The 70,293-nt window shown below is 35.1% G+C and overlaps 8 protein-coding genes and 1 long non-coding RNA gene across 11 annotated transcripts; 5 read left to right on the top strand and 4 right to left on the bottom strand.

Moving 5' to 3' along the window:
* Window positions 1-3,398: 3,398 nt before the first annotated feature.
* On the top strand, window positions 3,399-12,127 carry LOC126712460 (probable 26S proteasome non-ATPase regulatory subunit 3). Of its 2 annotated transcripts, none has more exons than XM_050411787.1 (9): window positions 3,399-3,553; window positions 3,702-3,805; window positions 3,942-4,132; window positions 7,015-7,152; window positions 7,265-7,401; window positions 7,543-7,597; window positions 7,672-7,782; window positions 10,688-10,927; window positions 11,395-12,127. In XM_050411787.1, exons 2-9 carry the CDS (start codon window positions 3,721-3,723, stop codon window positions 11,905-11,907), a joined length of 1,470 nt encoding a protein of 489 aa, XP_050267744.1. In that variant the 5' UTR covers window positions 3,399-3,553; window positions 3,702-3,720; the 3' UTR covers window positions 11,908-12,127. The 2 variants fall into 2 exon arrangements, with proteins under 2 accessions (XP_050267744.1, XP_050267745.1); XM_050411788.1 differs by having other exon boundaries at window positions 3,475-3,622.
* Window positions 8,147-9,329, bottom strand: LOC126712461 (uncharacterized). Its single transcript, XR_007651113.1, has 2 exons — window positions 9,221-9,329; window positions 8,147-8,399 (listed from the first exon to the last, which is right to left on the bottom strand). It is a non-coding gene; the product is annotated as an uncharacterized LOC126712461 (long non-coding RNA).
* Window positions 12,128-15,138: 3,011 nt separating the features above from the next.
* Window positions 15,139-16,072, top strand: LOC126695106 (uncharacterized). The gene is made up of 2 exons (XM_050391741.1): window positions 15,139-15,616; window positions 15,720-16,072. Exons 1-2 carry the CDS (start codon window positions 15,139-15,141, stop codon window positions 16,070-16,072), a joined length of 831 nt encoding a protein of 276 aa, XP_050247698.1.
* Window positions 16,073-21,751: 5,679 nt separating this feature from the next.
* On the top strand, window positions 21,752-23,557 carry LOC126712459 (expansin-A11). Its single transcript, XM_050411786.1, has 3 exons — window positions 21,752-22,145; window positions 22,233-22,554; window positions 22,835-23,557. Exons 1-3 carry the CDS (start codon window positions 22,007-22,009, stop codon window positions 23,139-23,141), a joined length of 768 nt encoding a protein of 255 aa, XP_050267743.1. The 5' UTR covers window positions 21,752-22,006; the 3' UTR covers window positions 23,142-23,557.
* Window positions 23,558-33,564: 10,007 nt separating this feature from the next.
* LOC126712457 (peroxidase 64-like) lies at window positions 33,565-35,855 on the top strand. Its single transcript, XM_050411785.1, has 4 exons — window positions 33,565-33,887; window positions 34,365-34,553; window positions 34,943-35,105; window positions 35,224-35,855. Exons 1-4 carry the CDS (start codon window positions 33,687-33,689, stop codon window positions 35,616-35,618), a joined length of 948 nt encoding a protein of 315 aa, XP_050267742.1. The 5' UTR covers window positions 33,565-33,686; the 3' UTR covers window positions 35,619-35,855.
* Window positions 35,856-43,641: 7,786 nt separating this feature from the next.
* LOC126712456 (uncharacterized) lies at window positions 43,642-47,958 on the top strand. Of its 2 annotated transcripts, none has more exons than XM_050411784.1 (6): window positions 43,642-43,955; window positions 44,100-44,148; window positions 44,259-44,385; window positions 44,925-44,995; window positions 45,112-45,184; window positions 47,517-47,958. In XM_050411784.1, exons 1-6 carry the CDS (start codon window positions 43,787-43,789, stop codon window positions 47,610-47,612), a joined length of 585 nt encoding a protein of 194 aa, XP_050267741.1. In that variant the 5' UTR covers window positions 43,642-43,786; the 3' UTR covers window positions 47,613-47,958. The 2 variants fall into 2 exon arrangements, with proteins under 2 accessions (XP_050267741.1, XP_050267740.1); XM_050411783.1 differs by having other exon boundaries at window positions 43,660-43,955; window positions 47,513-47,958.
* A 710-nt stretch (window positions 47,959-48,668) lies between these two features.
* Window positions 48,669-50,530, bottom strand: LOC126712455 (UPF0496 protein At1g20180). The gene is made up of 2 exons (XM_050411782.1): window positions 50,344-50,530; window positions 48,669-50,082 (listed from the first exon to the last, which is right to left on the bottom strand). Exons 1-2 carry the CDS (start codon window positions 50,402-50,404, stop codon window positions 49,022-49,024), a joined length of 1,122 nt encoding a protein of 373 aa, XP_050267739.1. The 5' UTR covers window positions 50,405-50,530; the 3' UTR covers window positions 48,669-49,021.
* Window positions 50,531-62,837: 12,307 nt separating this feature from the next.
* Window positions 62,838-67,882, bottom strand: LOC126712454 (uncharacterized). Its single transcript, XM_050411781.1, has 3 exons — window positions 64,059-67,882; window positions 63,590-63,984; window positions 62,838-63,513 (listed from the first exon to the last, which is right to left on the bottom strand). The coding sequence occupies exons 2-3, from the start codon at window positions 63,980-63,982 to the stop codon at window positions 63,238-63,240; spliced, it is 669 nt and encodes a 222-aa protein (XP_050267738.1). The 5' UTR covers window positions 63,983-63,984; window positions 64,059-67,882; the 3' UTR covers window positions 62,838-63,237.
* A 58-nt stretch (window positions 67,883-67,940) lies between these two features.
* LOC126712453 (aquaporin PIP-type-like) lies at window positions 67,941-69,617 on the bottom strand. The gene is made up of 4 exons (XM_050411780.1): window positions 69,208-69,617; window positions 68,828-69,123; window positions 68,479-68,619; window positions 67,941-68,358 (listed from the first exon to the last, which is right to left on the bottom strand). The coding sequence occupies exons 1-4, from the start codon at window positions 69,494-69,496 to the stop codon at window positions 68,239-68,241; spliced, it is 846 nt and encodes a 281-aa protein (XP_050267737.1). The 5' UTR covers window positions 69,497-69,617; the 3' UTR covers window positions 67,941-68,238.
* Between the last annotated feature and the right edge of the window lie 676 nt (window positions 69,618-70,293).

The following is a 70,293-nucleotide window of genomic DNA, read 5'->3' as shown; positions in this document are numbered from 1 at the left end:
GTAGAAAGTTTTACTGCACAGCAGAAAAGTTAGTCCTGTGGCAAAAATTAGAGAAAAGTTCCTTCTGCGTCAGAAATAGAGGATAATGCCACTTTGTAGCGTCTTCCCTTGGACTTTCGACTCGACATTTGTGCATAAACTGGCAGCGGCAAAATGATACTTTGAAGCTCATTCCACGGAGTGCCAGGCCCAACTTCCTTCTTAGAAAAAGCCTAGATTGAGTGTTGTCTAATAACATCAAGACGCATGTCTAAGGTACAAGAAATGTAAAAAGAACCCTCGACACACCTAAAATTTAGTTGTCAATTGAAGTTGTGTTTCAAAAACATGTTTTTTAGTGATGAAATTAAGACAACTAAAAAAAAGGGCTATTTACCAAATAATTTCAAAACAGTTTAAATTAAAATTTAAAAAATTGTTCTGCAAATTTTACTTAAAATTATATGCATCTAGGCAAACATGTGAATGGTGTCTCATGTAGCTCCTCAGCAATTCTCTTATCTGTTTTTCGTAAATTTTACTGGAGGCTTTCAAACTGATATATATATATATATATATATTTTTTTTTTTTTTTTTGAGAAACCAGACCCGGGAACTGATTTTTGCTGAGTATAATGATTTGGCCACTATTCTTAATTTTTTTTAATATTTATAAAAATAAGATTGTTATCAAAATCATAACTAAAATGAATTAATAATTCCATTCTAAACATGTTGATTTGTCATTGAGATATATGTCAATTGAGAATACCAGGGGTTCAAGTTGTCGTCCCCTTTTTACTCCCAGTATTATGTGCCTCCATGGTCAACTTTATATATTAGGATTTTTCCCAAAAAAGGATAATATCAAGAATAAAAAAAACTATTTCACATCAGCATCTTGACCAAAAAGATTGTATCTAGAATAAGGAAAAACCATTTCACAGTTGGAATTGATGGATGATTGTATAACCGTAATAAATCCATTTGGAATTGATTGTGCACTTTCATAATTGCTTTATTTTGCAGATATCACATTTTTACCATTCATCCATGCATCTGCATAAGTTGTCTATTTGATATTGAGAAATGATACTTCTATAACATTTTTCACAACATATTTTAGGTGATAATTTAGATTAGTTATAGTAGTCATGCATAACAATAAAAGAACATAATCATCTTAACAACCAAAATGCTGCTTATTCAAAACTTAGATTGATTCACCATCAAAACTCTTTCCACTTTAATATGAATCTATGGAATCTGGCATAAAAATACTTGCATTGCCTTGGACAAAATGAAATTCTTTTTTTCAATTATGCATTTAAAAATGTATAATTGAAGTTCATTATTAAGAGCTTCCGTATTCTATTTACCGTTATACATCAATACCCCATGAATATGGATGCACAAATCATGATCGTTAGACAATTTACATCCAGTACCCAAAATTCAATGAAAGGTTTTACCATTTTTCAAAAAGTTGTTTTCCTTGAATAAACTACTTTTCCTCAAAAAGTGATTTTTAAATTTATAAGTGCCTTTTGTCCATTATTTAAATCAACTAAGTTCAATGACTCCAAAATCAGGCCAAATATGTCCTTAAATTTGTGTGTTAGAATTTTCTTTTCTAGGGAATTGGGAATTTGAATAAATGATGTAACTTTTTAGAAAAATTGCTAAATACAATCACGTTGCTTTAAATATTTTCTTAATTTTTTTTTTCTAAATAATATTTCATCATACAACAAGATTAATAAAATTGCGCATCTCATAAATGTTTTTAATTACAAAAATATATATATATATATATATATATAATGCATAAATAACTTTGCTAATATATTTGGACAAAAGGATAACATTAACTTTTTTTCTTTTAATTGAAGATGATAGATTTTTTCTTTAAAAACTAATACAAGAATACAATATACTAAACAAGACTTAAGAGATTAAATTGACAAAAATTAAATCTTAGCAATTAATTTAACCTCTTCTAAAAAATAGATTAATTGAACCATCTATCTATATATCAATATAATATCAAAAAGTTGAAGCGTATCATTATTATTTCTAAGTTCCTATTGACCCACACCAACATAGTATTTTGGTCCATTCGGTCTACTTCAGTCCATTTGGTCTACTTTGGTTCATTTTAGTAGTTCAATCCATTTGGTTGACTTTGGTTTACTTCGATCCATTTGGTCTATTTCGTTCCACTTCAGTTGAGCCATGTTAATGTAACATTTGGTTTATTTCAGTTTAGGTCCATTTTGCTACACTTCAGTCCATTCGCTCCACTTCTATTGAGACACATCAGTGTAGCATTTTAATTTACTTAAGTCCATTCAGTTTTTGGTGCACTTTTACTTAAGAATAGGAAAAGACAGGCTTCTTATCTAGAAAGAAAATAAAAAAAAAAAGAAAAAAAAAAGAAGGAAAAGAAATGCTTAAGTTGAAATAACTATGGTCACGTTTAGGTGGAAGACGCTCTACTTCTATTGAGACACATCAGTGTAGCATTTTAATTTACTTCAGTCCATTCAGTTTTTGGTGCACTTTTACTTAAGAATAGGAAAAGAGAGGCTTATTATCTAGAAAAAAAAAAAAAAAGAAAAAAAAAAAGGAAAAGAAATGCTTAAGGCTCTGTTTGTTTTGATGAAAAACTTTGTGTAAAGATAGTTTTTTATGTTTTCCAATATTTGGTAGCATAAAAAAAGATGTGTCAGAGGAAAACTATTTTTGGTCAACATAAAAGTATGGCTTATTTTTAGAGATTGTTTTCCATTAATTTTTTTTGAAAAACAACTATATCTCACAGCAAGCTAAATAAGGGAAGTAAAGAGGTTGTTTTTCAACTTATTTAAAGTTACTACCAAACATTAGAAAATTAGATACTTTTATAGAAAATACTTCTTAGAAATTGACTCATTTTCTAAAAAACATCATTATTGAAACAAACAGAGCGTAAGTTGAAAGTACTATGATCACGTTTAGGTGAAAAACTCTCCACTTCTATTAAAACACATTAGCGTAGCATTTTAATTTACTTCAGTCCATTTAGTTTTTGGTGCACTTTTACTTAAGAATAGGAAAAGAGAGGCTTCTTATCTAAAAAAAAAAAAAAAAAAGGAAAAAAAGAAAAAGAAAAGAGATGCTTAAGTTGAAAGTACTATGGCCACGTTCCACCAATTCAAGTCATCCTATCCTTTTCTTTTTTTTTTTTTTTCATAAAAAAAAGAAGAAGTTGAAAGTGATTAATTTAAATTTGAATTTATTAAATAACTATAGACATTGTTAAAATAAAAATCAAGATTAAATAATTTTTTAATACTTAAAAAAAAAAGGTTTTTGACTTTTAAATTTTAATAGTCTTTTTAACTGTTAATTGTGCCCAAAAAGATAAAAATAAAAATAAACTATTATTAATATTATTATTTTAGAAGCGAAATAAAATGTTAACTTGAAGAGAAAGAAAAGAGAGATACTGAATAAAAATCAAAGAGAGTCGCTACAAGCAAAGAAAGTGCTTCGTCCTCCTCTCCTTCCTCAGCGGACTTTCTCCAGATTCGTAAGTTGCATTCCACTCCCCTGAATTCTTCACAATCATCATCTACTTGAATCTCACTTCACAGCTATTGTGCGTTTTCATTGCTTTCAAATTTTCTTGTACTTTCCGAGCAACCAAACAGATCGTTCAATCTCTTCTGTTTTGGCAGCTTCTCTTCATTCTTCAAGATGACTCAAGATGTGGAGATGAAAGAGAAAGACCACACAACTCCTTCACATTCTGTTACCACCGTCGTCCCATCCACTTTTCAGAGTAACTTCTACTGCTACTGCTTTTTGTCCTCAATTTCAATCTCATCGATTTCTAATTCTAGGGTTTCATATTTAATTGACAATTTTCATATATTTGTGTGTGTGTGTGTGCGCGCGTATTTGGGGGGTTTTTATAGATTTGAAGGAGATAGCATCGCTTATTGAGACCGGTTCGTACACCAAGGAGGTTCGCCGAATCGGTCGCGCTGTACGGCTCACGATTTCGTTGAGGCGTAAATTGACGGCATCGGTGCTCTCGGCTTTTCTCGATTTCGCTCTTGTTCCTGGTTCTGAAGCCCATGCTCGATTATCGGTGTATCTTCCAAAGGTACATTGATCTTAGTTTTTGTGATTTCAAGCTGAGTATCAGTGTTGTTTGATTGGTTTGGTTTCTTAGGGTTATTCTTTCTCTGCAATATAGTAAGTGTGTTTCGGTATCTGAACTGTGAAACTAGATGTAGTTAAGGTTGTCCGAGTTTTTGTTAATGTTTGGTAGAGACAAAAATGCGAGAATGTGGGTATCATCGAGCTGAAATATCAGTTTTTGTATGACAATGGAGCGATTCTGTCTTGTTTGGTTCACAATCACTGTGAGAACTATTTAACATATGCTACCCTCACTCGCCATCTTGATCTTACAAAGAGAGGAGGCGTCATTTGAGCTAGAGCTAATCGGCGGTTCAAAGTGAGAACTATTAAAAGAAATAGGAATTTTTCTTGTGGTGAGGATTTTAGCCAATGATTTGATGGTGGCCTAAAGGTATAATTCAATGTAGGGGTTCCACTGTATATTAGAATTATAATTTAAATTGTAATTGGAAGAAGTTTTTTATTTTTAATGCTAGGTCAGATTAAGTTTGGTCATTTTTGAGAAAAGTAGGAAACGGTGAGTGATGGTTTTGCTTAGTTTAGGAAAAACCACATTAACTCTTTGATAACACAACATCATAGCATGATCCAAAAAGTTTTATTAGATGTTTGCATACGTGATAAAAGAGTCATTTACTTATTGGGAGAGTAGAAGTGTCATTAAGACCACTTAATAATTAGCATCAAGTTGGGTAACTGTCTGGAAGTCAATCTTGCAGATGCTGCATTTGGAGATTAGAAGTGTCATTTGTTGTTGTGATTACCTTTTAGATTCTTTGGCATTGCCAATAAGCTCTCTACCAAAGGGCCCCAAAGCTGGGGGAATAATTTTCTAAGGGGTGGGCTAAGAGGTGAATTTCTTAAATTCCATCTAGTGGAGTGGAATACAATGTGCTCTCCAATCAAGAGTGGGATTGGGGGTGAGAAAATCAGACACCATCAATCAATCCTTATTTGGGGAAATGGTTGTGGCATTTTGGAGGAAGGAAATCGTTTTTGGAGAAGAGTGATTGGTGTGAAGTATGGGGAAGCTTGGGGTGAATGGACAATGAAGATTATCTAACATTCATGGTGTGACTTTTGGTGGATTGTAAGGGCGGTTCGCGTTAAATTTGTGGATTACATTAGTTATTGGTGATGGTAGTAGCATGCAGTTTTGGCATGACACATGATGTGGTAGTTGTGCATTGAAAGAGTTGCACCCAAACTTATACTCAATTGCAGTGATAAAGATGATTTTCTGCACTCTTGTTGAAGCAATTGAATGAAGGGTAAACTCGCTCATGAAATATAAGCATGCACTTATAACGATTGAGAATTGGAATTGACACTCTTTACTCCAATATCCTAAGTGGTGATGTGATGTAGGACAAAACCCAAATATATGCAACCAAAAAAAAAAAAAAAAAAAAAAACCACCTAGACTTGCCTAGAATTGGCACCAAGAAAGAGGAACAAAACATAGGAATTGACACCTAGGATTGCGTGCCAATGAGCTCTAGCTCAACTGGCACCTCATCCCTTTATAAATGTTAGATGAAGGGTGAGGTCATGAGTTCAAGATCAATCAGGTGTGTTTGTAACTTACCAATGCAAAAATAACATCTAGGATTGTCTAGAATCAACACCAAGCAGTTTGAAGAAAAATCTCCAACAATAAATGTGTTACTCAAGCAAACTGTCTAACTGTCTCCATTGGAGTACAATAGTGTGTGCTTATATAGATTACTATGACCTAATTCTTATTCTAACTGACCTAGGAAAGCCAATTATTGAATTACAAAAATAATTGGCTTTACTCTAGGAAATTAAATAAAAATTCTATTAACCTAATTAATTAATAATATCTATCTATAAAAAAAAAAAAAAAATCCAATAAAAAATAGGAATGACCTAATAAATAAAATAAAATAAAATAATCTTCGCACTTCTAGTATCATTTGGGCTCTAATCAAATGAGATGGAGGCCTAAAGGTAAAGGTAACTTTGATGTGAGATCTTATTATGAAGTGCTAAGAGGTTCCATGGCATAATATTTCCATGGAAGGGTGGGTGGTGTACTAAGGTACCAAAGAAAGTTGCTCTTTGTGTGGACAACAGTGTAGATTTTATTGATTCCCTTTTAATTATTGGATTATGTAATTTTAAGGTGTATTTTGTGTACACATCCTTTGTGCGTGACTTCTTTGTGATTCTTTAGACTATCTTATTAATACATCCTATGTACATGAGGTAGTTCATTTGCATCAATAAATTTGATTACTTATATCTAAAAAAAATTCCTGGCTGCGTAAAACTTATTTCTGGTATTGAACATTCTATCCCTTTCATTACCATAATTTGTTGAAAGAGAACATGTCCATGATACAATTCATGAGTATTCTCCTAAACTATAAAAATTTCTATTCATAGTTGCATTTTCTATGAGCATATAGCAAGCTTTCTTCAGGCTTTCCCTTTATAAAAGAGTTTATAAAATCTGTATTTACATTTCCTGGCCAACCTAGCCAGTAAATAAATTAGATAGCTTGAAATGCTGATCTGAAATTTTACAAATGTGATAAGCCACTCATGATCAATTTAGTGGAATGTGAACTATACAATGTGAGATACCTTACTTATATATTGGATATGAAAGGGGTGTGCGTCTATCTGTATGGTATATAGAAATTTGAGAACCATACTATGTTTAACATGAGAGGTGTTCTTATTGTTTTAACTCCATTTGAATAAAAAAATTTATGATAGTTCTATATTTTGTGCTCTAGCTTCACTGTTAAGAAGTTATAATGTCCACATTGTTTAACCATACCTAATTACATATGTTGTAACATTGTGTAGCAAGATGAGCATGAAATGGAAGTTGACACTGCTACATCAGTTAGTCAAGCTTCAGGGAAACATTTACTGCCAGAGCTTGAGATTTACTGTTACTTGCTCCTGCTACTTTTTCTGATTGATCAGAAAAAGTACAACGAGGTTTGTGGATTGGTTCCCCTTTATTTACTTCTCTTTTTTGTTCATTATAGTGGATGGAACCCACTGAGGTAGAGGTAGTTATGTAGTGAATGTACTTCTGTTTCTCTTTTAGGCTAAAGCTTGTTCATCAGCAAGCATTGCTCGGCTTAAGAATGTGAACAGAAGAACTGTTGATGTCATAGCATCTAGACTGTACTTTTATTACTCATATAGCTATGAGCTCACGGGTGAGCTTGCTGAAATTCGCGGGTAAGTTATATATCAACTCGAATGTGCATATGTATTTAGTATTTACGTATGTTTGTAAATATGTGTTTATGTCATTCAGGGGAAAAAGAGAAAGGTTAGCTTTTAATCTTTTATTTTGTCTGTATGTGTATTTGTTTTCAGCAATCTACTTGCCTTGCACCGTATTGCTACATTGCGCCATGATGAGCTGGGCCAGGTTTGTTTTCATCTCTAGTGCAAGATGTTGTCTTGGGGATTCAAAACTTGTAATAATATGATACCCTAATGCAGGAAACACTCCTAAACTTGTTACTTCGTAATTACCTCCACTACAACCTATATGATCAGGCTGAGAAACTGAGGTCTAAGGCACCACGATTTGAAGCACACTCAAACCAACAGGTGCGGTAAATTTCTTTTTAAAATTTTAGTGTTTGCGTTCATATGGATTACAGTTAAAAGTCTTTTTGCTTCACGTAATCTGAATGTCTAACCTGGCTACTGATTGTTGCTGCCCAAAATTTGCACATAAGAAAGACATGGGCCCCCATTTTAGAAAAAGGGCCCAATGAATTTGGTAAACCAAATAGAAAAAATATAAAAAAGGCCCAAAGGGAAAGCACAAGCCCTTGGAAAAAGGAAGTGGCCAAGGGAGAAGGTGCATGGCCCAATAACTAATGTATGTTTAAGCAGTCCAAGGAAGGCCCAACCTACCTTAGAAAAGAAAAGAAGGAAAAGCTTGTCCTGGAACTCTTTGCAACTCGAAAGAGATGAGAGAGTGGAGGAAATACCTCCCAGTCTGTTGTAAATGACAAACGTGGTTGACTCACTCCATATTCCAGGCATATGAGAGGTGTATGATCACTCATTTTCAGGTTTCAAGGGAGAACGGTTTGGCGGAAGGGTAGGAGAGCTCTAGTTGTGATGATCAGCCATGACCTTTAGTGGATTACTGGGGTAAGTGTCAACACTAAAATGGTGAAAGAAGGCAGACCTCACAGGTGCATGTCATAGAAAACCTGGGATGCACGGACGCGGCTCCCAGGCCGGCGTACCCGCGTCCGACGCGGCGACGCGGGAGGGACGCCGCAGACCGCGCGTCCGTCCCGCGTCGTGCCGCGTCGCGCCACGTGGCGGATCCCGACTCGGGCCGACGCGGGCCGACGCGGCCAAAGTCGGCGCCGACGCGGCCGAAATCGGCGCCGACGCGGCCGAAATCGGGCCGACTCGGTCCGTATCGGCCGTATCGGCCTGTATCGGCCGAAACGGCCGAAACGGCCGAGTCAGGCCGAAATTCAAAAAAAAAAAAAAAAAAAAAGTGCAAACGCACCGTTTATAAATTCTTAGTAAAATATTTGTTTATAAATATTAGTAAAATATTTGTTTATAAATATTTGGTTAAATATTTGTTTATAAATATTTGGTTCAATATTTGTTTATAAATATTTGGTTCAATATTAGTTTATAAATATTTGTTTATAAATATTTGGTTAAATATTTGTTTATAAATATTTGGTTAAATATTTGGTTAAATATTTGGTTAAATATTTGGTTAAATATTAGTAAAATATTTGTTTATAAATATTTGTTTATAAATATTAGTAAAATATTTGTTTATAAATTATTAGTAAAATATTTGTTTATATAATGTGAAAAAGTAAAAGTATGCTTAGCAATATATTAAACATATATTATAAAAATATTTTTAATAATTTTTTAATCGCCGAGTCCTGCCGCACCCGCACCCACCTTTTTCAAAAATTGCCGAGTCCCGCACCCGCACCCGCACCCGCACCCGCACCCGAGTCCCGAAACGCACCCGTGCTTCATAGTAGAAAACCTACAGCCGACCAAAGCTTGTAAATGTTCATAGTGTTTCATCGTTTTGTACCTAGGCTGTTATTAGTTAAGGCCTTGCCATGACCCTCAATTCTCCCCCAATGAGGAGAATCTTCTATTTGGGCTTAAGTCCACATAATACTTTCATAGTTCTAATTGCCCAAAGAAATCTAGGGAGACCGGGTGTGATAGGGACAAACCAAAGGTTCTGTGCCCAAAGAAATTGGCTGGAAGGCTGAGGAGAGTGGTAAAACATTAAGGATGTCTCCCCAGTTTTGGGAAACCTATGGTTTGGGGGGAACAAGAAAAAGAAAGCAGAAACAGCCATAAGAACTACCAGATACACTTCGACAAATTCCTTCAATCATTTATCAACATCCCATCCTTAACATTTAGCAAGAAACTCATGCCGCAGAATGAGAAGTGTTGACATGCATCACTAGAAAAACTCTCCTCTCTCCCTGAATTGTCTCACCCATCTGAATCCTGTGGTAGAAAGGATTTCAACTAGTAAGGCCACCCTGTTCCAAGTCCCAAATCTCACTAGTTCTGTAAGCTCGAGGGTTGATTGCAAACTGTATTGTGAGAGTTGGGGCCTAATACTTCGTGTGTCCAAATGGTTTGAGAGGAAAGATATATATATATATATATATAAAGGCTATCACTTATTTCATTTTATCTTTTTTCATTGGACTTTTTGGATTATTTTGTTTGTGCACAGACTGGTTTTGGCAGGATAAGCCCATTCTGTAGGGAAACCAGGCCCAAGTCCCCCTCGCAACAATCAGGCTTGAGGCCCAGACCAATGACTTTCCAGTGAAGTGGGGACACTTGTCTTGGGCGTGATAAAGAAGGCCCCTACCCTGATTCATTTAATTTGAACCCTAACCTTGGACAGCCTTCGTTTGGTTCACATTAAAATTGATCACTTAATGCAGCCATGCAGTATGAAAGAAGTGTGCTGTGATATTTATTTTGCTTGTCTTTTAATGATTAAAGCAGGGGATTTGGGCCCTACTATCTATTATGCGTGGAAGATTTTGATCTAGAATATTATTTTCTTGTACCCAAATTTCATAAAGTGAAAAGGGCATCTTTCTCTTAAAATAAGTAGGTGAAAAGATTATCTAAATTAAAAATAATTGGAAGAGCTTGTGCACACTTACTCTTGTACTCTTCCTTGACTGTTTTCTATGTCTTATCTTTTTTCTTTTTTTCTTTCTTCTTGGTCTTATATCTTTTAACCTTCTTGCATATGTTTCTTTACAAGAATTCATTGTAGGAATGCACTTTCCACGCGTTTGATCAATTGTTGTATATACCCATGGATTCAATCTACACCAATATATATTTGTTTGGTTTCTGTTGAGCTTCTCTATTCCCTCTTTGCAGTAGTTCTATTTCCTATTAACTGAATGTGAGCATAATTGTTTATTAATAATTTGAATGTCTCATATTACTTCTGCAGTTCTGTCGATATCTCTTTTACCTTGGAAAGATTCGAACAATTCAGTTAGAGTACACCGATGCAAAAGAGTCTCTCCTGCAGGCTGCCCGGAAAGCGCCTCTTGCAGCTAGAGGGTTTCGAATCCAATGTAACAAGTGGGCTGTGCTAGTTCGTCTACTGCTGGGAGAAATACCCGAGAGAACCATCTTTATGCAGAAAGGAATGGAGAATGCTTTGAAGCCATACTTTGAGCTTACAAATGTGAGTCCAACTTGTCAAACCAGTAGCTAATTATAACATGTCAGTGCATTCAGTGGAGTCATAATTTTAAGATTGATTTACAACTTGGCAAATCGTAATTCTTGATTTATCACTGCAAATCTTCTTTTAGTATCAGAACCCAGCCAGTATGGTTCATACTTAATGAATGAGCTAAAATTTATTCATCAAACAAAGCAACAGTACAGCAAGCAGCAAGCTGCAACCATAACAGAGAACAAAAAAAAAAAAAAAAAACTCTGCTAAAAGAAAAGGCAGAGCTGACTAGCACATAATATACAGAACTAACTCCTATTGGATACAGAAACAGGGACACGCCATAAACTGCCCAGAATTCTATTCTGGATAGTGATCTTTACATTTTTGCACAAATACAACCAAGCTAGTCTTTGGTTGTGATGTATTCTGTTTGGGTTTGAAGTGTTTCAACTTTGCATTGGAACTTTCAGGCTGTTCGGATTGGTGACCTGGAGCTGTTTAGGAATGTAGCTGAGAAGTTTGCTGACACTTTCAATGCTGACCGAACACACAATTTGATTGTCCGGCTGCGGCATAATGTTATTAGAACTGGTTTACGTAACATCAACATCTCCTATTCCCGCATCTCACTTGCTGATGTTGCTAAAAAATTGAGGTTAAACTCTCAAAACCCCATTGCTGATGCTGAGAGCATTGTGTCGAAGGCTATTCATGATGGAGCAATTGATGCCACCTTGGATCACACAAATGGGTGGATGGTATCAAAGGAAACAGGAGATATTTACTCCACAAATGAGCCTCAAATTGCTTTCAACTCCCGGATTGCTTTCTGCCTTAACATGCACAATGAAGCAGTTCGGGCCTTGCGATACCCTCCAAATACACACAAGGAGAAGGAAAGTGCTGAGAAGAGGAGAGAGAGGCATCAGCAGGAGCAGGAACTTGCCAAGCACATTGCTGAAGAAGATGATGATGATTTTTAATAATGTAATCTATGGGTCTTTTGCTGTGGCAAGAAACTTGGCCATTTCTTATTTTTTGCTTTTGTTTTAGCTTTATGAAGCCCCAAAAAATATTTAATTTTCTACTAAGATTACTATTATCATTTTTCTTCCCTCTCTCTCTCTCTGTCTCTCTCGAACAGAGACTTGAACTTTCTTTGTTGATGATCCAATGATATTTTAAGCTTGGAATTTGTTTTCACTTCTTGGCTTAAAGGTAAGCCTGACATGTCATGGTTCTTCATTTATGAAGTAGAAAATTGTTTTTGGCAAGTACATGCCAGTATACTGGGTGTATTTTGGTTCCAAAGAGAAGTCCGGGCAACTTGTGTGAGTGTCCTTTAGTATTTGGTGAAGCCATGTACCTTGTAAATCACTTTTTCTGTTTTGCAGTCATTAGTGAAATCACTTTTTTTTATTGGGGAACAGCGTGTGATCCAATATGGTATAGATACATAATTTAATAGTAAACCCATCTATGGTAAATTACTTTGCCTACCCATAGTTTGAAAAGTGACAATTTATCCATCGAGATTTACTTTGTTAGGATTCCATAGCTCATCTCATCACTCTCTCTGTTAAAACATAACAAAACCAATAAAAACAAGATCAAAAAGTCATATTTGTAAAAATTGTTGTACTTTTTAATAAAGAACTTTAATGGAACAAACACCTAATTTCAACGTAATACACTAACTTTTCACAAAAAACAAAAATGGAGAACCTTTTGTTGTTAAAGTAATATTATCTAAGAGAAAGTCATTGCATTTTGTACCATACATTCAGCAAAGCAACTCTTGTCTATATGGGCCTACGGGAATACCTTATGCCTACATGTTTTGAAATGAACTCCTCTTCCCTTTCCCTTTCACGAGAAGAACAAGAAGAGCTAGCTCGTAGCAACAAGAAAGTGAAAGACGTGAATCATGCAGGATACAGGGAAGGACCAGGCTTGGGATCTTCTTCACCTAACTGTGGGCCATGGAATGGAGCAACCTCATTCAAGGATAAGGTCGTTGGCGATATCCCTGGAGCATACACTCAGGCTTTTTGTTTTGGAGAGGCCATGGATGATGATGCGGATTCGGATGAAGAAGTTGAAAACTTGCATCAAGGCTTGGTTGCTGTTAAATTCTCCAAGGAGTTTAAACAACATATTCGAACACCATGGTCGAAAGCCCTTATTGTGAAGGTCTATGGCAGATTGGTGGGACTAAACTTCCTCCATAATAGGCTTTTTGCCTTATGGAAACCCGCTAGTAGGCTGGATTGTGTTGACTTAGAGAATGGGTTTTTTCTCACTCGCTTCTCATTGAAAGATGACTATGAGTCTATACTCAAGAAGGGGCCTCGGTTCATTGGATAACACTTTCTCTCCATTCGACCATGGGAGCCAAATTTCTGTCCAGCATCGGTAAATGTCAACTTAGTAGCTGCGTGGATACGGCTAAATGAACTCCCTATTGAATACCATAACTTCGAAGCTTTGTTGCACATTGGTAAATCTATTGGACATGTTTTGAGGGTAGACTCCCATATTGCCACGAAAATGAGAGGCAGATATGCAAGGATCTGTGTCCAAGTTGATGTGGATAAACCCTTGGTCACGGCAGTGTTGATTGGAAAATTTGAGCAAGTTGTGTGTTATGAAGGGCTTCAGAGATTATGTTTTTCTTGCGGTTGAATTGGCCATTGGAAAGAAAGTTGCCCATATACAATCTGACCAGAGCCATGGTCGAGGGAGGTGGGAACAGAGGAGGTTGAGGGATTGAGGCATCATGCATGCGATTTGCATGCGTTTGACAACACCAAAGAAGAAGGGGGGCCCAGCAAGGTCGTGCATAAGAGTGTGCATGAGGATTTGCAGGACGGTACGTACGGACCTTGGAATGTTGTTGTGCGTAGAAATAATGGGACAAAATCTCATGGTAGTGGAGGGACCTATGCGGTGCTAGATAATGGTCGGCTTAGACAAGAGTTAAGGAAGAGCGTGAATGAGGCTAGGATCAGTAACAACACGGGGAATTTTAAGGCCAATGATGGGCCTGTCAAGGAGGCTAAGAGAAAGCTTATGCCTTCAAAAAATATTAATGAAGCCCAATTTGCACAGGTTATCCAAAGGATAGGCATTACCTCAACTCATGTGGCCCAAGATTTGGCAATTCAAAGCCCATCTTCTGCAACTCAAAGCCCATCTAGAGCTGATATAGATTATGGGAGGGAATGGGCTAAAGTAGATGGTAGCTCTAGTAGGGTCAATACTAAAGCTTCTGTTAAAGGGAAAAAAGCCCTTGCAAGAGCTAGGGCACTACAACACAATCCGATTGATGCCACTGGAAATTCCCAATCTTCTTCAACAAACTTTCAAGCCGTCAACCACCTTACACTAAAGTCCACGTCTATCAATGGGAGTGATGATAAGTCCGAATAGAGAGGTGATGAGATACCAAACTTAAGAGCTCTGGTTGAAGCTCAGTTTGCAACTTTGGCCTAGCCAGAGGCGAACTTTAAGTTTAGAGGGAATTGTAATCGAGATTTCGGAGAGTCTGACAGGGAGAAGATTGATGGAGAGGCAACCAATGGCTACCGTCCTCAAGGGAAACAAGCACACGACAAAGATCTTTAAAGTCTTTTAGCCGACCCTGCTGTTTAGTCTTTTTGTGATATCTCAAGAACTGAAAATGGGAGTGCTTCAATGCAATCTGACATTGTTCACAGGGGAGGGGTAGATGAAGGAGATGCTAAAGCAGATCAGATGATATGTGAGGGAGGAGGCTAAGCCGATGCCTCCTTTTGATGAAGGCCCCACCTCCAGGCACATTTTCCTCATGAATGTCATTATATGGAATTGTAGGGGAGCTCTGAAGCCCACCTTCCAAGGTCACGTCAGAGAATTAATTCCAATTCACAATCCGGCCATATTAGTTCTGATGGAAACTAAAGTTGGTGGTGAGCGGGCTAAAGAGATTACTGATCAACTCCCATTTGATGGTGTGATCCGTACGGATACTATTGGATATGCTGGTGGGCTTTGGATGCTCTGGAACTCTGATAGAGTGGAGGTTAAACCGCTGTCAAGTATTGAACAAGAGATTCATGCCATGGTTAAGGTATTGAACTCTAACTCCAGCTGGTTATTTACTGCAATTTATGCTAGTCCTAGAAGTGCACATATTATGGAATAACTTAAATAAAGTAGCTGAGCTTCATGATATGCCTTGGGTTATTGTGGGTGATTTTAATGAAAGTCTTACAGCTGAGGATAAGTTTGGGGGTAGGGCTTTTGGGGTAAATAGTTCACTACATTTCAAAGAGTGTTTGGATAATTGCAACATGATGGACATTGGGTTTTCTGGGCCATGCTTCACTTGGATTAATAAAAGGGAAGTCCAAGCTCTTATTCAAGTAAGGTTGGATAGGTTTTTCGTTAATCCTAGCTGGTTCTTACTTTATCCTGAAGCTAGAGTCATACACCTCACAAGGTGTCATTCCGATCACTGTTCGATTATGCTTGAATTGCTTCCTAGAGCAACTAGGGAGAGAGAAAGGCTGTTCAAGTTCCAAACCTGCTGGTTGACAGACCCCACCTTTCCGAGTATTGGTACACAGTCTTGGAGACAACCTCACAATCTTAGAGAAGCAATTGAGCTTTTTACCAAGGAGGCTACCATTTGGAACATGCGACATTTTGGTAATATTTTTGTCAAGAAAAAGAATATTCTAGCGAGGTTGAAAGGCATTTAGTGAGCAGTGTCCATAAAGTTGTCAACTTTTCTCCTAAATCTTGAAAAAAGAGTTGGTAAAGGAGTTTGATACTATTCTTAGTCAGAAGGAGGAACTATGGGCTCTTAAGTCTCGGGTTAATTGGATGATACAAGGGGATAGAAATACCACTTTTTATCATGTTTCAACCCTGGTGAGAAGGAAAAGGAATAAGATTTTGGCAATTAAAAATTCTGTTGGGGATTGGATTAATGAGGAGAATGGAATCAAGGAGTTCATTAGGGCAGGATTTATGGATACTTTCACTTCTTCCTTCACTTGTGTACCTCGGATAGCTCCCATGTCTTCCCAATGGCAAGCCAAGCTCACGGATGAGGAAAAGATTAGCATTGGAATGGAGCTTTATAAGAGACATGCTGTTTAGAATTAATCTTCCTATGAATCTTATTGACATTATTATGAGCTATATTTCAATGGTCTCTACCTTTATTTTGGTCAATGGAGATGCACTAGACCCGATTTATCCCTCAAGATGGATAAGGCAAGGGGACCCTTTATCCCCATACCTCTTCATCCTTTGCATGGAGTTCCTTGGGCAGTTAGTCGAGGAGAAATGTAAAGAGAATTTGTGGCAGCCAGTTAAAGTCTCACAAAGCGGCCCGGCTTTTTCCCACTTGATTTTTGCAGATGACATCGTTTTCTTTGCCAAAGAGGATCTTACCAATTGTATAGCTATCAGAGATGTATTAGATGTTTTTTGTAGCTTGTCGGGTCAATCGGTGAGTGAAGCAAAATCTAGAGTTTTCTTTTTACCCAATGTTGACATTGACACTAGAGAATCTCTTAGTGATGTTCTTGGTTTTACCTCCACTCCAAAGATTAGAAAATATTTAGGGATCCCTTTGAAGGTTTCGGGGTCCTCTTCCAACGAGTTTAATTTCATTTTGGATAGAGTGAAGCAGAAACTTGCGGGTTGGAAGGCCAATTTACTGTCCTTAGCAGGGCAAAATGTGCTCATTCAGGCTTCCACACCTGCAATCCCATCCTATGTCATGCAATGTAACTTGCTGCCAAGGAGAATTTTGGATGGCATAGATGGAGTGAACTGAAACTTTCTTTAGGGCACAACAGAGTCAACGAGGAAGATACATTGGGTTGGGTGGCATAAAGTGACCAAACCTAAAAAAGATGGGGGTCTAGGATTGCAAACAACTAGGGGAAGAAACATAGCCATGCTTGCCAAGCTCAATTGGAGGCTTAACACTGAAAAGGATGCACCATGGTCCAAAGTCCTACAAGCAAAATACTGCAATAACAGGAGGTTAAATGCAGCCAATGTAGACAAGCTGCCTTACTCACAGGTTTGGACAGCAATCAAAAAAGGAAGAGAAGTTTTTACTAAAGGGAGTATTTGGATGGTAGGGAGGGATAGCATGCTAAGCTTCTGGCATGGGAAGTGAATGAAACAAGGTCCTTTAAGACACCTTATATAGGGCCCCTTAACCCGAGAGGTTGCCAGTTGGGCCATCAAAGATATCATGGTGGATTCAGGACTTGATTGGAACCGAGTGTCTTTTGATTTTCCCTCAGAGATAAAGCATGTGCTTCAAGCCACTCCTTTGTCACTAACAGGTAGAAGTGGTGATAAGCTTGCATGGGTTGAGAACCTGAAGGGTAGCTTTGATTTAAAGAGTGCATATAAACTTGCTATGGGTAGGGAGGAAACTGCAACATTTACAACAAGTTGGATTTGGAAAGCTCCGACTCTTCCTCGCATCAAATCTTTTTTATGGCAATGTGCTCACAATAGCATTGCTGTTAAAAGAATGTCTCATAAGAAGAGGAGTGGTAGAAGATGAAAATTGTCCCATTTGCAATAGGGAAGTTGAATCTATCTTGCATGCCTTAAGGGACTGTCCTCGGGTTCAATTGGTGTGGAGGTAGATTGGTGTGTAGAAGAACAATCACGGGTTCTGGACTTCCAAACTGCTAAATTGGTTAAACTTAAATGGTAGATTGAATACCAACCAGCCTGTTGGAAAACCCCCTTGAAAATTCTTTTTCCTTTTGCTATTTGGAACATATGGAAGTATAGGAATGATTTTGTCTTCAATAGGAAAATGCAAAACCTTAACTTGGTGGTTGTTATCCAAAACCAAGCAATGGAGTTTATGTGTTGTGTCTCACCCCCGAGAGCACTGTCACGCCACATTATCAAGAGGGTGTGATGGGAGAAGCCACCACTTGGATGAGCTAAGCTTAACACGGATGGGGTTGCTGCAGGAAACTTGGTCTAGCAGGGTGTGGGGGGATGATCAAGGATGAACACGGCGCATGGCTTGCTGATTTCTCAAGGAATATTGGGTTAACTACTAGTTATGCAGCTAAACTGTAGGGCATTAGGGATGGACTAGCACTATGCTGCAGATTGAATATACACTTCATTATTGTTGAAATTGATGCCAAATCAATTGTTGATGTATTTGGGAACCCAAACTATGAGGGAAATATTATATCTCCCATTTTGGATGATTGCAGGCAGCTGATGATGCAGTTCCAACAAATCCAATTTAAACAATACTATCGGGAGGCAAACCATTGTGCAGACATGTTGGTTAAGGTGGGGTTGGATCAGGATTTATGCTTGGTTCATTTTGATCATCCACCTGAGATCATTAGGACTAGTTTGGATGAGGATTGTAATGGAATATTTGTTGACAAAATCTATACTGATCTTGATGTATTTTCTTAATCTTTAGTGAATTGTCTGTATACCAAAAAAAAAAAAAAAAAAAAAAAAAAGAAACTTTTGTCTATTTCTACTAATAATATAGGCATTTCTCTCTGTTTTCACACCTCACAAACTTGCAATGGCAGAGGGAAATTCTATGGCGTTTAGATGGTGTTTTAGGAAGTGGGACCAATGGTTGGATAAACTTGGTTTGATATTGAAATGGTGGCCATGTTAGTGAAGTAGCATATTAGGGGTTTGGGAAATAGATTGGCATGTGATCTAGAGTTTGGTTACTAGAGGTTCGAGATCTTGCTTTTGGTGGGTCACATTGTGGTGGATCTAGTGATTTCGTGGGTTTTGGGTTGTTGTTTAGATTTGAAATTTTCACTTTTCTTCTACTATACCTAGCAAATCAAGTAATTTTTATTCTACTGACTACTATTCATGATGTTGTGATTTTTTCTGGTGGGTTTGTTGTTTGGCTTTGAAACCTTCCTCTCTCATATCTCTATTCCCTTGGTCAAGCTTTGCCAATCCTCCCCTTGGGTGCTGCCAATGTATATCTAGTGGCTTTGTGTGAGTGAGATCTTGGATGTTAGAAATCAAAGCTTTTGAAATTGTGGTGGAAATTGTTGATCCTCCCTGTCGTCATGTTGTAAACTCTGTTATGCTTTGATTTTAATAAATTCCTTAGTTCATGCACAAAAAATAAGTATGAGGAAGAAGACAAAGAACGGAAGCCTTTGATAGAAACATCATCAATAGAAGACAACAAACCCAAAATATTTTTGAATTTTGTTGTACACTTTTCTTCATAATTTAATATAATTGAGATTTCCTTCCCCAAAAAAAAAAAAAAAACTTGAGTTTATGTGTTCCAATGAAGTTCTTCAACTAAGTCTTTATAATTTTTACAAAAGGAACTTTTTGATCTTGTTTTCTCTTTTATTTTTATGTTATTTTCGTTTTGGGAGAAGAGATATAAAATTGGATTAAAAATATACATTTACCCTTATTTTTAACAAAGGTGTATTATGAAATCTTAACGGAGCGAACTTCAGGTGGATAAAGTGATACTTTTCAAATCACAGGTAGGTAAAATGATTTTAGGTCAAACTACAAGTGTGTTTACTGCAATTACTATTTAGTGAAGCCATGTACCTTTGAAATTACTTTTTCTGATTTTCTATCATTAGTGAAATCACTAATTTTTTTTTTTCTCTGGGGAACAGTGTGTGATCCAATATGGCATAGATACATAATTTAATCATATGCTCTGTTTGTTTCGCTGGAAAACCTTCTATAAAGATAGTTTTCCACATTTTTCAGTGTTTGGTAGCATAAAAGAAAATTGGTCAACGGAAAACTCTTATAAAAATACGGCTTATTTTCTATAGATTGTTTTCCAAATTTTTTTTTTTTAGTAAAACAATCTCTCTCTCACACAGTGCATAACTCCTATAAATATTATCTTCTTCTGACTTAGGAAAAAATATTTTCTTTCGCTCATTTAGCATTTCTCACAATAAACTCTCTCACTTCTTCTCCTCCCTTTGTTTTTTCTCTCTTCTCACACTCTTACTATCACCCCCTTTGGCATCTTCTCTTCCCACAGATTTCTCTCTCTATCTACCTCTCTTTTCTTTTTTCTCCCTATTTCTTCTCCTCTTAACACCGTTCTTTAATAAGGTTTTTATTTTTTTTTTCTCCTCACAAATCGGTGAACGGTTCAATAACAATTTTTGGTATATTTATCAAACTATTTGTACTTGATTAGTTTGCCAGTAAAACTATTTGGCATATGTGGCATTTTGAATTATTTAAAATGGAACTTAAGGTTATAATGGTTATTTTGAATTATAAGAAGTATGGTTTATATATATTATGTACGTTACCGTTCATATATATGAGCAAAATGAGTATTTGAGATCATGAAAATTGGATAGCTAATTTTAATTGTATCTGTTGTCAAAATTTTAGTTTAAAACCAAATTCATTCTTGGTTATTTTATTTTATCTATATTGATTACATTAGGTGGGTTTAAACAATACATATATTATACATGTTTTAAATTATACAAGAAATGTTATAAAAACTGTGAATACTAAATACTAAAAAACATTCTCAAACCCATTTTTAAGGTTGTTACCAAACATCAGAAAATGAAATAATTTTTAAAAAAATGCTCTCTAAAAAATGAATTATTTTTCAAAAAACATTAATGCCGAAACAAACATAATGGTAGTAATAAAGGCCGCTACTGAGGAAAAAACGATCAATCCCTTCGTAAAGCAATTGGACTATCTAAAGTATTTTCATTTGACCATCCTAGAGTTTGTACTATAGTCTCTGCTGTCGTACAATTTTCCGAAATAGTAGCATACGATTTCACCACAGATTGGTCTACTCTGTCATGTGCTCGATATGACTTTCTTTTTGGTTTGTTTTGTTTTTCTAAATGGATGACTTTCTTTCTTCAATCACTTGAAATTAAAAATTTATAACCCTATGATCCCTTAAATTGGGTTATGCTTCATAATTTATATTTGATAAACCACCTTTGTAGTGTGAATGTGCGAACCGCCTCAAGGACTTCGAATACTTCAAATGATTGCCATTTCCATCTCTTTATCAATTAGTACTAATTTTTTGTTTTCAAGATTCTTAGGACTGGCGCTAATCATGGCCAGTTGTTTTTGCCTTTTAAATTATTTGCACTTGCCAAAAGAACATTTTCACGTCTTTGCGTGACGGTGATACTTTATCACATGGCAAATTTGATTCAATGGTACTATGGTAGTAGATCCAAATTTTTATCTTCAGAATTACTTTCAAAATGAGGTGAAAAGTATAGTAAGATTTGCTTTAACTTTCCCGATTGGGAATGAGAATAATACCTTTTTTTTTTTTTTTTTCAATCTGAATGAGGGGGCCCTTTATCTGGCTGCCAGTCCATAATCCAAAGTGAACACTATTCTTATCAATGGCGGCGATGGAGATGCTTTGTACGAGACCTAAAAACCTTGTTATCAACATATCACAACTCATCCCCATCTAAATGTCAAAAGGGTCATGTGCCAAGCACATGAAGAATAATGCTCTGTATCATATGCGTCAAGGTATTGCCATGTGAGTTTGTATGACATGATCTAAGCAAAAATATACCTTCAAAAAAAGTCATTGAATCTATGTCATCTTATCTTTAGGTAGAATCAACCAACATTAAAGAAATTTGTGGGAAAAAAAAAATGATAAAGAAAAAAGAATTAGAGTAATTAGTTTGTGGATTTTGATTTATTCACGGCCCTTCTGTTGGGGAAAGCATGTGGGTGTGAGAGGCAAGTAAGAGTTAGAGAACGTGGGAATAATTGAATGAGGTTCAGAATTCTTCAGGCTCCCACAGAAAATTCATAATTAAATAAAACATCTGGGTTCTCTCTGTTTCCAGTGGTCACATGTGAGGTTGTTGCATTTTTGAGTCTGGTCCCCTTATTTATAGAGGCAGCACTTTTACTTGGAAATGAAAATAAACATAGATACATAGTTATATACACAACCCTCTTCTCCCCATCTGTTCTCTACGTCGCTTACATTTGTCTATTGGGTACTTGGTCTAGCAAGGAATGGAGAAAATCATATTTGTATTAGCAATCTTGTTTGGATTAGGCTATTTTTCTATCTATGCCAATGCATTTTCGCCTTCCGCGTGGACTAAAGGTCATGCTACCTTTTATGGTGGCAGTGATGCCTCAGGAACTATGGGTATGTTAGCTCCAATTTAATAAGGTATTCGTTTTGTAATTTACTTTGCAAGGCTGAATCTTAATGAATTCTTTGTTATGGCTACAGGAGGAGCTTGTGGATATGGGAACTTATATTCTACAGGGTATGGGACTAGGACTGCGGCCTTGAGTACTGCATTGTTCAATGATGGAGGTTCATGTGGGCAATGCTACAGGATCATATGTGACTATACAAGTGATAACCAGTGGTGTAGGAAAGGAGTATCAGTGACAGTCACTGCTACAAACTTCTGCCCTCCTAACTATGATCTTCCCAGCAATAATGGAGGATGGTGCAACCCACCTCTCCAGCATTTCGATATGGCTCAGCCTGCCTGGGAAAAGATTGGTATTTACAAAGGAGGGATTGTGCCCGTATTGTTCCAAAGGTTGTATATAACTTCGTTTATTTTCTGTTTTGCCATATCAATAAGTCCAGAGACTATTTTTTTTTTTTTTTTTACAACTATTGACATAACCTGTTATGATTGGTACATAATAAAAGTGGTGTTAGTGGTGGACCCAAGTGAAAGTGACTCGCCTTTGATCACCATAGGGCCATGTAGTTGTAGTGAAAAATGTGTTCTCATTTTATTTCTTCTATCTTGTTAATGTGTAAGGTTCCAATGGAATGTTTATCTTATGCTTTTTTTGATTTTGATGGTGCAGGGTTCCATGCAAGAAACATGGTGGAGTTAGATTCACCATAAATGGAAGAGACTATTTTGAGCTTGTTTTAGTTACTAATGTGGCAGGGGCTGGATCTATTCAATCTATGTACATCAAAGGCTCAGGAACTGATTGGATGGCAATGTCAAGAAATTGGGGAGCTAATTGGCAATCCAATGCCTATCTTAATGGCCAATCTCTGTCTTTCAAGGTCATCACTACTGATGGAGAAATCAAACTGTTCCCGGACATTGTGCCATCCAATTGGGCGTTTGGCCAAACCTTCTCCAGTAGTGTACAATTCTAAGCTGAAAGCGATTTTAGGGTTCAGGGTTTTGGGTTTGGAATCAATCGGCAGAGGCGTGCTTAATATTTTACTCAAGCAGCCCGCCAACTCTTTTTTGGGTTGTCTATTGAGGTGGTGAGGACATGGATTTCTGGGGTGGTGGTTGAGAAGGGGAGCAAACCAATGGACTCAAGAAGGCTCTCAGTTTTGTGCATTTTTTAACCAAGAAAACATTATTGTTGATGCTCACAACTTGGTGGTGCTGTGTGGATGTTGCATTTGTTATAGCACATCAATAAGAGGCGCAATAAAATGCAGCTTCAGCATGTAGAAATACTTGAAAACTTACAATTTATATGCTTGTAATATTAATCTTGTTCTTGTTGTAATAGTTACATAATTGGGAATTAAAGTTTCCTGCAAACCCTTTTGCAAAATTCAAGGTCATATTCTACCTAGCTATTGTACTTGCAGAGTTTTAATTGGGTGCGTATAGAGGTAAAATTGTAGGCAAAGATGATTACAAATCCCCAATCTATTCCATTCAATCATGACTTGTAAAAGATTGTAATATGTTCCCAGATAGACTTTGTAAGTCTGGTGAATCCAAAATTGTCAGTGTCTTTTTTATTGAAACTGTTTTTTGTGTTGTGGTGTCCTAGTGAGGTGAGTGTGAAATATTTTTGTGAAGAATTATGAGAAATGTAGCACAACTCTTTGGCCTGTAGCAAAACTCCGAGAAAAAATGGCATAGACAATAAAAATAGTAATTCGTTTTTAGTAGAGGGACCCCTGGTCCGCAGGGGAGAATAATAAGGGATGAGTATGGTAAAGGGTTTCTCGTGCTAGGAAATAAGAGGGGACAATGGAACAAGGAGAACAAAATGAAGTAGGCATAAAGGTGCATGTGATGCACCAGTTTCTTTAAGACAATATTTTCCCCACTCAAAGAGTTTGTTAAAGGGTAACATGCAAATTGTCTCCTGATAAATCAAGATCAAATTTTACGTATTAGTAATTCTGAATAAATTTTATGAATTTTTGTTTGAATGTGTGTAATAATTGCAGTAAAAAACAGAATAAGATTATATTTATAACCAACAAAGAGATACTAATTGAAAGACACCACGAAAGTTTACTATTGAAGAGAAACAACTCTTAATACAATTTCCAAATTGTTAAGAATAATCAACCTTCACCACTGTGCATTATTAGCGTGATGGTTACTTTATAAGTACAAAATTCTTTTAGGGTGGAGGAGGAGGGTAACAGTTGGGATTCAAGTTTCCAAGAAGGAGGAGCTTCACACACACGTATGTATATATATATATATATATATATATATATACTTAGATTAGACTAAAGTAAAATTTCTATTTTATATGAAAAAAAATCTCATTTAGGGTTTTTTTTTTTTTTTTTTTTGGGTGCAGAGTTCTATTAATCAGTTTGCAAATTATTAATAGAACTGTAAAATTTAGGGAAAAAAATGCCAATCCTTTCATTTGTAAATTCACTTAAGCGATCATTTTGCTCGAGCAAACTTTTTAGAGCTTGTATTCTTCATTCTTCCATAATTCCATAATTCCATTTCCAAAGTTAAACATATATAACATCTCACTTACTCTGGGGACCACTTTTCATATATATATAGGCTGAACTTTGGGAACTCAGATTTGGGCACCAGCTTCTTTGGTGCCTAGGCTATCACAACATTTATTTAGAAAGTGATTCAAGAGGCTCATTTTGCCCTTTCCCCTTGAACTCTCTATCTTATTCTTGATTGCATGTACCTTTTCAGTTTTGGAGAGACAATGGAAGATCCCCTTTCCTTGATGAGCATGTACTAGGAGGCCAAAAAGTGGGCATATAGGGTAAGAAGTCAACAATAAGAACGTGAAGTAATTTATGATGCCTGCTCAACTTTTTTGTTAGATTGTGATGTACTTTATGAAAGCTGCCCTACTTTTTTGTTAGACTGTACTAGTATAATGGATTTTGTCTATGTAAGACTGTACGTATGAATAATATACATGCATAAAAATCGTTTTGGTTTTGGGTAAATACTTTTTTTTTTTTTTTTTTTGAGTTAATGCTAGTCACACTATTTATTGTACATGAACATAGACACACTTTTTGCATTGAAATTAAGAGATAAGACCACCCTTTTAGTTAGGATTTAGGAACCTCTTTATTTTTTTTTTTTTTATACGAATTCAATTTCAACCCAACTTATCCAATCTGCCTTTTGTCAAGTCTCTATGATAAAATTTAAAATATAATTTTTAATTTGACCATTTTTTGATGTAAATTTACATAAGAGTCGGCTCAATCATAGAAGCAATTGATACAATGGCCTAAGGCCCCAAATAAAAGAAGGCCTTCAATGCAAATTAATTACGGCTCCTTCACCTAGGAAAAAAATTTAAGGCGCCACTAATAGAAATAAATTGATATGAAGAGCGAAAATTAAGGACGCTTGAAGAGAGAAAATTAGGCCCCTTTGTAACTGTGGTTTATCAAAAAAAAAAAAAAAAAAAATTTAAGCCCCCTTTCCCAAAACATAGAATTGAAGAGATAATGTTCCTATTTAAAATTTGAATCAATGTCTTTATAAATAACTTCATTGATAGAAACTAACTTTTATTACTTGAATCTATAGGAAAAAACAGATAAAAAAAAAAATCCTTTCTCCATCTTAAAATCTCAAGAAATCAAATACAGTATCGATTAGTATTTTTTTTCCCTGCTCACCTTGCTTCTCTCTTGTCTCCATCTTGATTCTATTTTTATAGCATTCTTCGCTGTTGGCTAGCTACTCTTCTTTGATCTTCATTCAAGTTTGCTTCTATTTGCTCTTCTTTTCTTTTTATTCTTCTTGCTACACGGTTTTCTTTTTTTTTCTTTTTTTTTTTACTTGTTGCTGAGTTTCACTGATTTGGGTTTCTTTTTTTTTTTTTTTTTGTTTAGAAATTGGAACTAAACACTCTCTAGTCATAGTCACCGCCCAGGTCTTTTTACTAGACTTTTAAAATTTTTAATATTTTTCTCCAAAGTACAAGTTGTCAAGTTTTACACGTTTATGGCTGGGAAGCATTCCACTTTTTTCTATGCTATGAGTTATCATGTCAATCCTTTCTCAAAAAAAAAAAAAAAGAAGTAATCATGTCAATCTGCAGGAGTTATAAAAAAAAAAAAAAAGTAATCATGTCAATCTGCCGGAGTTATTAGAAGTCATAACCCATGGGAATTGTAGACTATAGTTACACGTTTACATCAACACTATAGTTACACGTTTACATAAAGCATTCCACTTTATTTTAGTGCTTCTATTTTCAACACTATAGTTACATGTTTACATAAAGAGTATCTAGTGATTATTATTATTATTATTATTTTTTGCTTTTTTTTCCCATCCATTTAGAAAGTCATTAATTTGTTATATGTAGAGTGCTGTCTTAATTTAATTAAATTACAATTTTAGGATAATATATTTTGTATTAAAATTAATTTGTTCAGTTATGTGATAGTTAATTTTTTATTCCAGAAAATTAATGATTTTTCTATTATAGATCATGTTTTATTTTAATTATAAATGTTTACTAAAAGATTAAGTGATATTAAAAGGAAATGTTAATGAAACTTAAATGTAAAAATTTAATTAGTAATTTTGTATCTTAAAGAGAATGATAAATAGATTCTAAATATAAAAAAATTAAAAGCTAAATAAATATTATCTAATTAATATTTAAATAATTAATAAAAGCCCCGCCTAAAGTTTTCGCCTAAAGCTCTTAAATTTGTTGAGCCAGTCCTGATTTAAATGCTAAAATTATATTAGACTTTTTTATTTTTTATATTATAGATGAAAATAAAAATGATGTTATTTGTTAACTTGATGTGCACTCTTTATAAATATTTTTAATGTCGAATCTATTGCAACATTGAGTAGTTTTTTTTTGTAACTTCATTATAAATTTAGTTCCAAATTATTTTCTTTTCTTTACCTAGCAAGCTATTTTTTTATTCATAAAGCACTATATATTTTAATAATTTTTATAAGTAGTTTAACTTTATTTTATGTTGCATTTGCCGTACTGTTTTTTTGGGGGAATTATTGGTCTAGTAAACTTTTAGAATTAATTATCGGACTATAACATAAGATTTCATGTATTATTCAACTTTTACTTTTGAATATTCTATTTATTTTTTAATTATATTGAAAAATATGGGAAAATAAGTTTAAAAAATGCGTTTAAATATATATATATATATATATATATTTTGTGTTAACCAAAAAAAGGAAAAGAAAAAAAGAAGGGTAAAGCATAGGATGACAACAATAGCAATAACAATTCATTTTAGTTTAACATTTTTTTAGCCCACATGCAATATAATCCGCACACATCTGGCTCAAATCCGACCCAATTCAACCCGTTAGTCAGAGTCTAAACTAGGATCAAATTGGTCATATCCACACCTTCAGTAGTATAATTACAATGTGAATTTCTCTGTAAAATCAATCAAAAGATTAATAAAATTCACATCCTTCTTCTCCAAAATAATAATAATAATAATCAAATGAAGTTCAATACCTTAACGACATCACCCACCTGCCTTTCCCCCGGACCCGGTGCTGGTTTTGTAATTATTTAATCTGCAAACCTACAAATTGTTTTTGACAATTCAATAACACACAGAGAGTGTCGCGACATAGTAGTTGGCCAGACCCCCCAACTTATTATATTATGTCTCAATTATCAATTATCATATACCCCATCTCATTTCCCATTAGAGGAATCTGGCAGGTCCTTTCATCGAATATTGCAATAATTTGTGCTACAAGGAAAACATCATTAAAATCAACATTTCTTTCTTTAATGAAATTTGAAAGAATGAGTTTTATATCTTTTTTGACCTTGTAGGGTTCAAAACTTATTTTCCATTACCATAGAGCTAAATGCAATCAAGGAGAAGAAACTTTGAATAGCTTATATATGCTATTATGTTCATTGGTGGAGACATGATTTTGTTTAGTAGGTGTAAACTCTGATTAGAAAAAAAAAAAAAAAAAAATCAATACACGAATTTAATATTATTCCCTATAAAGAGTTTTTATTCCAAATCAATATATTATACAATTGTCCTCAACTAGTCTTCAGACCTTGGAAATATTGCATAATCATCTTATCTTATCATGAATATTATAAATAATATCTTAATATATGTGATAGGTCAACTGTTCATTAAACCATCTCCCATTTAGTAATCAAAAGTGATATTAAAAAATAAAATAAAAATAGGGGCTGGTAGAATATATATTCATAATTTCATGTACCAAATATACATCTATATTGAAATAGTAGATACAGAAACCAATAATTTTTGATTGGATCAACGGATTCCTTACAATATTCATTACAAAAAAAAAAAAAAAAAAGCTCTTTCCACATTTGTAGTTGATAATAATAGAATCAATGCCAACTTTACAGGAGCAAGTACACCAATGGATGCAATATATATTTACAAAAAAAGCTCTTCCCACATTTGTAGTTGATAATGATAGAGTCAATGCCAACTTTATAAGAGCAAGTGCACCAAAGGATGCAATATATATATATATATATTAATCTGATCAACTGATTTTTTTTTTTTTTTGTTAGTTTGTTTTTAAGTATCTCAACTAGTTTTGTAGCAAAGCAATATATGATTTTGAGTTTTGAAAATTCATTGTTGGAGCACATATTAATTATAAGTATTTAATTATAAGTGATATTTAATTATACGTAGTCAACTAATAAATTTTTTTTATCATTACTTTATGCAACACAGCTCGGACTTGAAGTGGTAGTGTTTGAAGGTGACTCCGAAACAATTACAAACATAAAACACCATAAATGCTTTTGTTATGGACTTATCATTGTGCTATCTGCTGAACCTTGCTTTTTCAGAAATTAAATTGTACGGTTTTAATTTAGCCCATCATTTTAATCATTTCAATTTTGTCATTTTTGTTATCTCATTGATAGAATGCACAAACGTGTCAAACTGTCAAACATATATATATATATATATATATTTTTTGTGTGTGTGTAGTAAAGAGATCGCTTGCATGTCAAATCATGTGGCCTAATACATTCTCAAAAAGAAAAAAAAAAATCATGTGGCCTAATAAAAAATATAAAGAATTGAAAATGACCACCTCATTAACTAGGTGAAGGTGACGTAAAGTAGCCGCCTGATAAACTAATTACTAATAATCATGTGACATATATTGTACATTTGTCTTTTTCATTATTACTTCGTTTTTTCTTCTAATTTTATTTGGGTTTTACCGACCTAATTATATATATATTAATATAAATGTGGAGGACTGAATCTCTTCCTTAGAAGGTATTATTCGCTTTGGAAATGGGCAGAGAAGGCCGATGTCACCTGCACGAATTTACTCAATCCCACATTGGGAAGAGATGTCTTCCACCTGCAGCTTATAAGCATGAGCTCACAAGTGAGGTGTACTACTTGATGGGTAAGGCCTAGCATCTGCACTTCGTATGTTGCTTGATGGCACTCCTTCGGGTCCATCAGTCGACGAAGGGAGAAGGTGGGGGTACACCCCACTTGTGAGCTCATGCTTATAAACTGTAACTCTAAAAAAGTTACAAAAAATTAAAAAAAAAAAAAACAAACAAACAAAGAAAAACAAAAAACATTTACATAATTAAAATTTTTAACAAGCCTACACAATTATTATATGGTGTGATATATGATTTTTTTTTATGCACTTTCATTGCACTAAAATCACTTATAATTGATAGTAAACTAAATTGGTGCAAACAATATGAGAGGTCATTTTTGCATTAATTGTAGATCTTTCCCCCCATAAGTTATTACAAAATATGAAATCTTGAATATTAAAATTTTAACCTCAATACCTCAAATTGATAGAATAAACAAGTTTATAATGATAATTTAATTTAATTATCCAAGCCACTAATATCAATTAAACAAACAACTAACTAATTACTATTATCAAATTATAATATATTTAATTTAAGTACTAAACTACTCAGCCATGCTAAGGACCTACAACTACAGTACTCTATTCTAGTCATTGACCCATAGCAACTTTTGTTTTTAGGATTGGAATTATTGCATATATTTTCTGTCAAAAATATTAGGGGGGAACGGTGATTAAAGATCCGTTTGGATACAACTTATTTTATTGAAAATTGAAAACTAAAAATACTGTAGTAAAATAATTTTTAAATGTGTAAATAATGCTGTGAGATCCATTTTTAATATATTTTTTTCTGAATAAAGTGGTTGTGGGTCCTGTAAACAATACATGAACAGTGCACTTGTCTCCTAAAAGCTGATATGCGTGCATATTAAAAAAAAAAAAAAAAAGGAAAACGCAAAACGTCAGACGCAGGAAAATAATTCCTATCCAAACGTATACTAAATGTCTGTTTGGTTTGTTCACATCTGCGTTTTCTCTCTTCTATGTATTTGGCTTTTTTTTTTTTTTTTTAAGTCCAGCACCTCTTGCACTGTTCATGGGACATGAATAGTACAAACAGTCAAATGCACAGTACTTTCAAGCATGAACAGTAATTTATTATTATTTTTTCTTGTTTTCAATTTTCAGCAAAATAAGCTGTATCCAAACGCACACTAAGTTTTTCTAAATTTTTTATTTTATTTCATTTTAGTACTATTATTAAGAGAGTTTTTCAAAACTCAGGGGGCCTACCCCCCCTTGAGGCTCTGCTTGTGTGCGTGTGAAACTTTATTCTGAAAACTTGAACCTTAGCTTTCATCTTTCACACTCCAAAAACACTTATAGTTGTGAAGTGACAATTGTGCTAAGGGAGTGCGGTGATCTTTTTATTTTTTATTTATTTTTATAGAGTTTCAACTTATTATGTCCGTTTTTTATGATTCTGCTATTTATCATCAAACTAAGATACTAATCAATTTTTGGTATAAGCAGAGAATTGAATCTCAGATTTCTTATTCAATCATTAGAGATTTTACCTGTAGCTAAACTTTCATTTTCTCTCTCCTCTGATAATGCGAGTATCTTCTTCTTCTTCTTCTTCTTTTTTTTTTTTTTCTTTTTTTTTTTCACAACATTCGAACCACTCACATTCAACAATGACAATGAAACCACTAGATACCCCTAATGCAGACCAGTCCAAGTCACCATCTTTATCGATACAAACACATCCTCAAAACACGCTCCCATATATACTCATAACAAAATCCAAAACCCGTGCCACCTCACTCATCCAAAATACCCAATACCCATAATCATATTAATCAATTGACCCTACTCCAAAACCACTTTGCAGCTGGGACGACATCGATTTTGGCAAGGTCATATTGCGAGTGGGAGAGGAGCTGGTCATTGATTGAGAGAGAAATGAAAAGATGGCAAAGAAAGGGATTTGGCATAAATACCAACATGGTCGTTGGCGTGGCAATTTATGCGACATAAGCCAATGATTTGTCACAATCTGTTAACACAATTCAGATTTATAAAGTTAAGGTTTAAACTTGTTGTGTATTAAACTGTTTTACATAGTTTTATGCATGTTTCTAAAACAATTAAAACTTCAAGTTATCATTTCAGTTGTTTTTAGATGCGCGCATAAAATCATGTAAAATAATTTGTGTGAAATAAACATTACTCTAAAATTAATATGCCACATTAATTTTAAGTATGATACATTAGTATTTTGTTTAACATGTAAGTAAATTCTGAAGACCAAATTGAAATGATGTGAAAAAAAAAAAATCAAGGATTGAATTGATACAATTATTCTGAAGACCAACATAAATTTAATGGGACTAACATTGATTTTTTACCCCCAAAAAAAAGGATTCACTCCACCATTGATTATGCTTGTTAAATCCCGAATTTATTTTATGGCTCATGCCAACCAAAATATAAGAAAACAATAAATAAATAAAAAAGGTTTGTTATGGTTCCTTCAGCACTGTATGATTTATTTTACTTCAAAAATTTTATCAATTATTAGCACTACGTAAAATAAAATGCAATAGACCTTTTCATATTTTACGATTTTGTGAAAGCTACTTATGATGCTCCCAAAAAGTTGTTAGTTATGAGTAGTTACAACTTACAATGTAGTTACACAATTTTTTATTTGCCGTTGCCTGTTGATAATAACACTAGCATAGCTGTTGACTATATGAAGATTACGCAAAGTTGCCTTTATTTGTTCAACCTTCTTCACCAAACACATTCTTCTCTGTATTTACGGTCTTTAATCTTTTAGGTCACTGAGCTGGTCTAATGGAAAGGACATCCCTTTGCTTACTTTCTGGCAAGAAAAAGTTGATCAAGTACACTAGGCGTGCGTTTGTTTTGTGAAGATTATGCCTTTTGCGTTTGTGTTTGGCTGGTCCATGGCACTGTCCACCGGCCAAACACTAAAAATGTTAAAGAATTTTTGTTACAATGTTTTTGTCAATTAAAAATTATTTTGTTACAGTATTTTCAGTAATAAGTGGTATCCAAACAGACCCTAGGTCTCACCGAGTAAATCTAGAAACATAAAAAAAATTTAATTTGATATCTACAAATGTGGTAGATTAAAAATGATGTCAGTGGTGAGCTGAAAAAAAAAAAAAAAAAAACTACCAAAATTTAGTGTGTGTTTGGCACTAGATTAAAAAGCTAGCTTATTTTACTATTCAACTTATTTTTGCTACTATTTATGGGACCCACTGCATTTTTTTGTGCTATTCATAGGTTACATTGTACTATTTCAGCTAACTTTTACATTTATCTACAGTACTTTCAGCAAAAAAATTTTCAGTTTCAATAAAATAAGCAGATTCCAAACAGACAGTTAATAGATGTGATTAAAATAGCCAAAATTTTTAAGTACGTAGCATTATTCCATTTCATCTCCAGCAATTATTTCGTTTTCCTTTAGTCATTTTACTATCCACCAAGGTTAATCTTTCGCACTCGTTTTGGTTTTCACCTTATCCTCCAAAAGGGTGGGAAGTAGATCTACTTGATAAAAATTTTAACTTACAAAAATAAATCCATTATCATGTATTGGACATTTTGGACGCATTAGTCACCTGTTTTGACCTTCATTTTAGCCTTTTGGGCAATGAACCGGCTGGTCTTTTAAAACTGTAATTTTTTTTTTCTTACTTTGTCTTCATTTGAATAATGTCATTTTTCGTAAGGTCAAAACAAAAAAACACTTGAAACATCACTTTCTAAATTAATAAATCAATATCAAAAGTAACATGGCTTGTCCACGTATTTTGAGCTTGCTTCAATAATACTGCTCCAATAACAATATTCTTTTTTTATTTATTTATTTATTGCTGAATCGACAGCAATATTCTTGATCACCAAATTTGCTAACCACCATATTCTCCTTAACCACTCCAAGTGTTTTATTGAGTGTTCTCATTTTCTGCCTCTACTATAAATACCATCCACCGATCTGAGTTTTCACCGACAAAAACTAGCCAATAATACAAATATAGCTCAGTCGACTGGTTTCAACAATGGCAGCCACACTTGTTTCACTAGCCCTTTCAATCCTTTTCATTTCTTCTTCAGTAAATGCACTGAGCTTGAACTACTATGACAAAACATGCCCACATCTTGAGTCCGCTGTCACCGATGCCGTCAAGTATGGCATTGTAAATGACAAAACAGTTCCAGCTGCTCTGCTTCGGATGCACTTTCACGATTGCTTCATAAGAGTAATCATCTTATATATCTATAGCCCCAATCCACACACACACACCACACAAACAAGCATACGTTTGTATCTTTATCCATATGTCTATATAACTTTATATACAATAATATTTAACAAAATTAACTTTTTCGTTGACTTTCTTCAATGCTTTCATGCACATAAGTTTTTGAAAGTAGTCCATATTTTCCCATATCATCATTTTAATACATTTTTTAATTTTTTTTTTCATAGTTATAAATAGTGTTAAACAAATTAGTTTGAACTAATTATGACTCACACTTTTCTAATAAAACATTCCCAATACCAAACAAATTCTAATTAAATTAGGGGTTGATATTTTGAAACAAATTCTACTTAAATATGTATTATACATAAATACTTTTTCCGAACATTATCATTCATTGCATAAACTTCTGACAAGGTTTGATGTTGTTGTTCCTATGTAAAATTTACTTGGTACCTATGTTTTGTGTTTAAGGGTTGTGATGCTTCTGTGCTGCTGGAATCAAAGGGAAATCAAAAGGCAGAAAAGGACGGACCTCCTAACATTTCATTGCATGCATTTTATGTCATTGACAACGCAAAGAAAGCAGTGGAAGAGTTGTGCCCCGGCGTCGTCTCTTGTGCTGATATCTTGGCTCTGGCGGCTCGTGATGCCGTTGCTCTGGTTAGTCGTCGTCATAATAATAATAATAATAATAATAATAATAATAATATATATATTTTATGTTTTTTTTTTGGAGAATCTAATCATAATAATAATATACAAGTTTGAATGAAACACTACTTAACAACTCTAACGACAATTGAGATATAGTTTTTATCATACAACTTATTTAATAGTTATGTGATTTGTTAAAACGACTTAATGATTAGACGTTTTATTAAAATACATGTGACTGGTATCGTACTATGAATTGCCATCTCATCTAATCTGGTATCGTACTAAAATTTGTGTCCACAATAAATCAATAATAATAGTAATAAACTAATAATAACAACCCTTCGATATCTAAGCTGATGGTAGTACTTTTTTGGTCTGGTTTGATGTATTAGTCTGGAGGTCCCACTTGGCAAGTACCAAAAGGGAGAAAAGATGGAAGAATCTCAAAAGCAGCCGACACTAGCCAATTACCAGCTCCAGTTTTCAACATCACTCAATTACAGCAAAGCTTCTCCCAAAGAGGCCTGAACTTGAACGATCTTGTGGCTCTCTCAGGTATATATATTTCTATATATTTATGATCTTGTGCATATATATATATATATATATATATAGTACTTGCATGAAAATTGATTTATATATAAATGACTATCTTGTTGATGCAAATTTGTAGGGGGACACACACTTGGGTTTGCTCATTGCTCATCATTCCAGAACAGAATTCACAATTTCAATGGCTCCGTTGACATCGACCCGTCACTGAAGTCAACCTTCGCAGCCACCTTAAGAAGCATTTGCCCGGAGCACAACAAGGTGAGAAGTGCTGGCATCACAATGGATTCAACCACCACAGCATTTGACAATGCATACTACAAGTTACTTCTCAAAGGGAAGAGTATATTTTCTTCAGATGAAGCTCTACTCAGTACCCCAAAAACTAAAGCATTGGTTTCTAAGTTTGCTAGCTCCCAAGAAGAGTTTGATAATGCTTTTGTGAAGTCCATGATCAAGATGAGTAGCATCCCTGGTGGGCAAGAGATTAGGCTGGATTGCAGAAAAGTTAGATGATTTTAGCCGAGTAGATTTAATTAACGTGAGTGAGCTAGGCGGTCCCAGCTAAAAATTATTGTGTCTCTTCTAGTACAACTGGATAGTATTTTTTTTTTTCTTCTTCAGGGATCAAAGTAATAAATGTGGACAATGTGCAAGTGTCTTTGCATGCAAGTTTGTGTTGTTTATGCCACCGTCAAAGTCGACGATGTTAGAATTAAAATTATTAATAAACATGTGTTTGGTTTTCAATTATTATAATTTGGTTGATGTTAGGTCGTTTTGACCAACCGTACTATCAGGCATGTGTCCTATCCTTCTAAGGCTAAATGGTAATAATTTTCATTTAAAAAAGAAAATAAAAAACCTAATCCAAATGCACCCTAATTAAGGCTTAAATAGCATAGAGACTGAAATTTGGAATGAGCAGCTTTCTTTACGTACTTTCTCGCAATATAAACCAAACATCATATTAAAGAGTCTTTTGGCTGAATATTGTAGAATCTCGAGTTTATTTGCGTTATGGGTGTTGTTCAAAGTTATTTAATAAAATGAGAAAAGATAGTAAATTTCGGCAATAGTGTTGCCGAAATTCTAAGAAAAGTATGAGAGAGAAGAGGAAAAAGTAAGAGAGAGAAAATTTTGAATTTTGGTAATCTCATTACCGAAATTCCTGTTGCTCAAAGCTGTTGCCCAAGTGAGTGTAAAGTGCCCGAAGTGCTAGTGCTAGGTGGAGTGCCCAAAGGGAAACCAATTGTGGCAATGGCATTGTCTAAATAGAGGGGGAAAAATTATGACAATTGATTTGTGGCAATGGAATTGTTGAAATAGGAGGAAAAATAAATTTGTGGCACCAAAAATTGGAGGAGTCAATCAGCCAATCAACTCACCTCTTCCTTTGATTCTTATTCTCTACTTGGAATATATTCATTGATCATTCCCAATAAAACTTAACCTACTGATATCACGCCTAAAATCTATGTCAGAGATTCTTTTTGTCTTTTTATTTCTCCTCTTCGTAATAAAAGGCAAGTACCCTCACTAAAGAATTGCATCTCCTCACAAAGTTACATCCTCCGATTGTTCATTTACTCTTCTGCTTTGCTTCAGTGTGCACAACTACCTCACAAAGTTACATCCTCCGATTGTTCAATTACTCTTCTGCTTTGCTTCAGTGTGCACAACTAAGAATTGTAAGTTTTGGGTTAATGTAAGTTTTTTTGCTTTGCTTATTAACTTACAGCTCTAGAAATTAACAAATTTATTATTATGGTATAAATATATGCTTTGTAAATATTAGAAGCTAATACATTGTAAATATTATGTATTGTTGTAGTTAATATTGTTTGTATGCCTATGATAATGATTATTGTTGATGTTGTTGTTATTATTCAAATTTTAGATTAATGAATTTTTTATGGTTAGGACTACAAGCATTTTCAGTATTGTTGTTATTTTGTGTTTATTTATTATTATCTGATTGTGTTTTTTTTTTTTTTTTTGCAAGTATCACTCTATAATTCTCACTCTTTCAGTTGGTATCACAATTGTAGTAAGCATCTCAACTCTCTAATTAAATTTATGTATGTGTTTTGTTAATTTTGAAATTATTTAATATTATTTATTGTTATTATTAGTATATGACCACAAAAATTGTAACAAATTGTATCATTGTGATCTTTTTATAATCAATTTTACTTTGTTATTATCAATTATTACATCTATTACTTGGAAAAAATATATTGCATAATATGTTTGTTGGTTTATATGAAAGATATGTATGTGTATTATTATTATTATTTTTTTATTTAGTACAATAAATCATACATTTGTGTTTCTTTTTCTTTAAAGTTTAGTTGGTATAAAAATTTATTAAGTTTCTTGAATCTTTACTTTTTAAGGTGGTTATAGGTTGGGAAATGAAAATTAATTATATGCTTTATAAATATTATACGCTAATATATTGTAAATATTATATATGGTTGTATTATAGTTAATACTAATTATTTTGTGTATGATTATTTTTGCTAAAACTATTATTATTATTATTATTAAAAATTTTGCTTCATAAATCCTTTATTTGAGTTTCTTTCAATTTTATTATGAACTACAAGCATTGTAAGTTATATTTAATATTTAGCATAAAAAATTGTAGTAGTCACTATATATTAATTTTATTATTTTTTATTATTGTTCTTTTGTTTTTATTTAGGATTATATTTTTTTAGAAGATATTTATGATTATCTGATTGTGTGTGTGTGTGTTTTTTATTTTTTTATTTTTTTTTTTCAAGTATCAGTCTATAATTCCTACATTCCTTCACTTCATATCGCAATTTTAGTAAGCTTCTCGGCCCCCTAATTTAATTGAAAATTATTTTCATAATTTGTAATTTTTTATATAGATGGTTTGTAAAAAATATACCTTCAGATGGATGTTGCATGGTTTAACTCATTGTAACATTTAATGTAGGATATATTTGAAATGGAGCTTGGGCCATTCGATCATTCTCTACTAACCCAACAACAATATCATATCTCTAATGATGCAATGGAAGGTAATGTACGTTGTGAGATCAAAATTTATTAATGTCCTAATAATATCTACAATTATTCAATTTACATGAAAATAATTTCAACATTAACAATATAACATTGTACATTTTAAAAAAAAAAAAAATTCAGGTTTTCACCTTACGAGTGCGACCCTAATCTTTTGCACCCCCCCCCCTCCCCCCTCGCGTAGTTAGGCGAGCGTATCACCCTATATTTGCATCAATGTAGACTATACTATGTTACCCGCTTACCACATATAGATATTGACCGGGCTCTTATCACTTCTTTGGTGGAGCGGTGGCGATCTGAAATCCATACATTTCACCTACCTACTTGTAAAATGTTGATCACTCTACAGGATATAGCAATCATTATAGGATTGCCTATTGGTGGCAATGCAGTGTGCGGGCTCACTAATTTGGATTGGGGAACAGTTTGTGAGAATTCACTTGGGGTGACACCACCTGCAACAACATTGGCATATGGTGGCCTTAAAATAACATGGGTAAGGAATACATTCTCAAACCTACTAGAGGGTGCCAATGCTGTAACAACCCAATAGTATGCTAGGGCATACGTGTTCCAGGTTTTGGCTTTACTATTTGGAAATAAGAGCCAAAGTAGGTTGCGTTGCTGCTTTCTCCAGCTATTAGTGGACTTTGGTGTAACTGGGGTAGTGCCACACTTGCTTTCTTTTATAAAGAGCTGTGTACTGCTGCAATTAAAAAAAGCATGGAGGTTGCAGGTTCTGTTTTCATATTACAATTATAGGCGTGGGAGCATCTTCCATATCTGACCCCCAATTCCAATAAATCCAACAAATTTAAATAGTGACGACCCATACAGTTGCAGGTATAATATTTACTTTCTATTTCTATACAATATTGTATATCATAGCATTTATCCTTGATACTTCCAAACCCTAAAATCAGTGGCAATCATTAATTGTGTATAGGTGGAATACCAAGAGAACGTTTACTCACACACCAATGCATGTTCTACGTGCGTACCGTTCTAATCACGACACACATAATAATGAACAGGTAATATATCATAATGCATCAATGGTTAATTTACTAGTTATATTATTGTCTTGGTTGATTATAACATAGTTATTGTAATTGGAATTGCAGGTTGTTTGGACACTGTATAATAATTATTTGCATCCATGATGTCTTGCAGAAAAACATATATGGACTACAACCGCGCCATTGCTATGCTTCCAAATTGTGAAGTATTACCATCTAGAAAGAGTCATGTGACAATTTGGGTTGTTGCAAAGATGTCCAAAGTGGTCTATTGACAATTTCAATAAATATGTGCATTGTGTAAAGTTGACAGGAAAATCCAGTGTTAATTGGCGTAGGCAGTATGTACAATACTACCGGCTTTGGAACAAGCGAGTTGAACATGTAGTTGGGGATGACAATTTCCATTTAGGTGTGGATTACACAACATGGTACCATCAACATGGTCACCTATTCACGACACCAAAGGCAGCTGCCCATATGTACCAAGTTATTATTTTAGTTTTTTCAATAATACTGCACTAATATTGATAACAAATTATTTACACAAAAAAAATACTACACTAATATTGATAATAAATTATTATTTTAGTTTTTTCAATAATACTGCACTAATAAATGTTTTTTTTTTCTTTTTTTGTGGCAGCAAACTGAAATCAATAATATGTTAAATTTGGCTATTGCAAACCAACAAAGGAATGATCTCATTGCATAACAAGTCCTTCCAGCAATAGTAGAGGGCCTTAGTCAAGTGAAGTTATTGATGGAAGCAAATGTTCTCATGCATCCATACGATAATAAATAAATATTTCTAATATCGTACAATTTTCTTTATTATTATTATACCTAAAACTTAGATATTAAGGTTTATGAGCATATATATACTAACCTTTTTTTTTTTTTTTGGTTTTCTTATAGCATACGTGTATATTATACGCTAACAAACTAAGTATTTCTTTAAGGAAATATATGTCAATTTTGAAACATATTTTTGCTATATGAAATTTTAGGCAAGAACATATCATACAAATCAGTTCATGTTGCAAAACATATAATACAAAAACAAGATTTGCGTGAACAAATAATTTAACAAAAACAAGATTTTCATGCTTAGTTATGCCCCTAAAACATATCAACATGAATATTATATATAAAAAAAAAAAAGTAACTACTTAAGAGATGTAACTCACCTTGTAAGAGATAAATAACGAATAGATATTTGCAAGTGTTGTTCCTCATAGTTGTTTGTAGAATATATGACACGCATGAATTGAAAATGGTTGGTAGAATTCTGAGGGGAATAAGAGTGGAGAAAAATGTTGATGGAACTTTTAGGGGAAAAAGAGTAGAAAATAAGAACCGTGGAAACTTCAGTAACATTAGTGCTATTTAAATAGGTTGCAAGTTTCATATAAGTTAAATTCTTAGATTTTAAAATGTATAACTAGATACACAAATTGACCAAATACAACACAACACAGATCAAGATGGGACACTCTGAATCAAACAAGTTACTTAACTATATACATATATTCACTGTAAAGAATCTCTGCAAAAATCTCAGTTTCTTTGTTTTCATTTTTGTTTGCACAACAATCATTTTTTTCTTCCATAACTTTCTTTCCTGTGTGGACATGAATCTGAATAAGAATCTATGTACTTTTTTTATTTTTAGAATAAGAATCAATGTACTCAATGTACTTGAATCTATCATTATTTGTTTCATAGGGTACTTTTACAATACGAAATGAAAGAACATGACATACACACAAACCAAACTACTTTGGTCAAAAAAACTACTAAAGAATAAGAATATGTGTACTTTTTAGAATAAGAATTCAAAATATTTTTTTTTATTCAAACAACTCTCTCTCTCTCCAATTTTCGGCAAATCAATTGCAACAAATTTTTTTTTTCCCTTCTATTTTGGCAATGCCATTGTCACAAATCAATTGCCACATAACAAGATGAGAGACTCTGATACAAACAAATTACTTAACTATAAATATATATTCACTACAAAGAATCTCTGCAAAAATCTCAGTTTCTTTGTTTTTTATTTGTTTATCATATGTACATCAATCATTTTTTTCTTCCATAACTTTCTTTCATGCATGGACAGGAATCTGAATAAAAATCTATGTACTTTTTTTTAGAATAAGAATCAATGTACTCAATGTGCTTGAATCTATCATTATTTGTTTCATAGGGTACTTTTACAATACGAAATGAAAGAACATGACATACACACAAACCAAACTGCTTTAGTAAAAAAAAAAAAAAAAAACTACTGGAGAATAAGAATATGTGTACTATATATATTTTTTATTCAGACAACTCTCTCTCTCCTCCAATTTTCGGCAAATCAATTGCAACAGTTTTTTTCCCCTTCTATTTCGGTAATGCCATTGCCACAAATCCATTCCCACAATTTTTTTTTCCTTCTTTTTTGGCAATGCCATTGCCACAATTTTTTCCCCCTCTATTTTGGCAATGCCATTGCCACAAATTAATTGCCACCATTTTTTTTTCCTTCTATTTCGGTAATGCCATTCCACAAATCAATTGCCACAATTTTTTTTTCTTCTATTTCATCAGTGCTGTGGGGGTAAAATTTGCCAGTCAACGTTGGGCCATAGTACTTGTACTAGGCCCAACCACAATAAGAAGCAAAGACACGGGCAGAGGACCCCCCAGCCCAATCACGTTGGGCCGGGCTTGCTTAGTGGCGTCCGAGGAGGAGTACCTCCTCGGACGCACCAAATGGGAGTCCGATTCACACCCTTTACATGGAGAAAGGTCATCCAAGATCAAGAAAAAAAGCAGAACGTTCCGGGGGGGGGGGGGGAGGGGGGGGCAACCACAACTGCCGCATTAAATGCAAGGAAGCTACTTTTCCAGCCGCATTAATGTGGAAAGGACAGGAGAATAGAATTATCTTGGCCAGTGCAACTCACAGAAAAGAAGGAAGATGTCCTATGGGACAGGCACTCAAGTAGAGGCCTAGATGATTAACAAGTGTAGGGTCATTATCGTAGGAAGGATGCTATATAAGAGAAGAAAATCCCCATGACCGGGGGATGGCGGAAAAGAGGAAGAAAAAAGCAGAGAGAAAGAGAAAAGGAATTGGAGGAACAAGGCATAAGATACAGCCCCACTGACTGTTATCCCAGGAAGCTTAGAGGAATATCCCCACGTCCAAATGGTTGCATGGCTTGTTCATAACTATGTTCACTCTGTCAAGACCTAGTTCTGTAATCTACTCTCTACAAATTCATTGTTGAGGGACTTTTGGGCCAGAATCGCTTGTCTGTTAGGCCTGAGCCCCAAAACAGCCCCTACAATTGGCATTGCCACAAATCAACCACAATTTTTTTTAAAAAAAAAAAAAAAATTCCTCCCCAAGATTTCGGCAACTTGGTTGCCACAATTTTTTTTTCCTCCCATTTTCGGCAACTTGGTTGCCACAATTCATATTTTCTCTCTCCTCCATTCCCTACAATTTCAACAACTTGGTTGACACAATTGGTTTCCCTTTCGGGCACTCCCCCTAGCATGCATTTTGGGCACTTCACGGACAGGAGCTTGCACTCCATGGGCAGGACAAGAATTTCGGTAATCTCATTACCGAAATTCAATTTTTTCTCCCTCCCCATCACATCACTTATCTTTCTTCTCTCTCATACTTTTTCTTAAGGTTTTGGCAATGGTGTTGCTGAAATTCAGTCTCTTTTCTCATTTTGCCAAATAATTTTGAACAGTATCTATAACACCAATAAACTCTGTTTATTGCAATATTTAGCAAAAGTACTAAAAAAAAAAAAAAAAAAAAAAGCCTATTAACAAGTTCCAACTTTATCCCTTCATAATAAGGAAATAAAATAATAGCAAAAGCAAACATTCACAAATTTCATATGATAAGAACAAAAAAGTACCTGTCATTTCAAAATGAGCAAATATTGGTCCAGTTTTCTAGCGTATTAAATCCGTTTTCATAATGATGATAGATGCCCATTTTATGTCGCCATCACAAAGGTCCAGTACACTATGATAGATGCCCATTTTAGGTCGCCATCACAAAGGTCCAGTGCCAGCCGAGTCCGTTCCAAAATAGCTACGCTAAAATTATAAATCGTCATTCAATAATAATAATAATAATAATATAAAGCTACGTGTCATTTCTGTATAAAACTGTGCTACCCTACCAGTGGATAATTAGGAAAAAAGAAGAAGAAGAAGAAAACATACAAGTCGTTCTCTCGCATACACTTCTTAACGGGCTTTATAGCCGGCCAGGCCTGATTGTTGAATTCAGGGCCGATATTTAGTCTGAGCCCGGCCCATTATTCTGCCATTTGAAACGCATAAAAGGGTCGCTAATTTCAAGCCCAATTACTAAAACCAGCTTAGCCCAAAACCCGACTACTCGGGCGAACCGAACACAACACAACACAACACAGAACCGAACCTACAGCCGCCATAGCGACCTTTGACTCAAGCTCAAGCTCAAGCTCACGCACTGAAACTGAAAGGAGCCAAGCTTTGTTGAAATTGTACGGACCGGCCTCGATCCTATTCAAACAAAATCTTGTTTAGATTTCAATGAAGGACCACAGCGTCGACCACACAATAAATCTAGAACACGAACACGAACACGAACAGGAACAAGAACAAGACTCATTACATAGGATTCTCGTACCTGACGTACGCGATCTCCCTCTCACTCCTCCCTCTGCCATTGAATCCAATTTCGTCTCCTATTTCGCTCCAGGTACGACATAACCACACACACACACACATTACTTTATTCTGTTGTGATCTTATTGCTGAGAAATCAAAATCGATTACTTAACTAAATGTTCCACTCAACTGATTTCACGAAGTTTCACTGATTTCGATTTTTTGAAATTTTTAGATTTCACGAAGCCAGGACACGATCAGTACGTTTATCGCCATGCCAATGGGTACATTACCTATCTTGCTTTTTTTTTTGGTATTGTATGTTAAATTGGAGAAATTTCATAATCTTGATAATTGATTTTTTTTTTTTTTTTTTTTTAATTTTAAATAATAGATTGTGTGTGATTGGATTGGCTCGGACGCATGTGGCGTTTAAAGATACAAGTGGTATCACGGCCGTTGATTTCAACGTTGGGAAGTCTGATCGCAGCGGCATCAAGGTCACCGGAAAGCGCAAGAAGGTACTAAAGCAATGCATCCATTATTTGAAGAAATTAGTTTGCTATTATTATCATTTGAATTCATGTTAGTGTTTTAAGTTTCTAAGTTCTAACATTAAGAGAAGAGATTTATATTTATATTTTTTTAATCTTTTAATGCATGGAATTCAGAAATCAAATTAATGTTTGGAAGGTAATTCTAAAATATTATTTAAATTACGTAACATTCTCTGCTGCAGATTTTAGAAAAATACTGCTGTGCAATTCTAATCTCAAGATGAAAAGAGTCATTTGGGTATAGGTCTATATAAATCAGTTTTCAGCACGACTTGGTGCATCATATTAAGTTGTTTTGTGATATAAAGTATGCTTCTACTATTGTATTTTTAGAGGCTGAAACTATTGCGCTCTTTGGAGTATATATAGCCTATTATATAGCTTCAAATGTGTATAAATTACTTTTTCATGAGTACTCATTTTCCTTCTTGATGATTTGTTTCATACTTTCACGTCCGCTTTCAAGCCTATACTTGATTAAAATCGGAGATGTTCTTTTGCAGAATGCACAGCACTTTGAGTCCAACTCAGCTTTGTGTAAAGTTAACACGGATGATGCTTCTTATATTGTGAGGTAGGTATCTTCTTCAGTTCTTCCTTAACTCTCCTTTCCCTTTTGGGGGGTGTTTTATTTGTATTTGCTTCTAAATTCTTTTGATATAAAGTTAAGAGGTTGTAGTGGCTTGACAGATGTTGTGTGAAAGGCTCTCTATTAGAAGTCAATGATAGGTTAATCAAGCAGCCGGGATTGCTTAATTCATCGGTGAGAATAATTAACCTTTTATACTAACTCAAAGTTCATATAGTATAATTAGTTGTATAATATATCTGTCTTGAATTTTTGCTGCACTTCAAGTCCTCCTCTGGTTTATAATCTTTTTTCATATTACATGTTTACATTAGCTTTTTCACTGGGCAATTTTCAAATTTTTAGAAATTGGAGCATTGTGCTCTTGACTGTTTCCTTCATTATATTTTAAATAAAAGAAACATTAGCCATAAGTTCAATTGCCATTTAGCTCTTTGTATAATTGAATATTTCATAATTTTTTTAAATTTTAATTTATAAGTTTTGGCCCCTAGGGGGAGGGGTAAGGCGAGGTTCAAACTAGTGACCTCTGCTTCACAAGGAGTGGTCTCTAATTGATTGTGCTATCCCTTGGGGTATAATTGAATATTTCATGATCTATAGCTATTAGATTCCTTAGCAATTTATTTATTTGTCAAGTTCGATTCTGTGGTAGGCCATTGAGCTCTAGCCCAAATGTCATTTACTACCCCATAAAAATGTGATGGAAGGTAAGGTTGTGGAATCAAGACCCTGGATGCATGCAGCTTTAATTTTAGTACCCAGCATGCATAACATAACAAGATGGGTCTTACCAATATTAGTTTTAGAAAAGGGTATATCCAGTGCTGGCAAGGCATTTGCTTTGGCATACGTTTTCCAAAAAAAATAAAGATTATGCACTCCTGCGTTATCTCTATACAAGTGAGAAAGTTTATTGGAAAATATACTTAGAAGATGCAGCCCAACTAATTATGCAAGATATGACAACCTTAAGCGTTGAAATTAATGTAAAAAATAGAATTAATATTAAAAAGGGTGAGAGAATGGTGAGAATAGAAGCTTAAAGCTGTAGTAAATGCTCTGTCATATTCTAGAATACAAATTAGTACTAGTTTGCGTCTAGAAGATGGCTTTCTATAGGGTACTTGGGGAAAATATACAATCTCTGTATGTGCGTCTGTGCATGCTTGGTGTTGTGTTTGTAGGTTACATATGCTTTTTTTATGGGTTAAACACCTCCCAGGTGCACTTAATTGTTATGCAAAGAAATGAGGAATCTTGAATTTCTATTTTAGTTGCAATTTTTTTTTTTGTTTTTTTATAGTTTCTTCATGAACTTCATCATTGGTGTTTCAACAAACATGTGGTTGCAGTTCTATGAAGTTAATCTAACCCTAAGCTAATCCAATGAAGTAGAATGTATTGGTAGGTTCAGCTGTCTAGAAAATTATCAAGGAGACTTATAAGACAATTTTTTGAGATGTCTAGTGTATAGAAAATCAGTTGATTGACACCCAAGGAAATAAGAATTATTATACGGAAGGGATGAGAAGTGTGGTGGTGGCCATGTAGAATTAGGTTGTTCTCATACTGTTGCAATTAATGGCAGTGATGACGCATGAAGATGGTAATTTTATTATTATTATTGACAAACTAGGGTATCCATACCTCTTCAAGTATCCGACTATTCCCTCTTTCAGGCCCAGGATCTCATAGATATCATGAGGCCTTAAGAACCGAGTCCAAATCTTCTGTCCCACTTTTCTTGCTCCACTCTATGCTCCACCAATAAAAACTTACCACATGTTCACCTAATTAATTAAATACTACCGTTATTGACTTATTAATACTACCATTATTAATTAATGGTAGTAATTAATTAATTAGGTGAACATGTGGCAAGTTTTTATTGGTGGAGTATAGGGTGGAGTAGGAAAAGTGGGACAGAAGATTTGGACTCGAAAGAACCACTAAGCCAACTCCTTGAGGTTTATAGAAGTAATTAAAGTTTTTTAATAGAAAAGAGAGAACCTGTACACAGGTTGTATGCAATTGATCCACCTAAAAAATGGTGGGATGGTGATTTCCCTAGCATTTCATGATTTTTCAATAAACTGCTTGCTACTTTATCAAAAAAGAGAGGGTGATTTTTCAAGCATCTCGCTTCTAAATGCATGAATACGTTTTTGAAGTCTTCTTATCTAATTCCAGACCGAGTCTCCCGCATTTGAGGACCTCCTCAGGAACCATGGCATTGATTTACCTTTAGTTTGAGTTCATGTTATGTGAAAGTGATTTTTGCCAATGAGCTCTAGCTAAAATATCATCTCCTCCCATAATAAAAGGATGGAATGTGTGGTGTGAGTTCAAGATCTATTATGTTAGGTGCATGTATAACTGGTAATTAAAAAATTGTGATATGATAAATGATAGTGATTATGGTTATTTATTTTTCAGCTGTCATTTGTATCTTGTACTTATTGTTCATAATTCTAGTTCATCTGCCTTTTTTTTGTCCAGGCAGATAGAGAAGGATACATTGCCATTATCATGCCAAAACCAGCAGATTGGCTCAAAGTCAAGGGATCGTTACTGGGCCTTGAAGAGTATAAGAAATTGAGAGAATGTTAAATCATTGGGATGTGTTATTTACACAGGTCTGGGCTTGAGAGTAAAATGGAACTGAGAGAAGTGTTGCTCCCCATGGCAGTGCATTTGTGTTCCCCTTCACCGGTTCATTTGATGGCCCTCCCAGGTTAACCTCACTACTGGTGACGAGCTTGATGATATTAATGCTTCTCACATTTTAAACCTTCATTGGAAATATTCATCTTGTTCCTCAGTATTCTGTATTATTATTATTATTATTTTTGTAGAATGTATTCTGTTTAATTATTTTGTCATGAAATAATTTTTGCATGATTAGAATTAAAATAATAAAAATAAGTCTTTTCTCTTAGTATTAACTTTTAAGTTTCTCTTTCCCAGATTTCTACTCCAAACCTCTTTCATGGAAGTCTTATGGTTCTCCTCTTTTCCCAGAAGTCTTTGGTTAAGTATGTTGTTAATATGAAATTAATGGAAGTTTATCGGGTTAGGGACACTTATGTCATCCAAAAAAAAAAAAAAATCCCACCTTAAACTATCACTTGCTTTATGATGTCTGCTAAATCTCTTAACTTTATTTGAAATGTAAGAAAGCTTCCTATTGTTATTAATTTCTTATAAATTGAAGATATTTTTTTTTATCAAATAACCTCCTTACTTCCTAAATACTTCACAATCAAAAAAGAAAAGCTTCCTTCCTAAGTAGCCAAAATTGAAAAATAAAGGCATGGGTAGATTGAATGATTGTTGATGGTCTGATGGACTGAAGTTTTACAATTTGTCCACACAAAAAAAAAAACTAATCAGACTGTTAATTGGCAATAATCATGTGATTTCTACTTCTTTTTTACTTGCTTGGATAGTTTGGGGAACTGGAATTTGAATCATGGATGTCTTTCTTGAAAACACAAAAAGTACCAATTGTGCTACAAAATTCTTGATAAAATGTTCTTTCTATCGTTGCAAAGTATTAAATGACTGGGGCTGTCATTTTGTGCAATAGGATTTTGTTTTTGGTAGAAAGCAATAGGATTATAGGACCATGAGAACAGTCACTCAATCTGCAATGAGGAGCCCGAAAAGGAAGAATACCAATCGAATTTCATAATTTGACATAGTGTTAAAGCCATGTCTAGGCATAAATAAATTACAAATCATGTTTCAAAAGAGCTTGAGTAAATTATAAACATCTGTACTATCTGAATTGTCCAAAAAAAAGTTTAAAACATCTGTAATTAGTCTTCACCGTAAAAGGTCTCTTCTTTGTTGATTGACAAAATCTATCCCACAACAAAACAATCGTGAGGAATTTCATCTCAAACAAGACTCTTATGATTCAACATGTACTGTCACTATCTATTTGCAGATGATTAGTACCTACCTTCACAAACATGATCACAAAAGTATGTAAATATGTGTGTGTCAATGGTGGGCTACCATTATCTCTTGAATTACAAGCCTCCTAGATCTGTTTATTGTGAGAAAGCACAAGTAGATATGTTCTTCAAGCTCTTCTAATTGTTCCTGGAAGCTTGACTCATGGACATGCAAGTCCCTCACAACCTCCTTCAATATCTCAAATTTTCCGCTCTTAACACATATATCCGCCACAGCTTTTCGGTGTTCTACTTCGTCATGTAATCTCTTAACCATCCGACTCATCGTATCAAAATCATTGACTAATATATAAACTCCTTTGGCAGCAACATCAATTTGGTCACCAAGTTTTCCAAGCACTTTTGCCTTAAGCCCTCCCCAAGCTCCCTTCATTTTCTTCGTACATAGACCCAAGGAACAAGCAAGAAGCGCTGGTGCAGCAACAATTCCCACAATGCTATGCAATGCAAAGAGTAGCAACAGAATCAGAATTGCACTATGAGACATAACAAGAGCAACCCCGCCAACTTTCTTCCATATTTTACCAAATCTTACATTCCTTTTAATTTTTCTATGTTTTGATGTAAGCCTTTGGAGCAACACCATGTAGCCATCACGAGTTTCACGAAATTGTTCTGGGCTAATAATCGATAATGGGTTTTTCATTGATGCAAATGCAGCAAGCTTTCCAAAAATAACCTGACATTGGTCATCAGTGTAATCTGCAGAATCGTGTACACTTCTACTTAGCTTGATAACTCTTTTGATTTTTCGATAATTAGCATGCGTTTGATGTACACTTTGAAGGAGTGTCTCACAAATCTTACATGCTTCTAAGCTGGCTTTAAAATAGTCAATTAGAAGGTAATGAAGATCCATGCCTTGTATCATGTCCGCTAGGGTTTCTTGCCGCGGTTCAAGTAAGCTTTGGGAGAGATGCGTGTGAAGTGAAAGAGAAGTCGATGAAGAAGGTCTCTTCATGCTTGTACTTTCTAGCTGGTCATGAACTTTGTCCCACATATCTGTATAAGATTTTGTTCTGAAAGCTTCCATGTATTCATCATTTACGCTTGACAAGCTATCGGCATCTTCTATCGGTGATCTGCCTGAGACCAAACATTAAAATCAACAACAATCAATCAATCAATCACTTTTAAACATGAATATAGGATCTCAAAACTTTTTCTCAGTGTTAAATTCAAAACTATAACCATGAAGAAATAAAACCAACCAAACTTAACATAAAAAATAGTCTTAACCCAATATACATAATTCCAAGATCTTTCAAACCCATGAAGGAATTGGTAGAAATATGCCGTCAACTTTACGAAAAAGAGAGAAGAGAGATAGATATGTTGAAAACTAACCAGCCCTTCTGAAGGGAGATTTCAACTTGGGCCAACGAATACTCTTTCTCATCTGGGACATGTTGTTGAAAGATTAAAATAAAAAGTGTAAGCTGGATCGTATCTTGAAAAAAAATGGATTAAAAGTTGCAGGATAGGTATGTTGGGGAATATATATATATAACTAGCTTTCACGGCTTGAAGAGAAGCTAAGAAGAAAAAGAGAAGAAGGCCAGTTGGCATAGTTATAGCACCGCCTCAAATTGTTTATGACTTTTGTCACACGTTAGCGTCCCTCACACGTCGTGTTCTCTAGTCCCTACGTGTAATCTGCTCCGAAACAGAGGCTGATGTTTTTTCATGGAGTTTGTAGGAAAAAACAGTAGGTAATGAGTTTTGTAAATTTGAAGTTCCTCTTAAGCTTGAGATAAATATTAGAAATTTTCCTTGGTCTTCTTGAGTTCTGTACCGTGTATTTTACATTACAAGTTTACAACTGAACGAAAATTTTGAAGATAGAATCAATGAATCATGGGGATAAACCTTCATGTTTGTGAGAAATTATACAATCCAGCATGATGGACTACGTTACCTGTCCACAATTTCACTAAAAGCTCCCAACTATTTAAAATTGTTGAGTCAAGTTTCATGAATCTGTTTAATTTAATTTTTATTTATTTATTTTTTATCATAAACTGACTTAGCCATTTTAAATAATTGAGTGTCTTTTAGTGGAATAGTGGATAAGTGACATCATCCACAACGAAGACCATATAATTTCCCTGTATTTAGGTGCTTAATGGATTTTATTCTTATTTTCAAATTAAGAAGAAAATTATTGGTAATACAAGTTAGTTAGATAATGATTGATAACTGCACGCATTTTGCGTGAAGTATTTGAATCATATGCTCCCAAGGGATGAGGTGGTCATATATGTGGGTCTACTAAGCAAACGAAATCAGAAATTATCAGCCAAGTTAAGCTCGGGGGGAAGAATGCGTAAGTACACAAGCTCTCATTGCATTCACATAACTTTGTTTAACATGGCTGAATAGCTGTCACTCAGCAGAGTATTCAGTTATCATTAAGAGTATTCGATTTTCGGTTGCTCATTTGCATAGTCTTTATAAATAAACTAGCCGCGAACCTGCGCGTTGCGCATGATAATCATTTTTATGGTGGTTTTATTAAATTTTTTTATACAATTTAAACTAATTTAATAAAGAGTAATGTATTTTGTAATTATATTTTTATTTATTATAAGAATAATCATAAATGTAATATAGGAACAATCATAAATCATAAATTTAATAATTTTTGTTGTACTAAAATGAAAAAAAAATACAATTTTTCTCAGAAACTCAAAAGGCAATTTAACGAAAATATTTATTTTTTAATAAAAGTTATTTATAACATTTTGTGAATCATTAAAAAGAATATAAAATTTGGAAATTATTCTTTTAGTTATAAACAAACTTTCTCAAACTTATTTTTTCTGCCTACAATCCAAAACACTGAAAAAAGTAACTAAAAAATTAATAAAACTTAGCTATGATTAATTGGACCAATTAGGAAAACAATTTGTTATTTATAATCTACTAAGGTTATTTTCTTTGTGGAAATTGTAATTTCGTCCACCCAAAACATATTATCAAATAATCAATTATTAGCAAAATCTAAGAATTAAATTTCTATATATGCATTGTTATAAAATAATAATAATAATAATTAAAGTAAAATTGCAAAAGATAAAATTTGCCTCTCATCCAATAACTTTTGTTTAGCCAACCTTTACTTTTCTCTAAATAAATTGCATTATAGAGTACTTCTAATACTATTAAGAATACTTTGTCCACCACAAAGGATTAAAAAATAAACAAAAATGATTAAAGTCTCATAGTTTAACATCTAAATTGAGCACTATAAAAATCATGCTATCAAATTACAGTAACTACCAAATTAAATTATCCAAATCATGCTATGTAGTAGAATAATATTATATTTTTATATATAATCATTTATAACGCAATAGGATAACATTTAACAATCAAAGAGAGAGAGAGAAAAAAAAAAACTAAATCACATTAACCTAAAGTAAATTAAAGAATATAAAAATTATCAACCTAAAACGAAGATGCAAGGAAAATAAAAAATAAAAATCCACTCAAAAATTGTTTGTGTGAGAGAGAGAGAGAGAGAGAGAGAGAGAACCTTTTTTTTGTAAGAGAAAACTATGCATAGAATGAAAGAGATAGTGATAGATTTATAGTAACAGAGTGTGAATAGGAAGAGACAAAAAAAGAGGAAGATGAAGGCAAATATGAAGAATGATAATAATGTAGAGGGTAGTGGGGAGATGAGAATGTGAGAGAATGAGAGAAGGAGAAAGGTTGGAGAAGTAGTGGGGAGATGAAAAGATAAGGGAGGGAGAAATGTTGGAGAAGTGTAAATATGAAATAAAAAAATATTATAAATAATTATAAGAAAATGGAAAGAAAAAAGATAATGACGTGGACGTTGACATGGCTCAATGTGAGCGCAGCAGCATTAAATGCTATGCTTTAACTTTTAGTAATATATAAATTAGCCTCATCAAATGTGCTTCGCGCGTGCAATGAGTTTTTTTTTTTTTTTTTTTTTTTGTTAGTGGTCCTATTTTGTAGGGAAAAAAACTGTGTTTTTTATTTATTATATATATATATATATTTTTTTTTTTTTGAAAATCTAATTTATAAATAAATAAATCAATTTGAAAATTAATAGGAGAGTGGTCTTATTTTTTAGGTAATGTTTTAATGTGAGTTAGAGTTGCATTTTTACCAAATTGTCCTTTAGTTTTATCTCTACTTATGTTTGAACTAAAAAAAATGAGGAATCTAAACAGGGGAAGCCCTTAAATAATAGTATAGAAGAGTAATACTACAGTCAAAAACTATTTTACAACATTTTTACAAAATATTGATGTGGCCATCATTTTATTGGTTTTTGTGGGGCCCGAGAATTTATGGGCCCGGCCCACTTCATAATAGGGCCTAGGATCCAAGCCAAGGAGAATAATTTCCGAGGACGCAAAGTATAAATCTGGACAAGGCCCAAATATATGGTCGAGGACGATTTTATGCTCGGCACCTCACAAAACGCCTGAAGAAAAGGACAAACTCAGTACATGGGCAGGACAAGGGAAAAAGCTGCCGACATCGTAGTACAAAACCCTACATCTGACAGGCCCATACTCCAAACCATGCTATTTAACTTTTCCAGCCACCCCCAACCACTCTATGTATGGATTGATAGGACAGGTCCCCAGAAAAGTGAAACTTACACGTGGACACTAAAAGGGGAGTGAACACTAGTATAAAAGGGAAAGAGAGCCAAGGGGAAGGGGGCCTCGGAGGGAGGATAAAATCCTACAAAAGGGAGAAGGGGAAGGATACTATGCTCCTCGGACGTAGTTCGAGGACTTAAATCCTACAATCCGCACCAATGGAAGGCTTAGCTAGTCTAGCCAAGTCCACACATATATAAGCTTCCATAAAAACCACGACTAAACCGCTGACCTGTGACCAAGGTTCTGCCTTTCAAACCCACTCTCTACAAATCATATTGTTAGGGCCCTTTACATATGAGCCCAATGTCATTCTTGGGTCGTTAAATAATCGTGTCCCTACAATTGGCGCCGTCTGTGGGAAGGCTTGCGCGTTGGCACAGGTGGCGGCGGAGTCAAGTCTCTGTCAAGCAAGGGTCGGCGAAAGAGGACTATCTTGAGTCTGTGTCTCCCCTGTCCAGATCGCACCACCTTGAGTCTCGGAAGGATCCGGTGCCTCTGGGGCGGGTGTGGTTCCTTCACCCCCACCCGTACCTCGAACATATTGCTCTAAGGGTGGATTGCACTGGATATGGAGACTGTGAGTATGGCTGAAGAATTATGAATTTGAAGGGGCCGAAGGGTTTGTATGTAAGGGGGGTAACCTCCTATCTTGCTTATATAAAGGACAAATTGGTGGCATTTAATTTATGCAGGTTTCCAAGGAATGCTACAGACAAGACGGTTTTGGCTCAATTTCCAACACCATCTGCAACCACAAGATTTGAATATCCTCGTGAAGGTGCGCCTCGAGCACTGAAACGTTGAGGACGCCATGTGAGTAAATCTAAAGGAATGTCCTCATAATTTGGCCCACCTCCCACGCAAATGGAAAAACACCAACATCAATAAAGTACAGAATTTAAGCAAGCCATGGTTTGAGCCCGATATCACCAAAACCCCCCTCCCCAATCAGGAGGCGGGGCAGTAGGATTTTGAGGGGCTATTGTGGGGCCCGAGAATTTATGGGCCCGACCCACTTCATAATAGGGCCTAGGATCCAAGCCAAGGAGAATAATTTCCAAGGACGCAAAGTATAAATCCAGACAAGGCCCAAATATATGGCCGAGAACGATTTTATGCTCGTTACCTCACAAAACGCCTGAAGAAAATGACAAACTCAGTACATGGGCAGGACAAGGGAAAAAGCTGCCGACATCGTAGTACAAAACCCTGCATCTGACAGGCCCATACTCCAAACCATGCTATTTAACTTTTCCAGCCACCCCCAACCACTCTATGTATGGATTGATAGGACAGGTCTATACTCCAGAAAAGTGAAACTTACACGGGGACACTAAAAGGGGAGTGAACACTAGTATAAAAGGGAAAGAGAGCCAAGGGGAAGGGGGCCCCGGAGGGAGGATAAAATCCTACAAAAGGGAGAAGGGGAAGGATACTATGCTCCTCGAACGTAGTCCGAGGACTTAAATCCTACAATCCGCACCAATGGAAGGCTTAGCTAGTCAAGCCAAGTCCACACATATATAAGCTTCCATAAAAACCACGACTAAACCGCTAACCTGTGACCAAGGTCCTGCCTTTCAAACCCACTCTCTACAAATCATATTGTTAGGTCCCTTTACATACGAGCCCAATGCCATTCTTGGGTCGTTAAATAATTGTGTCCCTACAGTTTTCATTTAAGCCTACCATTAATATCACTTTTTCTTACCAAAAATTATTTACCACATTAGCAATTTGTAAATTTTTTTGTATCTTTAGCATTATTCTAAATAAAAATATAGTGTCGAATCTAGTAAAATTTGTTAGATCTATGTGTGAATTGCCAAGGTATCTAAGAGTCTTCAATTTTCGGTAATTTATTTGCATAGTGTTTATAAAAAGAAAATAGTGCCGAACTTTGTAAAAGTAGTTGGATCTATGTATGAATTGCCAAGAAAGTATCACCCCCTGGTCTATGAGTTTAATGAGTCAACTCCAAACAATTTTTTTTATAGAAAAAAAAAAATTGACTATTGAATAGATTGCTTTCCTCCCAAATAAGAAAAAAAAAATGTTAAATGTGTGATAAAAATGAAAAAAACTAAAATTTAGCTCATTTAATTAAAAAAATAAAAATTAAATTATTTGAAAAAAGAAGTCCAAAATTAATTTAAATCTTGGTTTTCAATTGCACTGTAGGCTAAAAAGCTCTTGCCTCTTGACAATACATTACCATTTTTATAAGTAGCACTATTGTATTTTGGTTGTGGGGCCCAATAGTTTAGGAGCCCGGCTCGCTCGCTTATGGGGAGTCCACAGGCCCCAAACTAAAGGAGGTCAGGGCCCAAGTCCAAAAATAGGAAGCCCAAAGTGACCCGAAGATACAGCCGAGGACAGCTTAGTCCTCGGCAGACCCAAAGTCTCCCGGATTAGAGTGGAATACAAGCTAACTTGGGAGATCAGAAAATATCTTGGGGCAGTTGTCCTTAATACCCTTCACTGATATGACACTGCACCCAACAGAGCCGGATTTTTAGGCTTTATTGATCATCTCCAACAATTTCGGGATTAGATTGATGGGACAGATATCTGTCCTGGAAAGATCGACCCTACACGTGGACGAGGGACAACAAACGTAGGCTAGTATAAAAGGAAAGGTAAACTAATAAGGAAGGGGATCCCCATCTCACTTCCTGGAAGAGACTCCAAGAATGAGAATGCCCGGAGAGTATATGCGCTCCACATGGAAAACCCATCGACGGGTAACCGGAGAAAACACTAGTGCTCCTCGGATATGATCCGAGGAGCCCAATCCCTCAATTTAAAAAGTTAACGGGCTTAGATATCGGGACTAAAGCCTTTTCTGGTCTAGGTTTATCTAAGGTCCGGCTCATACTAACGCCCCGTGACCCAACTCTAGCCTTTCAAGCCCACTCTCTACAAAATTTATTGTGAGGGATCCATCATGCGCGAGCCCAACGTCATTGTTGGGCCGCTTGAGAACCGTGTCCCTACATTGGTAATTAAGCACCATTAAACAAAAGTTTTAATAGTTGAATCCAACTACTGTATATTCTAACTCCTAGCTACTCTACTACTAAATTTTTTTCTATCAAGCAACATCTGAAAAATATCAATATAGGATTTGTCGGCAGAGAAACTGGATTTTAATATTTTTCGCTATGATTATTTTTGGGGGCAGTCCAAATATTTTTAAAGAAAAGTTCTCCCAAATTTTCTCACATTTGTCAAGAGAAAATATAAAGCACTTCTCTTTTATTTTTGGATAGGAAACTACTTCTTAGTTCTTAACTTCTTATTATCACCTTGTTCATACTAAATATGGTCCACATTAAAAAATAACAGAAACTAGATAATTAAGGATCAAAATCCACCTGAGTCAATTAATGTTATTGAAAATTTCATTGTTAAACACTCGGCCACGTTTTTAACTTTAGTTTGATTAGTTCTATAAATTTTGAAATCAAAATCAAATCATGATTCATTAATAGCTAGATTGTCTTGCATGCTAAATTATCCTAAATTTGGAGTGGTAACCCTCTCTCTCTCTCTATAGCTTTCTTTGTTAGCATAAAATATGATTGCTTTCGGGCCCAAAGTTAGCTCTTGAAATGTAAGAGATCCTTGCTTCCACTCTTTGATCTCTTTAAGTTGGACAAAATTTAGTCTGGGACTAAGATTTAGCCACGTTATACAAGGGTACACCATTATTCCTGGTTAACAGTTGGTTTTTCTTTTTTTCTTTTTTCTTTTTCTATAATCAGTGTGGCTGTAGCGGTGCATTTCTCTAATCTCTACAGCTAATAGGGTCTTTTTTTCACTCCACAGTCCACATTCATCACGCATCAACAGTGAGCTCTTGATGACGCTCAGGGTCAAAAGCCACCTATTACGGTTTCATATTCATTTTGAACACTATAATATGTAACGATTGATCAAGTCAACTTTTTCCCCGCCATCTGGCATATGAAATCCTTTTAGCTTATGTTTCTCAAATTTCGGATTGTTTTGCTGTGCATACGAAGAAAAATAAGGAAGTCTAATAACATAGCAAAATATTAATTATAACATTTTCACAAATTTTTTTTTTTTAATTGCAGCGGGTTTAGGTATAATATTTTGTTAATTTATTTAATTTAATTTTGACTTATGGTGGGTTGACATTTCAATTTGTTATAAAATTTTGCGTGCCCATAAAGCAGTGGCAGCTTTGTGAATTTTTTTTTTTAGGGTGGTTATTAAAAAATTTAAATTATACAAAATCTAATAAAGCGATAGCTTAAATATTTGCTTCAAGTCGCTAAGGAGAGCAAAATTATTGCGACCACAAAGCCAAAAAAAGTATAATTGTCATGTCACAACCAAGAAGAACACACCACCACAATATTTTTCTTTGTACAATTTTTTAAGGAAAAATGAGATTAGAGATTATTTTTATTGAATAGGTTGAACGAGTTACAAATTTTATCATTTTGTTTTATAATATGCTTTTTGTTGAATAATTTGCTCACTTGTTGTTGTTTGGACTTGTCTTATTATTGTTTGGTTTATTTTTGTTGTTATTTGGGCTAATATTTATTGTTGTTATTTAAGATTAAAAAAAAAAAAAGGATTAAGGATTATGTTTGGAGACAGAATTAATTTTGGAGTAATGTTATGTCCACAACATTTTTACAATAAACTTATGTAAAAAGCTATTATTGGTGGGTAAAAAAATAATATTAGTATTTGGCTTAAATTAGAATTAGTAACAGCTTACCACATTGGATTTGTTGTGAAATTATTGTGAAAATGTTGTGAATGTAGTATTACTCTTATTTTTGTCGAACCCAAAATTTTGTAATTCTTAGGTCAAAGTGTTCAATATTTTTATTAGGGTAGTCACAATTGGTTAGTTTAGCATATAATTTTTTTTTTGACAAGTGTATATATACTTTTTTTTTTTTTCAAGTCAGGTGATCCTATGACCACCTTGGCTTGCATGTGAAGCCACCACTGCCATAAAGACCTCAAAAAAAAAAAAAAAAAAAATCAGTTGTTTCTTTAATTTGATTTTATCTTTCAGAGTTTGAGCCTTAACAAAGTAGACAAATCCTTACATATTAAATGGAAGTATAGAATATTGATGGAGATATTTTTTGTGGACAACTTAAGCAAGAGTTAAAAATAATCCTTGGATTAAGAGTTTTGTAGCTCAACTAATACTTCTTAATATTTTTAACAAAGATATTCAAAGTTCAAATTTCTAACCTCCCCAACTCTTTCCATCAAAAAATGCAACCCTCGGGTATTTTTTTCAGCTTTTACTAAACCTTATTGAAAAATTATAGAATATTTTCAAACAAACAATTAATACGAGAAATTTGCATGCTCTAATAATTTTTTATCTTGTTAAAATTTTTTTTGAAAATAAAATTTAAATTTTGTCATTTAAAATGATCATAACGATTTACTAGTATTTATTTATTTATTTTTTTTTGGTGCAATCGACTTCTTAGGATGATAATTGATCATTACTCTTTAATATACCCATGCGCATGCTGCATACATGCACATATCTCACATACTTACTACGTAGTTTTCTTAATATCATTCTAATAATTAATGTAGGTGTAGAATTCTAATTGTGTTTAAGAGTTCGAATTTTCTTTAACATACGATGTGGTATATGTAAGCTAATACCAATCAGATCTAAGACTTTTCAAAATTGATCTATTTGATCCCTGAAATCAGCATAGTCTCAAATCACTATTAGGTCAGTTAGTCATTGTTTTTAAAATAATGTTTAGAGACTAAGTTGATTTTAAAGACCAAATTATTGGATGCATGGTCATAGAAAACATGCATAATTGGTCACTTGATCTCTTAACGAAATCAATATTACGTGATACTTTGCAACGAGATGCTTGCAAGATGCACAAAAAGAAGAAAAATACAAAGATACTTTGGTATAATTGGGATCCCAATGGCGGCTGTTTAAATAAGATACAACGCAGCTTTCTTTGCCACAAGCCCACGTTAACACTAATGAGAAATGCCTAGTGCCCCTTAGCCTTAACTTCCTACAAAACGACGAAACAATTGTACGTACTCATGATTATGACGTGAATTATATATCTAGCAAAGGACAACCCTCTAATATGAAATACAGTAGTATCTTAATTATCAACTAATCTTACAAGACATCTTTATCAAAACATGTAAAATCTTACATATTGTGAGACACGACATTGTCTCTTAAGATAACTTTTTTTTTTTTTTTTTTTTTTAATGTAATCATTTTGCATGATGACAGAAAAATTATTAAATACTTCCAGAGTACAGTGATGAGAAGTTTGCTTCTCTAACAATTAATTAGTGAGATTTATCATAAATGTCAGCTCGAACCCTTTCGCTTTAGACTCCCAAGCATTTTGTGCATAGGGAGATGCCAATTCAGCTACAAGGTTTTTGGCTTCTATTATATATATTTAAAAAGAATAGAAGAAATCAAGACGTAGCTTAATATATTAAACATAAAATCTTTGGTAGTTCAAATAGGAGTCATATACGAGTGTAAGATATAAAAACTTTAGAAATATATTGTTTATAATAGACCACAATCACATGTACATATTAGGTTAAAGAATACATATAGTCAGTAGTCCCATGTACGTTAGAATGTGTTGGTGAATATGTTAAATAGTATAAAAATCACAAATATATACGGTTGAATTATCTTAAATACAGTTGGATTGAGGTGGGAAAATTTTGTTCTATTTCAAACTCCTCCTCTACACATTCTCATGCTTGTGTTCTCGACTAATTTGTCTTTTAAGCCCAATAAATTAAAACACTTAAAAATTAATAAGGATTTGAACAAAATTAATAATTTTCTGACTTTTTCATTAAATTTAATATAAAATGCTCCAATAGGATGCATGAAATTGAATCATTCCTTTATCAAAAGTATGTCATTAAAAGGAGGACGCCACGTTTTTTATCCTTCATGTTTGTCTCCCAATTTTCCTTTTCAGATTTTGTGTGTGGTTGCAGCAAGTGGACGAGATAGAGCCTTCCCTAGATTGGCTTATAAGCCCATGCAGGCTATACCTGATTTGAAATTTCGTATAAGATAGAATATTGTCTGAACTCTGAAGTGCTTGCTTGCCATTGCTTGCCATAGTTTGGTAACTAGTGGTACTCTTTCTCATTGGTTCATCCCTTATAAGGTAGAAAGAGGAAGCTATCTTTCCAATGTGGGACCAAAGAATTCAAGCCAAGGCAAGGCAAGACAATCAAGCCAAAAAAGCTAAAACCAAAGGCAAAGGCAAAAATTCTTGAGTACCTACAATAAAAGGATCCTTTTATTGTGGGAACATTTTTTGCTCTAAGGAAACTCATGTACTCCTTAGGCAATTTTTGCTTGCCCCACATTGGAAAAATTGTCTTCCTCTTTCTACCTTATAAGGGATGACCAATGGAGATAGAGTACCATTACCAAACTAGTGGTACTCTTTTTAATTGGCTCATCCCTTATAAGCTAGAAAGGGGAAGGCCATCTTTCCAATGTGGGACAAGCAAAAATTGCCTAAGGAGTACATGAGTTTCCTTAGAGCAAAAAATGCTCCCACAATAAAAGGGTGGAGAGCTACGACGAAGATAAGAACGAAGAGGCCATGCGCCTCCAGCTCGACCTAGTGGACGAAGTCAGAGCAGCAGCAGAGCAGAGGTTGGCGCGTTATCAGAATCTCATGGCAAAACACTACAACACCAAAGTGAGGCATAGGGACTTTCAGGTCGGTGATCTTGTACTACGGAAAGTAATGGGTGCCGCTAGAGATCCTTCGCAAGGAAAGCTCGGCCCCAACTGGGAAGGACCCTACTGGATCGCGTCATGGCAAAGGAAGGGCACCTACCACCTCGAGACGATGGACGGACAAAAGCTGCAGCACCCATGGAACACGGAGCATCTACGAAAATACTACCAGTAGAGATCATATGAAAAACAACGATTATCCCCAATTTCCCAATTTATTTAATTTTAGCTACAATTATTAGTTTCCCTTTAATAATTTTTGCTACAATATTTTGTGCCTTTTAAGCCCAAGGGGGCAGGTATTTTTCCTACAAACGCATTTTCTTTTTAAAGAGGAATTATTCAGACAACCGTGTTTTTCTACTTAAATTCTCAAAAAAAAAAAAAAAAGAGACGGATAACTGTGGGTGCAGATGACTACCAAAGCCCACAAAGTGGACGGATCACCCACAGGGTGAGAATATTTACAAAGTCCACAAAGTGGACGGATCACCCATAAGGGTGAGAATATTTACAGTCCACAAAGTGGACGGATCACCCACATGGTGAGAATATTTACAATGTCCACGAAGTGGACGGATCACCAATAGGGTGAGAATATTTACAAAGTTCACAATGTGGACGGATCACCCGTAAGGGTGAGAATATTTACAAAGTCCACAAAGTGGACGGATCACCTACATGGTGAGAATATTTACAAAGCCCACAAAGTGGACGGATCACTCATAGGGTGAGAATATTTACAAAGTCCACAAAGTGGACGGATCACCCACAACGTGAAAGTATTTACAAAGTCCACAAAGTGGACGGATCACTCATAGGGTGAGAATATTTACAAAGTCCACAAAGTGGACGGATCACCCACAACGTGAAAGTATTTACAAAGTCCACAAAGTGGACGGATCACCCACAGGGTGAGAGTATTTGCAAAGTCCACAAAGTGGATGGATCACCTGTAGAGTGAGAATATTTACAGTCCACAAAGTGGACGGATCATAGGGTGGAAATATTTGTAGTCCACAAAGTAGACGGACCACCCTTAAGGCGGATATAATCGCCAAGTCCACGAAATGGACGGGTCATAAATAGGAGAAATTTATAAACTAACCCCAAAAAATAGACGGGTAAAAAACCACAAACTACGACGGGTAGTCCCGGGAGGGTGACGACTGGCACATAAAACGGATACAAGCCCGTCAACTACACGGATCACCCCACCAAGTGAAAATTTCAAAATCCACAACAAAAGACGGGATAAACTACAAGGACGGTTTGTCCAAAAATTAAAAACCATGCAAGTCCATAAAGATGGCCAGTTCTCCGAACTACTTAAGAGGACGGATATTTATGCAACTTTCAAATAATAAATAAAGCAGGCATAAAAATTGTGAAATAAAACATTGACGGATAAAACCCTCAGAGGGTAATTGTTTAATACACAAAATTAAGGACAGATTGTTCTCAAAAAGAAAAAAAAAAAAAAAAAAAAAAATATATATATATATATATATATATAGGACGGATGGCCATCTACTTTTTAGGGTCGGCATCTTGGGCATTCTTTGCTAGAGCTGACTCTCCGTCACCTTGAGCCGCCTCCTCAGCAAATAGGTTGTCTGTGTTCTCTGAGGCGACGGGCAAAGCAAACGTCTGACCTTGATCTTCAACAACTATCATGGACACATCTAGTTTAGGGTAGGCTTTCTTAACTTGACGGAGGACGTCATTAAAACCTTGCAGGAATGAGTCCCCCAGCTCGGTCAATAAAGCATCGGAGTCACGGTATTAATAGATTGCCACCTTCTTAGCCTGACGGAGCTTTTCCTTCAAGTCTTGGATCTCCTTTTCTTTGACCTCCAAGGCCTTCCCTTCCTCATCCGTCTTCTGCTCAAGCTCTTTCCTAACCTGCTCAGAAAGTTCAAATTTCTTCTCCATGGTGGACTTCCACTTGTTGAGTTGACCCAGCTCGTCCTCCATCTGCTCTGTCTTTGCTCGTACACGTTCCAGGGCCGCTTCACGGTTAAGACACTGATCCATTAGGCCCTTCATCATGACAAGGGACTGGAACAAACAAGTTAAGGGTGTTAGACAAAAACTAAGTGGAGTGGACGGGTGAAAATTGACGGACAAAAATTACCTGTGCAACAGCAAAAAGGCCCGTCTCCCCCATTGCCTCTTTCAAGTGATTGGCCAAATCCTCATAGTCCTCCGACGAAATGATAGATGAAAGCTTCTCCAGGGCATACTTGGAGTCGTCACGAAGGAGAGGAGGAGGCTTCTCTTGGCTTGTGGACGGGGCCTTCATTAAACCTTTGCCTGACCCATGCTTTACAGGGGTGACGGTCTTCACACCCTCAGCCATCAACCCTACGACGGGTTCCAGAGAGACCTTCTGCTGCTTAAGCGGACGGTCAGATTTGGACGGAGGCTTTCTTTTTATCGACGGAGCTGTCCCCTTAGGAATCTCACCGGACTCCTTTCTTTTGGCAGCCTGTGATTTTATCAGCACCTTCCTCTTAGCATCGTCCATCTCTGCAAAGAAGGACGGGTAAAAGTTATAAACTGAGTTGAAGCCATTTATGGAAAATAAAGGTTGACGGACTTACGTCTGTGAATTCTTTCGTTATATCTGATGGCTTCAAGAGTGGGTTCGGGACCGTCACAATACCAGTGGATAATGTTGGGATTTACCAACTTCACCCAAGTCCTTTCCTTCGACTTGGTCTTTTGAAAAATCTTCTCAAGGAAACCAAACTCCTCGACACTAACTTAAGGACACCGTCTACCTGCAAAAAACGGACGACCAAAAGAGAAGTAATAATAACTAAGAGAATATAAAAGAGTTTACAAATTAGGACGGATGCATATGAGATGGATCTAACACTCCCCAGGTCGTGTCGACGGGCATATATTCCGTTTCCCCTGGACGACCCATCCACTCGTCGCCCTCTAAGAAGAAGTAATGACTCTTCCAGTCTCTATTTGAGTTGGGTGTTTCAAAGATGACCTTCAACAATGGACTCCTACTAGCAAAACAATACATTCCCCTTGACCTGTCAATTTTGTCTGGACGGTAGCAATGAAGAAATTCACGCACCATCAGCCTCCTGGCACCGTCTGTCATAGCACCATAGAGAATCTCCATTGCAATGAAGACCCTCCAGGCGTTCGGGGAAATCTAGGTGACGGACAGACCCAAATACTTTAGAAGTTCTCTATGCAGGGTACTTAAAGGAAACCTAAGTCTCGCCTTCAGCATCTGCTCGTACACTCCGACACCGTCTACCCCCTCATAATAACATTTCTTTGATACGTAGGGTAGACGGATTGTAATGTAGTCTGGAATTTGAAAAATGGCCCTAAATGTGCTGAAGTGTTTTTCCTTGATGACGGATGTGAATTTATGCACCGTCTACTCTGGTAGCATGATGAACTCCCTAAGTCCATCAGCACTAATGACGGATCTCAATGGTTGATCCTCACCGTCATCAGAAATATCCTCTGGCTCAGCCATCTCCATATCCTCATTTGTTGAGGACGAGGAAGAGGCAAACGGATTCCTCTCTTCGCCCGGACTCTCTTGGTCTTTATGACCAAACGGGTATACTTCCTCATAATCCGCCTCGTCACGAACTACTAACTGATTACTTGACGCACTAGACATTGCCTACAAGTGACGACAAAACCTAAGACTGACTGATCTAGCAGTGTTGACGGGTGTGTATGAAAGTCTAACAAAATGAAAAGCACAAATGAAAGACTTGTAAAAATGATAATAATACTTACCAAATTTGAGTAACTAAAGGTCGACGGTTGTATAGATGACGGGTACAGATATTCGACAGAAAGCTCTCTGACAAGGTTGACAATGGCGCTCTGGCAATATGTTTTAGCTGAAAAGTAGAGAAATGAGGGAGGAGAAGTGTAATATATATATGTGAAATGCATGGAAGACGAAGCGATGCTTCGATCCAGGACAAAATCCAATCAAAACGTGACACGTGTCGCACCTCATAAATGCTTGACAATCTGTCAACAAATGATCGCAGTTGCTATCGTCCTCTTGGAAAACCGTCTACTCCAAGAACCCTCAACCGTCAAAGAACCTTCAACCGTCAAAGAACCTTCAACCGTCAAAGAAATTTCAACCGTCATAGATCCCTAAACCGTCAAACCCAAAGAATATTGAATATTGAACCGTCACCCAATTAGTCCGTCCATCCAAGCATGACGGACCATAGGGTGAAGGGGGCAGCTGAAGGGGTAAAAATTGGGTTAACGGACCTTCACCATGATGGGCTTGACGGATCTTAGCCAATGGGCCGAGAATGGGTAAGCCCAGGGCATAGCAGGAACCCTAAGTTAAAATACTTGTTGTGCACGCTTAACTGCGGTAGAATCCCAAAGGAAATCGGAATCCTAGTGCAAGGAGAACTCCGAAAGATACGCGCGTTAATGCAAAACCCTCTCTACAAGGAAATGTCTTGTCTATCACGTTTTGGATTGCTCAAGAGGATTCCTATAAGGAAAAGACTTCTACATCAAGGAAGGGAGGCCAACCTTCTACTACTATAAAAGCCCCAATACCCTCACAAATCAAGGTACGCATAATTTACCCCTCTCTAGCATTCTAGAGTTGAGAATAGTTCTAACTTGACCTTCGGAGGGTATTTGGCAGGCACCACACCGGTGCCCTCTGTTAGATCATTTTTTTTCTTCTTGCAGGTCGCTATTTCAAGCGTGCGATAATCGTGTAGTTCACTGGTGATTTTAAGGCATCATTAGAGGCCATTAATCTTTTATAAAAATGTGGTCATTAATATAACAAAAATACATTCCATAAGTCTCACATTGGATTCAAGCAAATCACAACTTAAAAAATATGAAAATTACTAAAGTTTCTACAAAATAATTACAAAGTAATGTGACAAGGAATTTGATTGATGTACATACTTCAGCAACCTAATAAAGTGAATATTTGAATTATTTATATATGATTGCTGTAGGGACTGAAATTGTATTGATCCCAAAATCGGATTGGGCTCAAACGTTAACGACCCAAACAATAAATTTGTAGAGCGTGGATAGAAGAACTAGATTTATCCCAGAGGAAAAGCGATTAAACTTAACGATTCAAGATGATATGACACAGATTAAATTATCGAATTTATCCTCGAAACCAACTATGTTATTTTGTTTCATATGGTTTTCTTCCAGAAGTCCTTTGTATCAGAGTTTCAATCATGCTTTTAGTGCATTCTTCCAGGTTATATACTGCAATCTTTTTGTCATCCTTACCACACTCGTGTATGCTAAATTAGGGGGATTCCTTCCTGTCTCATCCAACACTTCCTGAAACCATCAAATAGTAGCTGTAAGGCTGCTTGATCACTGTTCAGGCATCACTTCCACATTAATGCGGCCAGAGAGTTGGTTGAGAGACAATTAATGCGGAGGTCGCAGCCTTTGAAGATATTTGTCTGCCTTTTTATCCTTATCCCTGGTCCAATGTCCCACTCTCAGCTGTGACGTAGCCCTGAAGTAAGTTTGTGATGATAAGGTACTCAGATTCATCTCGGACACATGTTGCTGAGGATACTTTTGTCCTTGGACACTTATTGGACCCATCTCACATTACCTCTACTCATCTCTTAACTTTATTCTGCTCATAGCCTTATTTGGGCCTCCTCGGATGGTCCAACATCCTCGGATAGGGCCATAGGCCCAATTAATACCGCTTTTAACAATACTTCCTGAGTAACTAGCCCCCACAATTGCAAAATATAAATTAATATGTAAGTTTTATATAGTAAAATTTATAGGATGTTAACCACCCCTTAAGAAATATTTGCAAAAATATCAATATATTTAGCAGTTTTCACTTGCATGGCATCCTTAATCCATACATGACAATCCGCATGTCCATACATCCACGTTATCAAGTAGTAAAAAATATTATCTTGGGTAGAAAAAGGACAAAATTTAGTTACAAAATTAGTTGTAGCCTAAGACTACAATCTTACTCAATAAAATAAATATTACTACATATTTAAAAAAAATCTAACAATTGAATTGCATGTTTTTTACGCTCTTAATACATATGTCAAATTTTGTGTCAATCGGATATTATTTACCATATGATCTATAAGCTTATATTTTATGCATAATTTTAAAATACAAAAACTTTCAATTTAAACAATTTATTAATGACATAACTATTTATCTCTAATTTTCTAGAAATTTTGCAAGTATAGAGAATATAAGAAGAAGATTTCATTCAATGATGGATTTGTCAAAATTCACCTACAATAAAAAGATATTAAGTAATGTTGTAGTCTTAGACTACAATCAATTTTGTAACTAAACTTTGTCCGTAGAAAATTGGGATACAAGTCATACAACATATACCTAAAAGATAAATTGTATAAAAAAAAAAAAATTAGAAAAAAAAAAAAAAAAAAAAAAAAACCTAGGTGTTAATAAACAACTTGGAAGAGAATATGATGATCTTGCCACATAATTCAGACGTTTGACAAAGAATACATATTCATCCAATTTCTTCGATGTTAGACAAAACAGAGAATTAAATACATACAAATAAGATGCACAATAATCTAATATCTAAGTAGTGGAAGTACATCGCAGGAATAGTAGCCAGACAGAGACTATATGGACATCATAACCAGTAATCAAGCAATGATACGAGGATGACCGTATGCACATGAGAGGACAAAAGCAAAAGGCTAAAAACAATGAGAGGAACACACTGAAAAGTGGAGAGTTGGCTTAGTCTGCGGGGTTAGTGGAGAAGGATCCCAAAGCTTTGAGAGCTGTGGCTCTAAGAATATATTCATGATATATTGCTGCAGCGAGTGCTCCCAGAAAAGGTCCAACCCAGAAAATCCACTGTAAATCACCATCACCACCTCATGAGTCAACAACAGTCAAACAATAAACAAATACAAATAATTAATTAATTAGTCACTAAAGCCTCAATTAAATTAAGCTACAATTAATTAAACTGACTTGATCATCCCAAACTGGTTGTTTATTGTATATTACAGCAGCTCCAAAGCTCCGAGCTGGGTTTATTCCTGTGCCTGTGATGGGAATAGTGGCCAAGTGCACCAAAAATACCGCAAACCCAATTGGCAGGGGAGCCAAAACCTATAATTTCCACATATAGACATGTTAGTTAGTACTTAGTAGTAGCCACTAGCCAGCACAATAGGTATTTACTTGTAAAATTTAAAAGACTTAATTAGAAACTAGTCAGCGCCAAGAGCTTGTAGCTCAACTGACAATTCCTAGCTAGTTTTGGTAATAGAGTTGCTTAAGGTTTAAATCTCTCATCTCCCAATTAATAGCTACTCACTGGGACATGGGAATCGCGAGCATTTCGCTTAGGATCTGTGGCGGAGAAGACTGTATAAACAAGTACAAACGTGCCAATAATCTCAGCTGCTAAAGCGGTTCCTTTGGAGTAAGTAGGTGAAACAGTGTTTGTACCACCTCCAAAATTATCATAGTAGTCTTTCGCGATGCCTTTCACTATCCCTACTCCACATATTGCTCCCAAGAGCTGAGCCACTATGTAAGCAATAGCTCTTATTAATGAAACCTTCCTTGCCAGGAACAAACCGAAAGTCACAGCTGGATTAATATGACCACCTATATCCAAAACAATAGAATTAAACATATTGTTAACCCAAAAAAAAAAAGGATACAAAGTAAGTAAAGAGCATATATATGAACCTGATATTCCAGCAGTGCTGTAAACAAGGATGAAAATCATGCCCCCAAAAGCCCAAGCAACGCCGAGAAGACCAACTGTTTCGCATGGATCAGTTTGCTTCTTGTAGCCAATAACTGTGAGGACAGTGATGTAGAGAAAGAGTAGGGTAGCAACGAACTCAGCAATAACTGCCCTATAAAAGGACCAGAGACTAAGCTCTTCAGCATCAAAAAGTGGTGCCGGTGGTGGGTCAACATAGTCTCTCACTGGCTCAGAAGCCTGAGCTTCTTCACTCACTTCCTTCGACATCTTAGTTAGTGTTCTTCTTCACTTCTCTTCGTTTTTTTTACTGGTAAAGACACTGAGAGAACTTGAGAGAGTGAGACTAGAGTATGAATTTATGTGCGTGCAAGAGAGAGCATATGCTATAGAATATAATGAAAATTATGCTGAGAAGACAAAGGAATCTTTTATTCGAGTCTCAGGTCTTTTCTGTCTTGTGAGCGTGATTAATGGCAATCTGTAGTGTCCCTCGTACGCTCTCTCTTCTCCAATGATGATAAAGCATCAACTTTTTTATTTATTTATTTTTTTTTATATCTCATCTAAGAATTTTATCCTTTATCAAATGATAATGACGATCAACCCAATCGATTGTGCTAATCCTTTTATAGGCACCACAGTGAATGAGACTGCTGATGGACCTACTGTTGACTGTTATTATCCAAATATAACTTTGATGTGCTTTTATTTATTTATCTTTCTAATGATGAAAAATGAATGAATTTGTTTTTGTGTTTAGTCCGGTATACTTTGCTCAAACGATCCCAAGTAAAACAGTTGGAGAATTGCGATGTTAGCGTGTATTAGGATATGGGGGCTTTAGGCCCACCTTGTTTACTTGTATAGCACACTTACTTGTACTGCACACTTACTTGTACTACACACTCTGCCTCCTATATAAAGGCACTTATGTATATTCTATTACTTGAGAAATACAATACAATCATTCAGTATTTCTAACATGGTATCAGAGCTACTGCTCTAATTTTCTTGTGTTTTGCAGTCTTGTTTTATCGGTATTTTCCGCTCCTCATCTTCTGTGC

The sequence above is a fragment of the Quercus robur genome, chromosome 2, assembly GCF_932294415.1.
Source record: "Quercus robur chromosome 2, dhQueRobu3.1, whole genome shotgun sequence".
In the NCBI taxonomy this organism is placed as follows: domain Eukaryota; kingdom Viridiplantae; phylum Streptophyta; class Magnoliopsida; order Fagales; family Fagaceae; genus Quercus; species Quercus robur.
Note: the sequence above shows the minus strand (reverse complement) of the source record. Positions and strands in the feature narration are given on the sequence as shown.

Bases quoted from the DNA above. Each gene is read 5' to 3' on its own strand.
- LOC126712455 (XM_050411782.1), bottom strand. From the start codon at position 50,404: ATGTCCCAGATGAGAAAGAGTATTCGTTGGCCCAAGTTGAAATCTCCC. The intron at 50,083-50,343 runs GTTAGTTTTCAA...GTTTGGTCTCAG, and splicing joins ATCTCCCTTCAGAAGGGCTG to GCAGATCACCGATAGAAGAT.
- LOC126712454 (XM_050411781.1), bottom strand. From the start codon at position 63,982: ATGGACGATGCTAAGAGGAAGGTGCTGATAAAATCACAGGCTGCCAAA. The intron at 63,514-63,589 runs GTAATTTTTGTC...TGTTTGTTCCAG, and splicing joins GCCTTTTTGCTGTTGCACAG to TCCCTTGTCATGATGAAGGG.
- LOC126712459 (XM_050411786.1), top strand. From the start codon at position 22,007: ATGGAGAAAATCATATTTGTATTAGCAATCTTGTTTGGATTAGGCTAT. The intron at 22,146-22,232 runs GTATGTTAGCTC...TTATGGCTACAG, and splicing joins TGATGCCTCAGGAACTATGG to GAGGAGCTTGTGGATATGGG. The intron at 22,555-22,834 runs GTTGTATATAAC...TTGATGGTGCAG, and splicing joins GTGCCCGTATTGTTCCAAAG to GGTTCCATGCAAGAAACATG.
- LOC126695106 (XM_050391741.1), top strand. From the start codon at position 15,139: ATGCCTTGGGTTATTGTGGGTGATTTTAATGAAAGTCTTACAGCTGAG. The intron at 15,617-15,719 runs GTAATATTTTTG...TCTTGAAAAAAG, and splicing joins TTGGAACATGCGACATTTTG to AGTTGGTAAAGGAGTTTGAT.
- LOC126712460 (XM_050411787.1), top strand. From the start codon at position 3,721: ATGACTCAAGATGTGGAGATGAAAGAGAAAGACCACACAACTCCTTCA. The intron at 7,598-7,671 runs GTTTGTTTTCAT...ACCCTAATGCAG, and splicing joins GCCATGATGAGCTGGGCCAG to GAAACACTCCTAAACTTGTT. The intron at 7,783-10,687 runs GTGCGGTAAATT...TTACTTCTGCAG, and splicing joins AAGCACACTCAAACCAACAG to TTCTGTCGATATCTCTTTTA.
- LOC126712453 (XM_050411780.1), bottom strand. From the start codon at position 69,496: ATGTCGAAGGAAGTGAGTGAAGAAGCTCAGGCTTCTGAGCCAGTGAGA. The intron at 69,124-69,207 runs GTTCATATATAT...TTTTGGATATAG, and splicing joins CAGCACTGCTGGAATATCAG to GTGGTCATATTAATCCAGCT. The intron at 68,359-68,478 runs GTCAGTTTAATT...GGTGATTTACAG, and splicing joins AACCAGTTTGGGATGATCAA to TGGATTTTCTGGGTTGGACC.
- LOC126712457 (XM_050411785.1), top strand. From the start codon at position 33,687: ATGGCAGCCACACTTGTTTCACTAGCCCTTTCAATCCTTTTCATTTCT. The intron at 34,554-34,942 runs GTTAGTCGTCGT...TTGATGTATTAG, and splicing joins CTCGTGATGCCGTTGCTCTG to TCTGGAGGTCCCACTTGGCA. The intron at 35,106-35,223 runs GTATATATATTT...GCAAATTTGTAG, and splicing joins CGATCTTGTGGCTCTCTCAG to GGGGACACACACTTGGGTTT.
- LOC126712456 (XM_050411783.1), top strand. From the start codon at position 43,787: ATGAAGGACCACAGCGTCGACCACACAATAAATCTAGAACACGAACAC. The intron at 44,149-44,258 runs GTACATTACCTA...TTTAAATAATAG, and splicing joins GTTTATCGCCATGCCAATGG to ATTGTGTGTGATTGGATTGG. The intron at 45,185-47,512 runs GTGAGAATAATT...TTTTTTGTCCAG, and splicing joins CGGGATTGCTTAATTCATCG to GCAGATAGAGAAGGATACAT.